A 63,766-nucleotide genomic window follows, 5' to 3' on the forward strand; every position below is an offset into this window, starting at 1 on the left:
CATTGGAGAGAATGAGGCCAATGAGGCTCCCCCTACAGACAAACATATAAGCATATATATAGCTATCTACTGTGTACACTGCTGGTGCCGTCCTGTCTTACAAACATTGCCATGTAATGTACTGTTTAATGCCTTCAGGGAACATTTCAAAGGAGCGTTTCTCCCTTGTGACAAAGTAATGCAGTGTGTCGTCTTCAAACTAGATTAACTATAATCAGCATTGAATTGACTTTCCAAGTATCTGTTAGTGATGAAGGACTGGCAGTTATGAGAGCATTCAAAGTGCAAACGGACAGACTGAAGCACACTAAATTGATGTTTTTGTTGACCGACAGTAGCACAAAATGGCAATTTCACAGACAGTGTTCGTGCTGGATAACACGGAACATTGAATGTTATTCTTGGAAAAGCAGTTTAAATGAAAGATCACGACGTGGCATGTGACAGAAACTGTTGAGTCTGTGTTTACTCTATGCATGCACTTATGCAAACCTATGAGCTTGTGGCGTGTACTCATGAGGCCACAAACATGGAAGGCCTGGCTAGTGCCAGACATTTGCATGTTCTTGTTGCTTTTTCTTTTTTTGGCTTTACAAATGTAATTCACCTGATTTACAAATAACGCCACACTAGATTGATCATGTGATCATGTGAAGTGACTTGAATGTCAGTATTGACTTGAGCCCCAAGGAGAGATAAACTAAAGGTAGCTTAGCAAAGGCCAAGATTTGGCAAAGCTACAGTAGCATCACAGTGACATTTTGAAAGTGGACAGTCTTGGTTCACCCCGCTCGACCTTAAATACTGTAAACACGGAAGTGTGGAAGTAGATGTGTGTGAGGAAAAGAGTGGGAGAACACGTAGACAAAAGAGAAAAGGGGGGGTTTGCATCATACAGTAAAATGTGTTTTATGAAGTCTTCTGAGGGCAGTTGTTGTGCCATGCTCGGTGAAGTAGCCGTTTATGGCTTCCATTGAGTACATATAAGGACATACATGCTGTCTCCACCTCCCTTTCTTCACAGAGGCTAAGAACATGAGTATTTTGATCGAGAATAAACATCTGAACTACATGTTTTATAATAAATATATTCATACGCCTCGAAGAAGAACAGGCTGGAAAATAATCTCCGCAGAGCTTTTGAGTAGGTGGGTTTACAGATATTGCAAAAGGAGTGCTGTGATGTGCCCTAGGAGCTTCTTCTTCCCAGAGTGTTGCCAGGCAGACCTGCTACCTTGAGGCTATAAGAGAACTGGAGAGACACAACCATAAAAACATGTGAACTTACACACACAAAAACACACACGTATAGAGAAACAGACAGTCAGATTCATCTCTGTAGACAGGGGATGAGTCATTCTCTATTCCAGTCCCAACTGTGACCCAGTCGGGTCATGTAAACAAGACAAGGAAACTGAAAACCTAAATATGGGGGCTGCATATGCAGGCAGCAAATACAGTAACTGTAGGAAGAGACAGGCAGCTGAGGTTTCAACTAGTAAGATGAAGTTAAAGGTCTCAACAAAATGCCTTTTGCAAACAAAATCACACAACATGCACACGTGCACAGCTCCTCTGCATTGCAGTCTGTGTGGAATTGGGGGTTGGGTGGGCAAATGTTCCAGGAGCACAACCCCACCTCTCCCAACGATCTGCATCTGTTCAGCTTGTATAGACATGTGCTCAGCTGTGCATTTGTGTGTGACTTGTGCGAGTATGAGTAAGGAACAGTTAGCTTCTTGTGTTCATGTGGGGACATGTGTTGTCCTTCTCTGTCTGTCTGTCTGTCTGTCTGTGAGTGTGTGTGTGTGTGTGTGTGTGTGTGTGTGTGTGTGTGTGTGTGTGTGTGTGTGTGTGTGTGTGTGTGTGTGTGTGTGTGTGTGTGTGTGTGTGTGTGTGTGTGTGTGTGTGTGTTGGTGCAACAGGGGGGACTAATGTGGCATTCTCCTGCTGCTTCCATCGCCTGGTTCGAACCTCAGCTGTCCCAGTGGGCCAAAGCCAGACCATTCGCATAGCTCTGGTGTGTGTCTGCACTCTGTGACCCAGGACTGTGTGTGTTTATAGTTGTGTGTGTGACTGTATTGTCCGTTCCAAGATCCAGCAAAAAAAGGCTTGTGTAAATGAAGGAGTGAAGTCCAGAGGACCCCGCGTTGTAGCGCAGTGGAGCAGTGAGTCACTGTTCTGGTTGAAGCTTCAGTCCAGACAACACGAGTTCCTACTGGTGGATCACGACAGAGCTTGCGGTGACATCAAACAAACCACATAAAACATTTTTTCTTTTATAACATTGAAATATGTGAACAAAAAAAACAGCATATAACCTCTGCCAGCCCTGAGGGAGATCCTCCAAGTTTTCAAGTCACTCTGTCACATCCCTAAATACAGGTTGAGTAAATCGTCTGTCACAGAAGAATGAAGAAAAATGCAAAGTACCAAGTTCAAGTTAGCAGACAGACACTTTGAAGCCTTACAAGCAAAATATACCGTGACATATCTAAAGCAATGTAAAAGTAACAATCATTCAGATTTATGTTGTTGAACTGCAAGGTTAAAGAAGCATTGTATGTTTTTGGTTGCATCATCTAGAAAAAAAGCCTGTGAAGAACTAGTAGAGAAAAAAGTATTAATTCCTTTCACAGGTGTTCTACTTTGGTCCTAGTTAAGCTCCCAATCAAAGCCAAAATACCAAAACGTACAGCCAATATGTGTAGATAAACTAAACTTTAAAATGACATAACCATACATATCCATGCTGGATAATCTACATACTTCCACCTTAGAGACTATTTTTTCTAAGAGGTCCTCCAGGTAGCAAGGAGTGGAGTGCTGCGCTCAAGGGCTGCGAGGACCCCACCTTTACTGACTTTCTAAAGAAGTGTTTGGACTGGGACCCCTCGTCTCGCATCACCCCTAGCCAGGCCCTCAGACACCCTTGGCTGTATCGGCGCCTACCCAAGCCCCTACCTGGGACCGATAAGAGCCCAGGGGATAAGACTAAGTATCTCCAGTGAAGACTGTTCCCAGTAAGGTGTTTGTGCTATTCTCTGTAACTCTGTAACACTGTTTCTGGAAAGACACCATTGAACTGTTCAAACCGAAATTGTCCCAGATTATATTCTATTCATCTATATTTTAATAGGGTGGAGGCAGAAATCCAAACATAGCTCAGGTGAGTTTACTCCCTTAAACAAACTGTGCTTTTGTCGCTCATATGATTTGTCTGCATATGCAGCTGACTGCAAGAACACTATAAAGCTAATTGCATCTAATCACAGGTATCCACATGACAACATCAAGACAGAGATAGACAGAGAGATGTCTACACTTTGAGTCAAACCTGGCAAGATTTGTTAACCTTCGTGGCAATCAAGGAGCCGTCACCCCACTCGTCCCACGCTAACCACCAGAAGTCCTGCTGTGGCTCCTTATGGTCTAAAGGCTTAGGCTCGTTCTCTCTTAAGGAGAGAGGAGAAGGGAAACACCATCTTATGTGTGTGGTTCAGAGAACAGAATTCAGTGTGCCGAAGGAGCTGTAGGGACGTGTGAGCCTTAGACCATATGGTCAGAAGGTGACTGGATTGGTGTCTAATGGGATTGATCTAATCTGCTTTTACATTTATAGAGGAAAGAGGGGAGGTCGAGAAAGACAGGCATTCAGACACATTTAGATTTAGAAAACATCTTACTGTAATGTAGTTTCTTGATTCTGAGAGGAAGTCATAAATATATAATTGAAAAGGATAGCCTTAAGGAAATCAAAACAATATAGGGGAAATATATCAGTTAAAACACGTTTGTTTTGACACAAATTCTAAAGATCTAATATTCCATAGCCTACCGGCCATATCGCTACTATATAAATACATTTAGAACAATATAAAAGGTACATCTACTTTATGTTACAGCTCAAGTTCCATCAAGCTCACCAAAACAGGATTGTCTCTCTCCTCTCAGACATGGTCTGCTTGCTTGCTTGCTGATATTGGTCATTTGAATGAACGCATTAACGTGGGCACAATGACTTTGCTGTTGACGAGAATGAGTGAGCCACGCCCAGGTTGAGGAGAAACAACGTTGTTTCACTGCGAAGCTTCCTTCATACTTTCAAGATCAGCTGGCATTAAAACCCCTGGGTTAAATTCCCCAGCCACCCACTCATCAAACAACACCTCCGTCTCTCTCTCTGTCTCTCTCTCTTTCGTCTTCTTCGGTAGGTGATGTTGCTCAGCCGGTTCCTCCTCCTCCTGCTGCGTGTATACCTGACTTTTTCTTCCCTCTGGGCTCTAGCCTGCGATTGTAAACATCCATGAATCATCAGTGTTACGGGAGATGATCGGTCTACCGTCATAATTACCAGAGAATCTTCCACAATATTTTTCCACTCTCATCCCATCGATCTGTTCTGTCACCCACACAGATAGGACAGAGGGTACACAGGGTGCTGTGAGGGGCAGAAGCAAAGCAGAGGCACATTACGCGGAGGTGTAAAGTACTTTCACACATAGATGCTAAAATAACCTCAGAAAAACAAGATAAATCTAGCTATTACAGTGGCAGGACACTAGACTTATTTGACTGCAAGGAGCCCCTCCAATTTGGTCCCTAAGACGTCCAGATCTTTCGAAACTTTCCTAGAAGTGAGCGCCTGTGATTGCTTACTGACTGGAAGTGACATCATAACACACCCAGCAGTGCGTCACATGTCACAGCAGGGTAGATGCAGCTGCAATTGAACACTACTACTAACTATTGTCGACGCTTGCTCATTAGCTCACTGTAAAGAAACCTGCACCCATCATTTATTTTATCAGTTGCGTCTACCCTGCTGTGACTCCTTAATAAAGAAAATACCATCCGAAACTAATTGGAGTATCATCGCTGTTACATACATTATGTATGTGTGTCAGTAAAAGGCAACTGTGTAGCACTTCTAGAACTGGATGAGTGAGAATCTCCACATGTACGTTGTTCAGCCTAGTGTTAACGACTTTCATGGAAGTGCATAATAACAGGGCAATGTCAGTCTCACACGCTGCCTTGAAGTTGTGTCACAGGCCACTGACTCATCAGTGTCCGCTGAATCTGTAACCTAATCGCAGACTGAAATCTAATTCGCTTGATGGTGATTCACTATACCGACTGAACCAGGGGCCCTCTGGAGACACACTTGTTTCAGAACGGAGTCCGCCCCAGGTGTCAAACAGCAAAAACATCACAGTAACTGCTGGTTTCGAGAGCTTCAGGTGACAGATGAGGAATGGTGATCTGAATCAAAGTTTCTCTTGAGCTATTGTCTTACTACCTCTGCAATATCTCCCTAGAAAACAGCTTTCCTCAGACTTGAATGAAAAATCTGATTTAAAAATAAAATAAAAATCTTCTGAGTGTTCATGGGCAAATCTGTGGACAGTATGTGTAGTATTTTGCAGATCATGACATGCATGTTAAACACCTAAACACTGTTGCTTTGTTTTTTTGGCCTTGCTGTTTTTGATTGACATTCACAGCAGAGAGACGGGCTTCTACCAGGTGAGCTGCTGAGGTGCCCCCCACTTTTGATTTTAAAATATAACCTAAGTTGCTTTTTGTCAAAACATATGTTTCAAAGCAGAAATCAACCCACAGCAGCACATTTCAGTTAATAATCATTTTTATTTTCTTTAGAAAAAGAAACTATCACAACTTCATTTGGTTACTGTACAGTTTCTCTTCTCATAGTCACTCAGTCTGATAACAGGTTTGTGATTTCATGCTGGAACACCAAACACCCTCCTACTAACGCACACCACTAGTACAACATGACAGTATACAACTTCCTCTTTGTCCATTTTTGCATTTTACATCCTCTGATATTCTGGACTGAATAGCAATAGAAACCACTTCTATAAAAAAACAAAACAATGGAGACAGAGTAGAAGAAATCCCTGACAGTTCCACTTAGGAAACGAGGGACGAGAGAAAGAACTCTTTGAGCGGTGTGGTCCATTCAACATGCACCTGATGTATTTCTGTGTGCGTGTCTGTGTGCGCGCGCTTTGGACAGCACCATAATTCGCTATGCACGTGTGAGTTTAAGAGGTTCTCTGCCCTACATGAGACAAGAGTGAGAGAAACGAGAGCGAGAACGAGATGGTGGGGGAGGAGAGAGAATTTAGGTCAGATTGTGTGAGCACCTTCACGGAAAAACACTCATCTATGCATTCTCTTGCTCTCAGTGGACAGGACTGCATGCATTTCATCCATAGTCGGGACTGAGGACTGTAAGTGGAACACACTTCATATAAGATTAAGGGATGTATCAAGTATGTCTCCCTGAGAAACACTTCTTTCTTCAGTACCATAAAAACCCTCGTTTGTCACTGGCCTGTCCTGTCAACTCTTCTACACCTCCCCCTGAAAGAAAAAAAGAAACTTGGCTCATATTAAACATACCGCCCTTCATTTTATCCCATAATCTCTCTCACCCTGCACTATTCTTGCATTAGGATTAACACACCGCTGCCAACAATCACAGCAGCCAATTAGGGGAATGGGCAGGTGACATTTATATAAACTTCAACTTTCCACAGCCAACTTTCCACCCCACAGGTGTGTATGTGCAATGGCTTACAGTTGTAAGCCAGCCTCACGCAAACCAGTGTGAAGTACCGAGTGTGATGGTGACACCTTTGTGACAGTTCTAGTGGAGCTACTGCTGGGAGGAGGGTCCCGTAAAAAGGTTGTCCTATGCCCTCTCAATGTCTACCCGAGTAGGACAATAAAGCACACACACATATTAACGTCACATATTGAGCTGACATGCAAGCACCCGCGATCAGGAAAGGTAGAAAAAGAGAGCAACTAGAAAAGAAAAAGTGAAGACTTATTGCTAAAAACGGTTTTCCTAATTGTTCACTACATAATGCCAAACCCTCTTTACCTGTGTGAAAGACATTTTTCTGTGTGTGTGTGTGTATATATATATATATATATATATGAGGGATTTCTGTGTCAGTGTACGCAGGGCCCAAACACTACAGCATGATTCTATTTTTCTTTTTTATATTCATTGATGTTGACTGAACAATTCTTTGCTTGCTAACTGTAACCTGATAACGGTAATCTCTGTAGCCCTTTTCAAGTTTCACTCATACAAACACTTCCCAAGAAAGAGCGGCATCCTCTGAGTGTTAAGAAAGAAGTGTGAAGTGAGGCAAGTGACAGTGCAGGTGTGCTTGAGAGTGTTTTACTAAAACACAACACTCGGGTTAAAAACATTTGCTCATTAACCAAGCTGTCCAGTCACACGAGGAAGTTTTTAAAAAGCATTATCTAAATCAAACCGTATCAATGGCTGTAAGAAACTCCACAGCCACTCAAGGAAATAGTCTGTATAAAAACTGTTTTAGTGTTTCTTTTGTCTCTCTCTGTTCAGCTAATATTAAAAACCAGGAACTGGGGTGTCGACACCTCTCAGTAGAAAACAAATAAAACAACAACCAAACGAGTTGTAAAACCTAAGCTCCACTTTCTCCTGTACTCTGACTCCTCCTGAGGAGTGCAGAGGAGGAAGAAGTGGAGGGAGAGAGGAGATTACAGGACTCTCTCTCTCTCTCTATCTAAGAGACGAGTTTGGGTAGGACCGTGCGAAGAGGTATGGCGTCCCCAGAATCTCCCATCATGTTGCTCCTCAGTTTGTTGTTGGCAGCTGTGGTGCCTAAGATTGGCCCCCCTTTGACCAGGATAGAGGGGAAGGAGGTGCTATGGTGCTCGGGGAGCCGTTTCACCGTGGCCCCTGGGCTCTTATCGGTCCCAGGTAGGGGCTTGGGTAGGCGCCGATACAGCCAAGGGTGTCTGAGGGCCTGGCTAGGGGTGATGCGAGACGAGGGGTCCCAGTCCAAACACTTCTTTAGAAAGTCAGTAAAGGTGGGGTCCTCGCAGCCCTTGAGCGCAGCACTCCACTCCTTGCTACCTGGAGGACCTCTCATCTTTCCACGGCGAGAGCGAGACCCCGTTAGCACAGTGGCCCCAGTGGGCAAGGTGTTGGCTCCGCAGTAACGAGGGTGGCCCTTGGAGTTGATGAAGTTCTTTGCCCGTTTGGACTGCTCCAGGATCTTCTGCGGAGGCATGCCCAGCAGCTCCATGACACAAGCCAGCTGGTCGCCCTCGTCCTCGCCGGGGAACAGGGGGTAGCCGGTAAGCAGCTCGGCCAGTATGCAGCCGAAGCTCCACATATCGATAGGAAGGCCGTAACGTGAACCGAGGATCACCTCTGGAGCTCGATAGAAACGAGACTGGATGTAGGTGTACACCCGCTGGTGGTCAAAACAACTGGAGCCAAAGTCAATCACCTGGCAGAGACAGAAAAGGAAAGAATTGTATGAGTGAACATCAAATGTACAAACCTGTTATAGGGCTTTCACATGTATGAATGTGCCAGGTGTCCTACCTTGATGCCACTGCGTCCCTGCTGTTTGAGCAGGATGTTCTCTGGCTTAAGGTCACAGTGGATGATTCTGTGCCTGCTCAGGGCCTCCAGGCACTGCAGGATGGAGTGTGCAAACTTTCTGACCAGCGGCAGGCTAAAGCCCTGGAACTTGTTGCGCTTGATCAGTTCATACAAGTTCATGCTCAACAGCTCAAAGGTCATGCAGATATGGTTGCGGAAGGTGAAGTTTTCAAGCATGTGCACAACGTTCATGGTGCCGTTACGATCCTGCTTGCGCAGATGCTCCAGGATGCGGATCTCCTCCTGCGCCTGCCGGTGGAAACGCTTCTCATTGCGCACCATTTTCAGAGCCAGGTGCTGCTGCAGTTTGTGGTCGTATACCTTAGCCACTTGGCCAAAGCTACCTTTCCCAATAATCTGAAGAGGGAAATAAAAACTGGGTTAGCTAAAAATTTTACATTATATTTGTTTTACAGACACAACTGTAATTGTGTTCCTAAAACACTTCACAATATGCGTGTCTGACCTTGAGGAACTCGTAGCGGTAAGCCAGATGGTCATGGGGGACATTAATGTATCCTCCCTGCTCATCATCGTAGCCACAGTTGTTGTTGCCTCCAGCTATAGCAAGTCTCTTCTTGGCGTTGGGTCCCACGAAGTAGATGTCTGGATAGGAGTGGATCTCGGTCTGCTCCAGGGTGGTCAGTTGAGATCGGTACAGTCTCATAGCCTGGGTAGGAGTGAGAGGGCCACACAGCTTCCCACTATTCCCTCCACTCCCAACTCCACCCTGTGGGCCAGAGGAGTCACTGGAGCCCTTGCTGGATTCACTGCTGTGGCAAACAAGCGCAACAGAAGCATGGTGATGAACAACTGAAGTGGTGTTCCTCTCACTTATAAATTTGTGAAAATGTCCGGCCACGTGATGTTTATTAAAGTTCTTTTGGCGTCTTCGTGTGTGTGTGTGTGTGTGTGTGTGTGTGTGTGTGTGTGTGTGTGTGTGTGTGTGTGTGTGTCTTTCTCACCTGTCTACACTGTGCTCCTTGGACAAGCTAGAGACCGGGGCAGGTTTACTGGGCGTCTGACCAGTGGTCCCACTGTTCTGGGTGGTTGCTGTGGTTATCGCATTGATCTTTCGGTTGTTGGTGGAGTCTTCATACAGGTACTTGACCTTTAGCTGGCCACCTCGCACAGTTACCTGATCCCTCATTACAGCCTTGTTACTGACAACCTATTAAGGGGGGGGGGGGGGCGCGAGAGCGAGACCATGGACAAAAAGAAAGCCATTAGAAAATCCATTTGGTAAACACTCCACTGGAGCGTATTCAGCCGATGAACAGGGTGCAGAAGACGTGGTTTAGTGTGTTATATGAATGTATTCAATAGAGTGAAGAGAGGACCTCTATGATTTTGGAGAGTGTAGTATCTACGGATTGGTGACACAATAAGTGCTACTTGTAGCTTTCAACACCTTAACCTAGAGGCAACTGACAGTCATGCACAAAATACTTCTTTGTATTGCTAGATTCATGTTTGTTTTTTTTATTACTTTAATTTGTATTGCATTTTTGGCTCTGGACAGAACATCACAAGCATCCACACACAAACACACACACACCATTGAACAAACTCAACAAGAACAGCTGTTAGAGGCAGTTCAGACATTTATGCAGTCTTAATGTGAGTTATTCGATAGCTTAACAGTTCAGTTACTTGTTGGCATCATGTAAATAATCCATTTTTCCAAGTTCTTGTCGGAGATATCGCCTTTAGTTTTTAGTTGGTATGTCAGCTTTTCCACTGTATGGATATCCAGACATTCTCAAATCCATACCAGTATCTCGTTATACCTTTTATCCATGGCTATAAGCAGAATTTTTGCAAGCAAAGAGGGACGACAGAAAAGCTGAAAAACAGATAATGGCATACATATGTACATATCACCACCTCATATTAACATGGAGAGAGCGATTCCCTGTGAACTCATGATTCATGCCACAAACATAAGTGGAATGTGCATCTAGTTAGCAATCTAGCTCAGCTTTTGTATGATGCAGCACATAAATGGCGAATTTCAGTCACAGGGCAGCAGATATGCAGCAACCAAGTAGGTGAACTAGCAAAACTGGATCGAGATCCAGTCTGGTAGGAAATGTAGAAACAGGTGAAAGGTAGAAGCCATCTTTGGCAAAACAAATAATATTTTAATTTGTATAGCCCAGCTTTTAACTTCTTGAAAAGATTTTAATATTTTGATTGGGGTTCAATATGACTGCTAACTGGCTGGCCTCAGCTCATGGCGATTAGCATAAACAACAACAACAACAACAACAGATATTGCATCGGTGTCTGGACTAAACAATAGCTCTCCATTTTGTAATCCATTTAGAACGTCTGTGCCCACAAACAACCTGAAAGGTTAGATGAGTTTCAGGAACGCTTTAGTCCTGCTCTCAGCCTGCCAGTAGACTCAAGACTCGTTTCGGCAACCCCAGGAATTCATTCCTCCTCATTCCCCGTCTCTCCCTCTCTTCTCTCTCTCTTACCAGCGGAAAGAACCTTCCACAAGATTATGGAGCACAAGGGAAATGACAGTCATTATAGTTACATTATACTCTTAAACTATAGAAGCAGTGTGGCTGTTAATAAGACACGCTGACATAAACTCAGCGTAGCCTTCCTATATGGAGACACACGGGAGAGGCGTATTTACTGGGTCTGTCTAGCTGTCTCTCTTTCACATGAACACTCCTTATTTTAATAGCAGTGTGGTTTCACCCATCTGAGCGGGGAGTGGGGTGATTAGACTGCTACGCTGCCCTGTGGAACTTCTGGTCTATGGATGAAACTGCATCAGCTGATAAAGACAACACAACAAGGAAATGCACATTAAAAAGAAGGCGTTGGCATGTGACGCTGAAAGTGGATGCAGCTCGGAGTGCGTTTATGTTGTAAGTTTGAGTCCTAAAATAAAGGAGGAATACATGTAACCATGTAGTCTTAACTTATTAAAAACGACTGCTGACCCACGGTCCCATGCAGCTGTTGTCCCAAAGCGGTTCTACAAACACAGAGAATGTCACTTATCGAGCCTATTCAACCACACACAAAAATCAAAGCTTTCTACATGTAGAGCACCAACTGTGATGGACTATTGGTTGACCTTGCAGGGGGGGGCAATTAGAAAAAAAAAACATATATATATAAACTTTCAAAAAGTGACCAATGGTGGAAATGAAAACCAGAACATGCAATTCTTCTTTATCAGCAGGTAATACTGAAGGTGGGGAGTCCTCTGTGTGTAAATCTGCATGCTTCAGCAGATGGAGAAGAGCTAATCTCTTTGCTGTCAGAGACACTTGTGTGCTTTTCTCCTTCACTCAGAGTTGCACAACTCAACACATACAGACCTTTGACACACACACACACACACACACACACACACACACACACCCGGAACTGTTACTGCAAAATTCAGTTTATTTGTTTGACCTTTCCTTTAATAAAGAACTAGGATGACATCAGTTTATTACTTTAATAGCGCATGAGACAACTCTGAGTACAGTACAACGCACTGAATTGGGGCAAGCTACTGTCAGTCACATTCAACAGAGGATTTTACCTCTGTGAGAGTGACAGAAAATACAAAGGAAAAGGGACAGGGCTGGAATAGAAAATGAGGCCTGACCTCAGTGTTAGCCCACTGATGGCGGATTACACGAGGCCGAGGAGGAAGAGGGGGAATGTTGATTGGTGATTTTGTTTGTGGGTCACATTTTCAAGTCCAATAAATCTTTACAATATATGAAACTAGCCTTTTTCCCCCCCTTCTGCTGGTGTGGGGGTCTGTGGAGTGTCATCTGTGTTTGTGCATTTTCTGCCAAAGGGGCTTTTCAGAGAGGCAAACATAGGGGACAGATACCCCTTTAGGTCCTGCAACATGTTAAAACAGATGCATCACAACTTGTTACCAGATCTAAGAGTGAAGAAACCAAAAAATAAGCAGCAACTTATACTGATATATGGGTCAGTCTACTGAACCCTATGAACGGCATCTTATCACTGGGAGTTACTGGTTTCCCCATAAATACACATGACTACACACAGATCAAACGTGTTTTGGTTCTTCTGTCAAGTCTTTTTTGTCCGAGCAGATGAGGACAGTCAAGTTTAAAACAGAGACCATACAGTATGTCAATATACTGTACAATGGTAATTTTGCATCCTGTGAAATGCGCTGTTTTGCACATTCAAACTACAAAAGTTCACACGGCTAATAATTGCTGTTGGATCTCTCTATTTACTTTGGACAGAGACACAAAATGGCTACTTCACATCAGCTAATCATGAGAACTGCCCGCTGCAACACACTCATGTCCCCTCAGGCAGTCAATCAATATTACTCACATGATCACATGCTATTCTCATTGAAGGGAAGAAAAACTGAATTACACAGGTTGGACATAAGAGGTAAGACGAGAGATAACCCCTCCCGCCCGCCAAACAAGACTGAGAAAAGGAGCGAACGAGAACAGGGCTGAGTGGGGAATATCTCTCTGAGGAACAGGATGTCTGGAGACAGAGCGTGCTTCAGCACAGGAAACACGGCTTTACTGGCTTTGTGCATGTGAGTGTTTGTGTGTGTACTTACTGTGTGTTTAGGCATAGGGGGCAACCCGGACGGACTGTTTGTATCAGCGTCGTCTTTAAGGATATGGTCTGTCCTCATGTATGAGTCATACAGACCATCGCCATGCCGTGCTGAAGGAACAAAGATGAACACATGATCAGTGCGATAATGTAGAACCATCAAATCTGTGACACAGACAGTTGGGGATGAAGGCTGGCAATGACGTTCAGAGGAAACGCCTACAGGATACAATCTAATCTCCACAGAGGCAGACCATCCCTTGTTTGTTCAAACTAGGCAAAGTCTAATTGATTATTTACAGTTCTGATGTCTACCTTAAGACTAAAACAAATGGTTTGGCATGACCCAACAAACCCCTTGAGCTAACCTCAGGACAGCCCCACAGCACTGCTCTCTGTAGACCAGTGGGGATGCACATTGTCTGCCACAACATCCTAGCCCACATTAACAGTGAAAAGGCCATTATTAATAGATACAATGGATGTATCTGCTGTGTCCAATACATTGTACCCAAGGCCAGAGCTCCAACCTGACCAGCTTAGATAGGGCTTAGAGTCCCAGATCGCTAGCGCTGCAGGTGGTATTATTGGCCTAATATGGGTAACAGATGCCACTGTGACGACAGCATCTTTCCATCTGCCCATCTGTCCATTCAGGCCGAGTCATGTAGCGCACACACACACCAGGTGTGCTCAGAAATAGAGCTCATATGGAAGGATGCGGGACACTTTGTCATTCAATAGTGTTGTGTGTGGGTGCTCACCTCTGTGGCATCAAGCCAAACACCTCATGTGAGATGAGACAGAGTAGATGGATGAGGGATGCATTTGGGACTGGTAGGTGGAAGCCAGTTACTCAAATGACAAAACTCCATCAGCCGGCTGTTCGTCGTGTCGTTTATCTTACCCACAAGTTGCTACTTTAATAGAAGAAAGCTCTTAGTATTTATCTCAGATAGCTTGAAATAAGGCAGAGTAGCCTGTTAGCATAAGCCATTTATATAGAGCTATTGTGTTGGGTTAGCTCATTAGCAAAAGGCCAAAACAGTGGAAGGTATGGTGTTCTCTCTCTGATTAGCCCTAGAAGTGTGTGGTAACCATGTGCAGGTGCGTCAGAGCCCATGTCCCTACAGACCAGCTCCGGGACAGATTAGATTAGACCTGCTGCCCGGATACTGATGCATTAGACCTGCACAGCACAGCAAACAGAGGCATTAGGGCTCCACACACACAATATTAGCAAGCACAGACCCCATTAGGCCTCTGCAAACTCCTAATCACTCAATGGGGGCTCAGCACATTCTGTACAGCATCTGACTCTGTTGTCCAAGCAAACTTTGAGGGTGGCTTGGGGTAGAAGGGGATTAAACAGATCCCAAACTTTAAACATCCAGTCTACTACATCCAGATCTCCACACTGTGACAAACCCCATTCTCCTTTGAACAGCAAAGGGGTAGAGGACAAGGTTCAAGCAAACAGACATAACTACAATAGATCATGCGTCCTAAAACGTGCAAGAGGGGGTAAAGTCACAGCGTTTTTCCCTCCTCTTCCTGGTATCCTGGACAAAGTGTCTTCTTACAGTGTCACCAAATGTACACTTTCTAGCATACACGCACGTTTAAAAAATGCCTGAACCCCAAACACACATACAGGCAAACACAGATGACGTCAGTACAAAACACAAGTAACGTAAAACAACAGCAAAGATGACAGCCACGGTACAAATTCCAAAACAGCTGTTTAAAACAAGTAGCATAAACAGATATGAAGCCTTATCAAACTTCGATAAGACTGGATATGCTTACGAGGAAGATGATAAAAACTGCTCGGAGCTTCCTGGACCCTCTTCTAACACATTCACAGACAAGAGTCTCGTGATTGATATGGAGTTGCGAAGCAAACGAAAACATGTTTACACCCCGCATCTTGTGAAACTGTGACTCGAGCTGCATCTGTCCGTTATGTCCACGAGACGTGACATTTACACCGGGAGCCAAGAAGATTTGTCAATCAAAGCCATTTTAAGCGCAAGGTATTTCTGTAAAGAGCTGCTTGAGGGTGAACCTAATGCCACGGGCTGCCGTGCTGGCAGTGTTTCCACTTTAACGCTGAATCTGCAGGGGAAAACATTTAGCAGAGTTACAGGTTACTGACAGAGAGTGCAACACTGTGTTGTGGTTACCTGTTGCTATTGGGCCCTCTGGTTTTCTGCTTATGATCATCATGATTGCAATTAAAGTGTGATGCCAGCATCCGAAGTGGGGAAAACAAATCCCGAATAAAAAAGTGGAAAACAATGATTCAAACTAGAGTCACGCAGCATTTATTACTTTGCCGTCTGCTAAAAAAAATAAGTCCCCTTGAGTTGTGGTTTCGGGTTTAACTAACTCGGGTTATTTTCTAGCTTTCTTCTGGGCTTTGCCTGTAATTTATCCTTGTTTTATTAAAACCACAGAGATGTGTATTCTGCTCTCGCCCTGGCTAACTTTAGCCTCCCTGGCTGCAGTTTGAAAACCCTGAGCAGGCGGTGGGGGTCGTCTCCCCTCAGTTATCTAGCCAGCTAGCTGGTACAGCCACAAAAACACTCGTTCGCCCGAGAGCCGCTCCCTCTAATAAAATAGTTTGAGTCCAAATGTTACAGCTTGGTGGTCTGACCCGTGTGCCCCTCGCCTTTCTCTGCCGGTACAGTGAGTCGATCCAGAGCACCATTCCCGTGCTTATTCCCGGTTAGCAAACAGCGATGCTAGCACTCGTTGAATCCCCGGGATCGTGTCCTCCTTCGGGACAGCTTGGGGCTGCTGCTCGTCTTCAGGGACGGCTAGCCTACATAGGCTAGCTGTACTCAAGACCCATGTTGACTGCAGAAACCACCAGGGGCATCGCCTTTGCAGAAAAGCTTCACCTGGACTCAGGGCAATAAAGCGGCGGTGTTTAATCCGTCTTCTCCGCGGCAGGAGTATCTTATTCGCCGCAGCTGTGTGTGTTGTTGCTAGGGCGTCTTCACTGAGCCTGGAGTCGGCAAGGCGAGCGGAGGGAGGGAGCAGGGCGGGGCGTAGCGAGCATCCACACAACAGGCAGGAGGGCGGGGCGTAGCGAGCATCCACACAACAGGCAGGAGGGCGGGGCGTAGCGAGCATCCACACAACAGGCAGGAGGGCGGGGCGTAGCGAGCATCCAGACAACAGACAGAAGGGCGACCTGCAGCGCCCAACTGCAGCTCTGCATGGGAGCTGGTGTCAATGTCCTCAACAATATACTGTAAATGTGCTCTATTATAAAACTGCATGTCCTACACACCGTGAATTAAACACCAGCGCTGTGAAAAGTCTTTTCTGTCTGTTGAGTCATTAAGGTCAGGTTATTAATAGTTATTGATAAAGGGTATTACACGTCATGTCTGTGGTTAGTAATGTTATAAAATCATTAATAAAGGGTGATTAGCATCAGGTCTGCAGTTATACATGTTGACAAGTCATCAGTAGAGAGTAGGCTAATAAAAACAATCAAAGTCTGTAGCTGTAAATGTTCATAAATTCATTTTCACTGCATCACTTTTCCAAAGACTCAGAGGTCACATTATGCATTGGATGAGTCTTACTGATGAAATACAAAGCAAAACAAAGACAAATTCAGACTGAATAGTTGTTCTTATTAATGGCTTATACGTGAAGCATCAGTAAATTATGTATTAAACCTTAATAGGGGCATTTGTTCCAACTTACAAACCCTCTATAAAGTGGTACCCATTCTCACACACACACACACACACACACACACACACACACACACACACACACACACACACACACATATACACTGATGACAGACAGTGCCACGCCAACCTGCTCTTCAGGAGCAGTAAGGGGTTCATTGTCTCACTCAAGAAGGCTTCGACATTCTCTCTGGAGGAGCTGGGGACATAACCAGGAACGCCTAGATTACTATAAGACTATTACTTTTATTATTTTCTTGGTTTTTGGACCATTGGACAAAACATATAATGAAACTAATCACTAGTTGCAGCTCAAGGGCTAAGATGACTTATCCTCAGGGCCCACACAGGAAAGCTGAACGGTGGACTGAAACTGGAGAGGGTTTGAGATCTGTACAGGGCTAGATATAATTAGGAGCAGGGCAGAGGACAGACAGAGTGAGAGGGGAACAGGCTAAATTCAGACAGTGATACATGCTGGGCAGAGGGTGATGCTAATATTAGCTCTTTCTCAGAGGTGAGAAGAAGGGTCTGTCTATATTTGCTGCCATAAATAAGCATACTAACACAGTTTCAGGCAGCCCTCTGGGCAGCAGCCAGCCCCTAAGGCCAGCGTGGCCATGCTGATTATTCTTAGATGGTGGTGTATAGAGAGAGTAGGGTGACAATGCCTAAAAATTGATCTGCTTATTGCACTTTCCTCTCAAAAGGGTTCAAGGTGTAAGTGTGTGGACCAAGCTGTGCTCTAATCACAGCTAGTGAATTTAAAACCACAGCAAGAGGTGGTACCAGGTGCAAAGCTAGGTCCTTGTGGGGGCTGGGGGTCCTGGCTGTATTTGGTCTCAGAGCCTGTGACAGACACTGACACCTGTGGGTTTATTGGTCTAACACCTTCTTTTGAATGCCCTTTGAAAACAGAATTCGCTTAAAATCAACCACATCATGCAAAGTATTGTGTAAAGCTGTGAGTCCCCGCTGTTGTGATATGCGTCAAGCATATCACAACATATGAAAACAAAAATCACACAGACACATACACACACACAGCCTTGTGTCACTACCTTCATGGGAAGCCGTCATTTCTAGGGGAATGCATTATGTCGGGGCCCCCCGACATAATGCATTCCCTTACCCCTTTACCCTAACCTGAACCCCAAAACTATGCCTTGACCCTCAAAAAGTCCTTAAAATTTGTGGGGTCCAGCATTTTGGTTCCCATAAAGCTGACGGACCACACAAGTATAGTGGAATCCTGGTTTTTGGACCCCATGAATACAGTAAAACAAAAACACACAGCTTCCAGTCTGCATGTTTAGATCGTTCTTGCAGTTTCGATGAGGTATTGCCACCTGCTGTTGATTTGACAGCAATACAAGCTGGCATCTGGTGATGAAATCATGAGAGGTAAAGTTTACTTGGGGCATGTCTGTCTGGACAACACAGTCTTCAACACTAAATGGTTCACATCTGTATCTCTTAAAAGATATGATTAAATACCACAAAATTCGACAAGCACTAAAATTGAGCACAAGCACATTACTGATTCCTTTGGAGCAATTCTCTCTTCACTGGTTTGTTGGAATTCAGTGCCTAGCTCAAAGAAACTTTTGTTGAGTGGACCAACATGGAGAAAGAAAACTAGTGTTGGTTTGTTTCTTTTTTTGTAACCCATGTCAGTCAAGGTAACTGAGTAGCATCTCTTCAGGATTTCTTCTAGGAACCCCTTGTGGTTTTTAACCTCCTGAGAAAGACGGTTTCTGTGTGAGAAAATATTTCACGTGACGTGATAAAGGCCTACATGAAGTGATTTTCTGCTCAAGTTAGTGTTGAAGATGCATAACAGGGAACCATTTTGGGTCTCATGACGTGGGGACACAGTAAAGTATGAGACAACATAAAATGTAGAAGAGGTACACTGTGGCCTCCAGTGAAACCATGTCAAAACCAGAGACACTAGGATATGAGAACATTTCAATAAAGGGATGACCTTTTTATTTCATTTTGATAATCTGTACAGTTCTACCGCTATATTTATACACACTTCTTCAAATAAAACAAAACCAACTGCGAACAAAAAAGCATTAAGTCTCAACATCCTTGACACAATATCATTACAAGGAGGTAAATCATGAAATAAATAACACACACCCACCCACACACACACACACACACACACACACACACACACAGAGGGGTTGTTGGAAAGACAAATGTGTTCAGGCAAAGAAAGAAAAAATGACATATAGAACACCACCCAAGAAATACAGATTTGCACACATGCAAAAGCACCCATACATACACCCAGGCACCTGTAAGCTAAAAACACACCTTACATACATACACAGGGGCACATGAAACAAAAGGCACTGCCAGCAGGAACAGTTTGGGCTTTGGGTAGTGGTTCTATCATAAAAGAAACCAGTTTGGGTTTACTGTTAAGCATGTGCTTATGGACAACAGGCCTCATTTATCAGTACCTCTATTGTATAAAATAAAAGATGAAAAATAAGGGTGTGTGGAAAAGGTCTACAGTAAATGCTTTGGTTAGGTGTATTCATTTTTTAATACATGCACACCAAACATTTCTTCTAAATCGACCTAATTTGCAGTTGTAATGTATTATTTTACATCAATAAGTGTCTTGATAAGTGAGGCCCAATGAGGGAGCACTGATGACACACAGACACTCATTGTAAAACACAATTCACATTATCTTCACTGCCCCGGATGATCTCACACACACACACACACACACACACACACACACACACACACACACACACACACACACACACACACACACACACGCACACACACAGTAGGAATGATACCAAAAGAATAATATTTATCATAATAACAACAAAGTTAAACCTTGTCACTCTTTTTCCAGTGTCTACATAATACATATGCATTGCAAACACATCATTGGTACATCATAGCCATTATTATGAATTTTCTATACGTTTTGTTTCTTCTTCTTTTTTTTGGGTGGAAGGTGGGGAGATAAACGAAAAGAGAAGCAGAAATGCATGCCCAGCCCCAAAGCTGTGGGCCATTCTCAGTGACCTGCATCCACATGTGCAAAAACAGAAGCTGGTTTAATTTACATACTCCACCTTTAATTAGATAAACTCTTTCATTCTTTTAAAATCATCTCAATAGATCTGTTCCCCTAAGCTTTGGTGTGAAAATCCACTCCACATTCAAATGCAACCCACGTACAATGACAGCGCAAAGTCACTTCTACAATAAAGTGTAAAATCTGTAAAGGTATGTGGAGTGCCTCGCTCAGTAGGCTTCATCTGCAGGTAGATGTTCATGCAAGGTGGGTTAGATCAGGATTAAGGGAGGGAAAATGAACTCACAGTATCACCTGATAAGGTTATTTTTGTGTGTGGGGAGAGGACTGGTAACATCTTCTCACATGGCGTTAAAGTAGGTAAATGGAATCACAGGGAGCAACTGGGCTAAAACGGGGGCGGTGTTTGGTTTCTTCCCGCCTTTAGGTTTTCTTGTTGCTCAACACATTCTCCCTGAGAAAAATCATCTTATCTTCCCATTCTGTGTTGTTCTAGCATCCACAGCAAAAACGCAGCCCTCTGCCTCCAGCCCTGACCCTAAACACCTCCCTCACAAATCCACACATCTTAATATTCCAGCACAAAAATAACACCCCAAGCTTCCAAGAAGAGGATAAGAAAAAGAACACTCTGTATGATTGTCCTTCCACCCCAAAAGAGATACTGAAAACCATGCCTTCTGTTTAAATTCTAACTCTATGTGCAGGGGGGGGCAGTGAGCTGACAGAGACTCATGCATAAGTAACACTTGCAGTAGCAGCAGCAGCAGCAGAAGAAGAGGGAATCTTTAAAAACATCACTGGTTAATATCAGTCTCAAATGAGATTTCAAGTCAGCGTTTCAGAGCTCGCTGTGTGTGTCCTTGGCAACGAAAATACACTACTTGTCCAATGAGCAAGCAGACCACACACCCAGTAGCCTTTCTCTCTCCTCAGGGAGTGGATGTATGGATGATTGGGGGGTTGGGGGCTTGTATGCGTCCTGAGAAAGGGTATGCGTCTGTGTGCGGATGTACTGCATGTTTGGGTGTATATGCGGTGGGTGGAGACAAGTCCAGCTCTGGCTCCAGTCTCTGAATAGATCAGGGGTCTTGAGGGGTCGGCGTGTGAAGGTTCAGTCTCCCCCTGGGTTGACGTCATAAGGTAACAGGTGAGCGGGGTCAGGGGTCATGTTGTTTTAGGGCCCGTTCTAGTTTCTGTCTGTATGCAGCGTATTTTTGCTTCACTGCCCGCAACCGCTCTGACTCCTCTTTCTCCAGGATTACCAGGAAGTTTTGCAGCTCAGGGACAGAGAATGCATGCCACTGTCAGAGAAAAGGGGAAAACGATTATTAGAGTTTTCTGCTAGCCTTCTTTAAATGTTTAGCATAAAGGATAACTGCCTCAGCTGCCTTTATAAATACCATGCCATTAAATCCTATAAATTAACTGTGAGAAAAAAAAGTCAGATACCTAAAAATCTGCCTGTACACCACAAGTGTGTGCGTATATTGTTGTGCTTTCTCACCTGCACCTCTTCAGTCTCATTTTCCTTAAGGACAAAGCTGAGCTGCTCTGGGTCAGGCCCTGCTAATAACCTCAGAAGAAGAGGACGCTCACACAGAGGAAGCTTCTGGAAAAGATCTGGAGGGGATAAAGAGCACCAAGAAAAACATAAAATTCAGTATATTGCATATGTTTCCTACAAATGAGCTAGTAACTGGGTGTCTTTTCCTCACCCTGTCCGTCACGGTGCGTCTGCTTGTACAGTGCAAACTTGCGGGGATTGTCCAACACCATGAACTTCTTCAGCAAGCCCTGGATGACCTCTCCAGTGGTGGTCAGAGAGCTGATGTGGAGCTGCTTCACACAGTCGCATGGTAGGTAGAAGGATGTTCTATTTTCACTCTGCCCATAGTCCGTCCCTTCCTGGCCCTCTGACGTTGCTTGATTGTGGCTAGCCGTCTGCCTGGATGCTCCGTCTGAGCCCGCCGCCTCCAAAGAGGGGACTGTGACTGGTCGACTGAGCCTCAGGTGGACTTTAATGAAGCCTGTGTAGGATCCATCTGAAGCCTACAGCACACAGAGAGTTAAAAGGGTGACAGTTAGGGAGGAGAGGCACATTTCAGTGTTGATATGTGCGCCGTAGCAGGACTGGAAAGAAACACTGTAGAGAAATAGTTCAACATTTTGGTCCAGCGTTAGATGAGAAGGTTGATACCACTCTCATGCCTGTTCAGTAAAAATTAAGCTACTGCAATTAACCGATTAGCTAGCTTAGCATAAAGACTGAAGGAAGAGGTAAAAGCTAGCCTTGCTTTGTCCAAAGGTCCAAAATTTATTGGCAGCCAAGAAACAGTTTGGCACATAACCCCTAATATCTCCTTTTTAGACTTTGGTATTTGTGTGGATTAAACCAACAATATGGTTATTCATCTTTAGAGGTCCTGATAGGAGGATTTTGTTACCTTTTTGACAGAGCCAGGCTAGCTGTTTCCCCCTGTTCCCAGTCTTTGTGCTAAGCTATGCTAACCTGCTGCTGCTGGCTGTAGCTTTATATTTACTGCATAGATATGAGAGTGGTATCGACCTTTTTATCTAACCCTTGGCAAGAAAGTGAATCAATGTATTTCCTCACAGACTACTTTTGTTCCCACTTTGTATATCGCTACATTATGTCTCATAGCTCAATTCCCTGTCTGTCAACATCAAATTATGAATGCGAGGACGCACTAAAATCTAATTTCATTGTTAGTTTGACATGATACATTACAGTACATTCACCAGCTTCATGAAGTGTGTAAAACTCACCAGTTTCATGCCATTTTCAGAGACTTGAGAGTTATACTTTTCTATCCTTGTCTGCACCTCTTCCTCTGACAGGTCCTTTGTTCCCCCCTCCTCTTCCTCCTTTGCTTCATTCTGCTGTAAGGCAGAGAGAGAAGGGGTGTCAGTATTAAAACATCAGAGTACTGGTAGTTTCAGTGTTTGATTTGCACCAGCAGATGGTGTTGTTTCCATAAAATGCTCAAGTTTGCTAATAGATACCTGAATACATCAGAATTAAGAGACACCAAACCTTTAAAAAAACTGACTTGAAGGCATACCAGGTGTAACATTTAAACCAGGTTGAAAACGAGACTAAACAGGATCCTGGCCGACTCATGCGCTCTGTGGACTCTCTTGAAAATAACTACTTGCGACCCCACCTCCCTCTCCTATCCTCCATCTTTGTCAACCTCAGGCTGCTTCTCTGACTGTGGTTGATGGAGATTCTTCTAGACAGTATACTGTACTATCCCTTCCTCCTCAGCATGGACACACAACTCGGCAGCGTTACATGGGTGACAGGAAATGTGAATGGAGGAATTCACACAATTAGCATCTCAGTGTGAGAGTACTGACAGCGTTGACTCCCTCTGAATATTACTCATTTCCCTCTGTGACAAGGAATGTGTGTGTGAGAGAGATGGAGAGGGAAAAGAGGGAAGAAGCAATGAAAGGAGGAAGAGAGGGAGGCAAAGAGGGGGAGGCAAGGAAAGAGGCAAGTAAGGGGTAAGTAATGATGAAAGAGCGGCTGCTGAGCCAGCCTTAGCAACACAGAGTTTGACTGGGTTATTTTTAGTACAGTGGGATGTATCCTCTCTATCTCACAATAGCATTTTTTTCTCCTTCTCCTGTTCGTTTGCATTTTCTGGGGCAGATAGAGAGAGCGCGTGTGTGAGAGAGAGCGAGAAAGAGAGAGAGAGAATGCAGGGCAGTAATACTTTCTGTAGGGAAGTCCTCTGGTTGTGTGATGAAGTCCCTGTTTCATTCAAGACAGATGTGGGTGTCTCTGCGTGTGCACACATATAGAGTGAGGCGCCTTGTGGTGATAAACAACACACACACACACACACACACAGTTCTGTCCTGACATCTATCTGCGAATGTCAGCCTTAAAATTTAAATGTTGTAATATTATCATCTCTTTTTGCTGAATGTCAGCCAGGATGAGCTAAGCAATACTGTATGTGTGTGTGTGTGTGTGTGTGTGTGCGTGAATAGGAACAGTGAGAACAGGGGGGGTCTATGATTTTGCCCCCCACATAGCTCATTCACTTTGTTGCTGCCTTTATTTCAGCCAATTATGGCCCTACTGTCATGATAAACATTAAGTGTGCACAGCAAAATCCAAGGTTAAGAAAGGAATCTGAGGCATACGGAGGAGTTGACTTGTATCTAAAATTCCTCCAAGTCTAAAGGCAACAAAGTGAAAAGAACCTCACAGGAATTCCTGCGTTTGTGTGCGAGTTTCTAAATGTATCAGAGGCAGTGCCCTGCCCTCCTTTTCTGCATACCAGTGAGAGTGGTCAAGGGACAATGGAGCGGGACAATAGAGCAGTTTCCGCCCCTGAGAGTTCCACAAAGTCCTGGGACACTGCCCTGATTGGACCAGGTCACGAGGGAGCCAAAGCCCGACAAGACACAGAAGCAGAGAGATGTCAACCTGGACAAGTTCTGCTCTGCCTGCACTGGGGTTGCAGGAAAAAGATGACATGGAAATAATTTACATTCCCAACGTGCATCGTGCAACGGGGTTCCAGAGCTCAGTTTAAGATGGTTAATGTAAAATGAGTGATACTAAATGATGCAAGGTAATACAACATTCATAAACATGAGAAGCATAATGGACTCTGTGTGCGTGGGGTGTTTTTTCACAATTTTCCCCTCCATCAAGTTCACCTCTTGTGGAAACATAGCAAGTTATCTGATCGTGATCTGATTTTTTGATTTAATGTCTAAACTGGTCCACTCTCACCAAGCTATCAGGTTTAGCTGCATTTTGTGCTTTTATAGGTTGTTATTTTGACTCTACAAACACACTGCTAGGCGTGGCGCCTCTGGGTAAACAATACCTGATGACACAGGTGATCAAATACGACAACTAAAGGTGAATCCTACCCAGAAACCACAAGCCTCTGGCAGCAAGTGTGCCTACTGAGTGACTTGTCTGATACTAACAATATTACAGGTGGCAGGTCCATAGCATTTAATCCAGTTTAATGATTAGTGATTCAGATGTAAAGCAGCTTAAGTGTGTAAGATATCTAGGACTGTTACATAAGGGTCATACAGACATTTACACACGTCACAGATACAGATACAACCCCCCCCCCCAGGGTGACATGATAAGTGTTGATGCTATCACTCTGATGAGATCAGACAAGAGAGGTCATACGACTGCTGCAAAGTAGTCAGAATTAAATCATGTACCAAACCTGTGCATGTGTATAACCTGACCCTCGACATTTTCAGTCGTGTGTGTATGCGATTGACATCATGATCTTCGGGTAACACTAGACTCTAGGATCTGTTACAGCTGGCAAAGATTGAGGACGTGGCGACTGCTGTCAGAACAATACTCAAATAATAGAGCAAAGTATGTGGACAGAGTTCAACAATGATATTACGTGAACATGCACACCATGCACGCATGCACACCATGCACGCATGCACACACACACACACACATACACACACACAGATAACAGCATGTGTTAGCTGAGCACCATTACCGCGTCGAGTGTCAAGGAGTAAAAGCACGATCGAGAACACACATACTGATTCAATTTCACAGCCCAGAGGCCGCCGGGTGCCAGCACTGCCAACAGTACACACACACATACAAGTGCACACACACACACACACACACACACACATATATACACAATGGTGAAAATGCTCTGACCTTTTCCTTATTAAAAATTTGCACACCACATTGTACAAATTCAAGATTACAAGTACAGCTTCTGTGTTCAAACTTTCACTAGGGCACGAGCAGCAAAACATACTTCAGTATCAAAAGTACTTTTACTCAGTATGGAGAATGAAACATCAAATATTTATTGTATTTTGATACTGTCTCTGGGCCCAGTGGTGCCAATCTAACTACTTTTTTATAGCATTGTAATGCATAGCTATGCATCATATTTTAAAGTTTACAGTATAGTATGTTTTGTACGTACAGTTTTTTATCGGTGACATAACTAACTACTCCTTAAAACTAAAATAAAATGGAGTAAAAACATCAAATACATCTGAAATGTAGTGGAGTGTTGTTAGAAATACTCATTTAGGTGGCGGTACTTCATAATTGTACTTAATACAGTGCAGTTACATAATATGTTCTGTATTACGTCCACCTCTACACACACAGGCAGTATTTGTTTCCCCCCAGTGTTGCCTGCTGTGTATGAGATACTGATACTTAAGTACTGAAGGTACTGCATTTGCTGCATTGAATAGTGTTGATAATCACCAACAGCGATTTACCTCATATCCTCATTTTCACAGCATCAAAAAGCCAACCAGAGAAAACTATCCATAAACCCTGCTCATCACAGTGTAACACACACACACACACACACACACACACACACACACACACACACACACCACACACACACACACACACACACACACACACACACACACACACCACATTAAGGCTGGTTGGCGGAGCAAAAGGCTCAGCTCTGGAAATAATTCATAAAGAAAGGAGGATCTGAACTCCCCCTGCACTGTTGATGAAAGTAAGTACCTTCCTGTGTGTCTTAGTACATAAACGCACACATGCATGGAAAAAGACTTAACACACTGACATATTTTCATTTCCCTATACACAAACTCCATGATAATGTCTCTATTCACACATGTATTTGCATATCTCCTTAATAACAGGACAAAACAGGACACTTTCTGCAAGGTTGCAGCTCATCCCTCCTATGTTCTACAGCTGACTGTGCAGCTCTACTACACGTGAGACCATTTCTCTCTCGGTGTGTAGTGCCAGACAAACCAGGCTCCATCAGCTGGCAGCTTCTGCGCTGAAAGCCCAGACAAGCTAACCCCAATACCCTTCTGTCTCAGTACATCAGCAACCCTAACTCCACAAGCGGACAACACAGCTCGTCAATTATTCAGAGATTATACCTTCTCCACGTCAGACACCAAAGGCACGGCCAAGACAAGGGCAGCCAGAAGAGGGCTGAGCATGTTTTACATGAATGCAAATGCCTGTGCAGTTTCAAGAATTTCCTCACCAGGCTTTATGTGCAAACAGAAACGCCTTTCTACCTGTCACACTTCTCTCTCCCTCTTTTGCTATAGAAAAGTGGTGGACGCTTACTGTGTATTAAGGGGACGAGCCCCAACGACAAACAAGCAACACCTGCTGTGCATCTAATACTGTATGTAGCGTGGTTACCGTATATGACACGGTTATGTGTGTGAAGTAATCAAAGGTACAGTAGACCAAAAAAAAATGTCAGGAAGTACAGGCTGCCAACAAAACCATGAGTTGCTATGGTAACTAGAAAAATGCCCCCCCCCCCCCCCCCCCCCCCACACACACACACACACTCCTTGTAGTGCAAAAGTATCAGCTTGGTTTCTAAGGAAACCTCTCCCACATGCTGAAGAGAATATGCCTCTACAGAATCTGTAGCTTAAAATAATTACCTCAGCATCTCTGCTAAAACACAGCAAACCCATTACCTCTGTCGGCCGCTGAGATGAAAAACACACAGCGGTGAGTCTCTCCAAACAGCGTTTTCAGACTATGATGCTAAATCTATGCTAGTCGCTGACATGACATATTAGCTGTCATAAGGCACCAAGGTTGATGCACAAGGCTGACAGGCCGGCGGATCAATGTTACACAACAGATGTATGACAGTAACCCCTTCCTACACGCTCACATGCATTCACACACACCTAGAGGCCTACTTCAGCATGTACAAACACCACTACTTCCTCTCTGCACTTCTGCTTTTTGGTTGCATTTTTTTATATATAAATAAATGGTTTGTTGCTCAACCTAACAAAAAAAACAGCCATCCTACCCATCTGAGTTGGTTTTCCTCTTACAAATTCATCTACCAGAGGGAGTGTTGTCCTGATTCTGTACCTTAGCTGCACGCTTGGGCTGGCGGAAGAACGTGGTCTTGGCTGTGAAGAAAGTGAAGTCTTCACTGTCATCATCCAGGCTGCAGTACCCGCTGCTCATGCTGTTACTGCTGGTCATGGATGGAGTCAGTACTGTATTCACAGTCATGGAGAGGTCCAGAAATGGCCTCCGGCACCAGCGCAGCACCAGAGCAACACGCTGACAGCTTGAGGAAGTGCTGGTCTATTCACACTTAGCCACAATCAGAGTATACGCGCATCTAGCTGTTCTTTACTCATCCAGAAAAAGTCAGCGCTCCTCTGTTGATGCATCCAGAGAATTTAAGTCCCACCTGCGAGGGCGAGACAGGTGAACTCAGCTCAGATTCGGCGCTTTGCGTGCCACCGGAGAGGGGACCAGGAAATCCGAGAGCGAGCACAGACGTGTCACTTCCTCCTTACGTGTGTGTGTGTGTGTGTGTGTGTGTGTGTGTGTGTGTGTGTGTGTGTGTGTGTGTGTGTATGCTCTGATGCCGGTGTCACAAACACTAGCACACCGTACAGTATATGCACCTGGTCATTTGCAGCTAAACATACACACATGTAGACACTCATACACGGTATGTAACGGCCTCACATGCAGGCACACGCTGGTGTCGCGGAGTCAGTTTACAGGTTGGTTTCAAGTTAAGCCTGCTCACCTGAGAGCTCCTGTTATGCCCGCAAAACAAACACTCATATAGGCATGCAAGCAATACCACATCCTGCTGTCTTTCCTGTGCTGTGTCTCTGTAACGACCCGCTGTGAACAAACAAAGGACAGCTCAATAAATTGTGTGCGAGCATCCATCCATCCCTGGGGTCCAGAGTAAACAACGGCAGAAGATCTCTTGGCGTTCACAGAGCCTGTGCTGCCTCCCCTCTTCTGGTCTCTCAGCTGCTCTGGCAATACTACCACAGAGATGGATGCCTCCCACAGCCTCTCTCTCTTTCTTACTCTCTCCCTCCCTCTCTTCTCCTCTCTCTCTCTCTCTCTCTCTCTCTCTGCCGGTCTTTGCACCCAGTTTACTCCCTCACTCTCTTGCAGCCTTGCTCAACCATCTGTGGTCGAGTGTGTTATCATCCTGCAAGCACCCTCCCCCTTCTCCCTCCTCTCTCATTCTCTCTCTCTCTTCCTGCAAGCGACTGCACCCTGCAGAGCATGGCCACTTCCTCTTTCAGAGAGACAGAGAGACAGAGAGACAGAGAGAGAGAGAGAGATAGAGAGAGAGGCATGGGAAAGTAGAAAGAGAAATGCTGATGAGTGAGAGATATGAACCGTCACAGCAGCTCCTGTTTTACATACGCAAGAGCAGCAGTGACAGGAAGCAGCAGAGAGGCTGGGGAAGATGGCTGCTCTTCTACTGTGATTCTGCAACCACTGTAAGTGTGTGGCATTTATGTAGGACCATGACATGAATAAGGGCTTATGTTTCGACACCCAAACCAATCGGTGACAGACATGGACCAGACAAAAAACAAAACAAAACATAACCTCCACAGTTGCACTGCCATGGCTGGTTTCTTGGTGGAGGGGAGGGCTCACTCACAGCGCTAAATGTGAGATTAAGAAAATAATGAATGATTTCCCACAGGATGGAGATTATGGTCACCTCTAACCTCACGCTGACCTCACGATCTGCCCTCTGACTCTGGCAGTGACCCCCTTGTCAAAGAGCAGCTAATGCCCCTGTCACACTGCTGAGACTGATGCGTATGCGTTTCTGTCTGCACATGTTGTTTCTGTGTGTGTCTGAAATGATTTTTAGATCTACTCAGATATGATTATAGGTAAACCTATATGCTGCCGGTGGGCTGCGGCATGCAGGGGCAGTGTGTCGCCCTTTCATCGGGTGTCGTTCTGTCAGGTTTGAGTCAGTCGAAGACCGATTACCTGCAGCTCTGCTCCTCTTAGTGCAATCACTAAGAGGCAAGGCAGCACGCACACACACACACACTGAATGACACTGCTGCTGGCATCTAGTCGATAAAGGCTGGTCAGTGTGCTGCATGTATGTGCTTCTTAGGGGTAAAATTTCTGCTGATGCACACACAATAAGGACCTGTAAAGATAGAGGGGAAATAAAACACACACACACACACACACACACACACACACACACACACACACACACACACACACACACACACACACACACACACACACACACACACACACACACACACACACACACACACACACACAGCTATAAAACAGAGCAAAAGGGGAGAAAGAGGACTGCAGGAAATGAACTGTCATATCTCCTCTTGTCTGCAGTACTAGTGTACTCTATGAACCAAACAAGAGTGTGGAGAGGGACAGTCCTTAGTCCTGTTCACAGACATCATCAACGCTCACTTAATTCTGACTTTGAGCTCATTATCTTTTACTACACAGTCATTAAACTCAGAAAGAATAACTAGCAGTGGTTGAGCTAAAATGGCTCTACATAAAAATGGTATGGCATTATTTTCTTCAGTAGATGTAGAATATTGAAAGAAATGAGCAGGTTTTTGGATAAACAGCCTGAACTGTAGTTTTAGCAGTTGCTGCTTGACATTTGGTGAAATGCACTCGATTTATCCCCCCGCTCGTTCGCTCGCTCCAATTCTCACTATTTCCATCAACATGTTTTCTGGGTAGCATGATTGTGTGTATTTGTTCACGCTCTCTAGATGTGGAGTACTACCTGGCACACAACCAGGGGTCTAATTTTGTGTTATCTGCCCTCAGGGCGCAGAGACGCTGCCAACATTCTGCAGCAGGCCTGTGGGGTTATCCAGCTTTTTCCTCGTGCATGACATGTGTGAGTGTGTGCATGGACCACATTGCGTGGGTGACTGAGGCTGGGATGCCAGGAGCAGCATGCGGGCTCACACTCTCTCAGGTTCCTGTACTCACACATGTGCTTACACAATGAGTGGGTGAAGCGCTATTTTGAATTTTACATAATTACTGTTTTACTGGATAGCCTGCGGCTCGTACAGTATGAAATGATACAAAATATGGAACCAGTGGATAACTAGATATTTTCCACTAGCATGCCAAACATCTGGGCTTAGGTTTCACTAACATAGCTGTGTCATTATAGAGGCCCCTACAGAGGACAGTGATAACCTAATCAGTGTGCATTCATCTAAGAGAAGCCCAGGAAGCAAAGACATTGATCAATGATTTAATAAATTAAACGCATACTACAGGGGAGAGATGACTTAAACTGTGGGAGGACATGAGAGCAGGTGAAGGAGAGAGGAAGGTACTTTGCATGCTTTGGTGACGTAGCATGGTCTGCCCTGGGAACATTCTGTAACCAAAAAAAAGCAAATGAGCGCATATATAAATAAATTCAAAAGCAGACAACCGAGGAGGAGGAGGAGGAGGAGGAGGAGGGGGAAGAGGGAAGAGGGACAGCATGCCGTTAAAGAGGAGGATGGTTATGTAAAAGTGTAGGCTTAGAGAGATGCCTCTGAATGAACCCTGCCATTACCCAATCGTGACTCACGTACTCCTCTTCAAAATAACACATGTAAAGAGTTCAACTCACTAAATGTTACAGCAGTGCCTACTAAGTAACACTTTTTTTTGTTGTACTTGAAATGCTCGCCTTGTGTTGAGGGGCTGTGGAGGAGGAGGAGGAGTGGTTTCTGGGAGACGGAGTCTCTTCTGTCTCTCTGTCCCTCTGGTTGCAGTCCAGCTGGACCTGGTTCTCACACTCCTGGTGACAGGTGTAGCTGCAGTCTGATGAACACAAAAACACACCAATCAGAGACAAGAGCGCATGCAGTAGGAAAGAACTGAGGCTGAACGGAAACACTGTATACTCCTCTGTGGCATGTTATGGTAGAGAGTGTATTGCTGATTAGTCACCTGTAAGTGTGTGAGTTTACCATGAAGATGAAGTAATCAAAGATGTATCCCGGTAGTCATAGAAAAAATCCCTTTACACAGAAAATTAGCTCCATCTAGTGGCTGATGCCAGTCACACACCTACAAGGTGCCGGACTGCAGTATTAACAGAACATAACTGAAAATACATGTGTGTAGACTGAATAATCATTTTAGAGATCTGCACACACAGGACACACCTATCAACTTAATATTATAGTATGTACATTAGCCCAGCAATAACCTGTTAAAATCTTCCAACTTAACCTACTAATTACACCTTTGAAATAAACTTCTATACTTCTCATTTACCCATCAGATGGCAGCAAGCACTTAGTGTCACAAGCAATCTTCTGGTGCAGACACAGTTTATAATAGACATAGTGTACAAGGCCCAGCAAAGATCATAATACATAATTTAATACTGTATGGCAACAATGGATGAACACAGTCCTTTTACACATTCAAGGCCAACAGACTGTATACCAGTATAGCAGCCCTGATATGGTCATCTCACATCTTACTGCTCAGCTAGAAAAGAATAGATGTAGGTACTTCCCCCAAAACTTCCCGAAAATACTCCACTGTTCTTTAATTTTTATACGACCGCCTCGGCTTGTTTATGCCTTGGGGACTTTATTGTGGCCAGAGGCTTTTCCACTGAGATGCAGAGCCTCACAACCAACTTCTCCTCTGTTGGTGAGATAATCCATGCTAAAGAAAAGAGAGATTTTAAAGCCGCATGGGCAAAGAGAGGACCGCAGTTTGGGGGGAAACTCTGAGTCATCCTTTTTTTTTTTTTTTTCTGGGGCAGGACGGCTTATAAAATAAAACCCTGTACAGTAGGTGACATGAGATCACCCAGATTGAATAAAAACATAAACCTGTTTCAACAATGTTGAAAAGCTTCAAATTAACACATTGTTTTCCGGTACACCTCTTTGTTGCTGCAGTCAGTGCAGAATGACTGAGCTGAGCCAAGCCTGGTTGGTTTTCTGTGTACTGATATTAGTGGCTCTGTCTGTATCGTGCTAAGGAGAGGGACACCACTGCGTCTCTTACACGCAGCATCAGCACCGTAACCATGGCAACAAGAAAGGAGCTCTACTTACATAAGGTCACCGGTAAAACGGCTGTGTGTGGAGGGTTTTTTAATTAGCTATAAACCTCAGATTAATCACCAACAACATTTACTTTCATGCCTTGGAATTGCAGGTATTTTCACCATGTATTTTGCACTGGCATGGAAAATAGTAGGCCTGATTATTGAAGCAGGGACAAACAAGAGACAGAGTAAAGTGGGTGCAGGACAGGGCTTACTGACAGGAGGGGTATGTCTAACAAAGATAAAGTTCAGTTTAGATAAAGGATACTTTGCTCATGACAGCTTAGAGGTCGCTGCATTAAGAGAGGGAGATAGAGGTAAGTATGTGTATGTGTGTGTGTGTGTGTGTGTGTGTGTGTGTGTGTGTGACGGAGACAGGTTGGCAGGTAGAGAGAGTGATAGGGAAGGGCTGCAATGCCTTGCTGACAGGAAGGATGTGTCGAGGAAATAGTTCAGATAAGGGATTCTCGGCTCATGACAGTTTAGAGGTCACCGCGGAAAGAGAGAAAGAAAGGAAGCACACAGGGGACGGGCAGAGAGAAACTCCTTTCCTGTCCAGCTTTCCTTCATTTACTCCATCCACCCTCACTCTGGAGTGCACACTGTGCCTCTACTTCCATATTCGGCCGTAGAAAAGTAAATTTTTGGGGGAATTATGCTATACAGTAAGCATAAAGAAGCTGGCTAACTTAGCTTAGCACAAAGACTAGAAACAACGGGAAAGAGCTAGCTTGGCTAGCCATAAAATGACAAATCATCATTTAGAGGGGCTGGTAGATTAATTTTGTCTTTGGACAGACCCGGGCCAGCTGTTTCCAGTCTTCACATTCACCATACAAACACGGGAGTGGTATTGATTTTCTCATCTAACTCGCGGCAAAGAAACAAATGACCATATTTCCCAAAATGTCAGATGTTTCCCTAAAAGAGGCCCTGTGGAGATTTTTGTAAATAAATAGCAACGCTTTGTTTACATGCAGTGTTACTCACCAAAACGCTTTATGTGTTCACTTTGTATCGTGTATGTGCACGTAAAAAGTACAAAGAAAATTAGCCCTACTTTTAAAACAATGCTCCATATCACTACTAGTGGTCAAAACCTCCACCGGACACCTTTAAACTTCCTCTGCTGTCATTCTTGAGACAGAAATCAGTGTTTTTGTTGGCTACAGAAGACCCTGCCCTTGGTCTTTCTCCTGATAACAGATTTAGAAGACAGGAATTACTGCTGGGCGAACTGCAAAAACAATGGGAGTAAGATACACCACTGTCAGCAAGTCACACTTCATCTAGGATCCAGATTATTTCCACACTGATACGACGCACTTTCTCTCACTCACACACATATAGTGTACTGTATACTTGTAATACACACAAGGAAATCAGCATTTTGCTGCCTCATGCAAAACTGACAAACATACACATCAATTCAAAATGTGTGGTGTTATTTTGTGACCAGGGCAGTATGTATTTTCGCTGACATCCTTGTGAAAACAAGTTTGATCTTAAAACAACCCCCAGGGCTTGGACTTAAGTTAAATTAAGTTATAGGATTAGGTTTAATTTAGAATAAGTGTTCCAGTAAAAGGTTCAAATGTTCATCATCCGCTGGATTCAAGGACACTGAATGTGAAACTGAAGCGATCCGGGTCTTTTCTTGAATGCATGCACACTAGGCTTGTGCAGGTCTGGTGCTGGGATGCTGTATCATACACATGTGAGTGCTAATGAGCAGGTGGAGAAACTGCAGCAGTGATCCAGTAACCCCGCAGGGCTCCGAAGGTCATGCAGGCGTGCTGACACAGGCACAGTCGCAGAGAATTGTGAATGAAAGAGAAAGCAAGAGAAGGGGAGGGGCCTCAGCAAAAAGGACTATTTTGAGTGATGTCGTGAGAGTTGATTTAACGCCTGAGACAAAACTCCCCTCTGGACTCCATGTCAGGACTTGTAGGGGTTTCCCTTTTGCTCTTCTGTGGAAAGTACATTGTTGCACAGTCCATCAAATGGGGAACTTGGTTTCACTAAAATACAACAGGGCTGCATTCCCTGTCTGCAGGATTTTAGGAGAAGTTGTGTCCAATTACAGAAAGCCACAACAGGTTTCGTTGGAAGAGCCCCTATAACTGGATTGTGCACAAGCACAGATTCATTCATTGGTACACGTTTCTTGCAATTGTTCCATCGAACTTCCATATTTATCAGTATGGAAACTACCTTTTAATCCCTGCATTTGCTTTCGATTCTTAAGTTCCATACAAAATCAAGGAAAAAAGCCTTCATGTCTCTCATCCCATCATCCCAGTCTGACTGCTTTTAAACAGACACTGCCTCCAGACAGAGCGGGACGATGCTGAGGAGGAGAAAGAGGCAGCACTAGGAAAACTCCATCAGTGCAGCGGAATAAGACGAGGGAGCTTAGATGTACAGTATGTAAAGATCTATATGTTGTGGCTGTGTTAACTTGCGCTGCTGCACTTTGGGGTCGATAACATTGACAGGAAAGGAGGAGCGTCGATTGAAGTGTGTTAGATGATGACAAGTCTTTTCTCAAAAGAGGATGTTCAGGTTGTCTTGGTGGAGGCTGCTGAGAGAATAATTCCCACGGTCGCGTTTCTCTTTTCTATCTCCTATAGTTTGTTCTCTTTTCACTCCCATAGTTCTTGGAAGCCAGAAATTCCCCAATTCTGCGTCGCCTCCGGTCTCTTTTTCAAAGATATGAGATGTGGGTGGTTGTTATTTCTTTGTCTGTGAGACAGTGGGTGTGACACAGACAAGTGGACCGTAAAAACACCAGATTAGCAGGTCATGGAGGATGTCTGTGTGGCACCAGATAGAGACAGAGGGAGGATCATACTGTATTTACTCCTTGTCTGGGTGAGGAGGGAGGGGTTAATAGGGGTAAGGTACAGCTATAATGTAGGGGCGAGGATATCAACACGGTCACTAATGAACCTAAAGGGAGCACTGTAGGTCTTACGAGGGAATTAAGAGCAGCTTTGGGGTCTTAAGGGGGTTTTAGCCAGTCTGATCCCATCATAGCTCATTTGGAGCAGTTATTTATGTTCTCCTGCTGTGTGGCTCACACACACACAAACCAAGCTACTCATACTACTGCATTTCATCCGTCATTTCATCATTATAAAGCAAAATATCACACAGATTCTCACTTCTTAAACACGGTCACTCATTAGGATTCCAGGATATACACAGTTCAAATGCAGACCTTCCAGACTTGACCAAACAAAATCTATCCTAACCTAAATAAAATCTGTCTCTGTTCACCTTGACATCTGTGTGTGTGTGTGTGTTTGTGCACAAACGATTCTTTCATATTTGATACTGACATTCTTTATCTCCCTCAAGTTCCTCCATCTGTCAGGCTACAGATGCTCCCTGAGTTAACCAAGCAAACAAGGAATCAGGCTTCTTTTTGTGTTTGTTTTTTAAAGGCATACTCTGTCCAGTGAGCTGCAAATGGATGCAGCTGAGTGCTTAAAAGGGTTTCTGAGGCTGAAGGTCACATCATCACAGAGCTTCTATGTTTTAGGGATTATATGTGATCATACCATTGAAATGCTCTTCAGACAGCTAAGAGAATCTGAGAGAATCAAGATGGATGAAGGCCACAAAACCTGGCTGATAGCTCCAGGGGAAATCAAATAAGAAGATATTTATTTTTGACAAAGCACTATCTCCAAGGTCAAGAATGAACCTTTACGCTCAATAGAGCTGCAACAATTAGTCGATTTATCGATTAGGCGATTGAAAGAAAAATGTCAGTAATTTTGATAATGGATTAATTGTTTCAGTCATTTTTTTCTGCAAAAATGTTAAACATTGTGAGGATTTGCTGCTATTCTTTGTCATTTATGATAGTAAATGAAGAGTCTTTGGGTTTTGAACAGTTGGTTGGACAAAAGAAGCAATTTGAAGAAGCCACTTTGGGCTCTGGAAAATTGTGGAAATTTTTTAACTGAAAATGATTAATCGAATAATCATGAAAATAACCGGCAGATTAATCGATAACAAAAATAATCATTACTTGCGGCCTTAAAGTTAAATCACACTGATGTTCAGTGCAGAAAAATGTCTACTGTGTATTTGATCAGACACAACTTGTCTAATGTGTAAAACGAAAACTTAACACAAAATTATTGTATTCAAGGGGTACTCAAAGGATTAAGTTTTGCACTTTCATGAAGTCGGAGGACTCACGAAAGACACATTAAAGATTGGTCAAAATCAAAGCAGCTCCAAAATCCCACATCCATCCAGATCCCACTTTTCAAACTCCAAGGCCCAAGTTTGTGTAACACATTTTCCCCTTCAACCTCTCTCTCTCTCTCTCTCTTTTTATATACATATACATATATATATATATATGTATGTATATATAGCAATTTAGAGAATTTTAGAGGAATTTCCAGGCAGCATCATTCAAGATTAGGACTTGATGATAATAATAGATAGAAGAAGGAATGAAAGAGGAAGTGAGAATCTGGTTTGGGCCAGTTTATTCTTAAAAGGATTAACTGGGTTTCCTTACAGGGAACACCATCTAAAAATACCCATTATCTGTCTGCGGCAGCTCATGCTGTTGCTGAAGCTTCAGAGGCTGCAGCATGACGTCACTCAGGTGGAGTGGTGAGCTCTTGACGAGCAGCTCATGTTTGGTCAGGGTCTTATCAGGTTTACACAAGAGGGTACACACACACACACACACACACACACACACACACACACACACACACACACCACAAAAGAGCTGAAGTAACATATTTTTTTTATTCAGCGGTCAGTCTCTTGCTGTGAATAAATCAGTAAGTCTGCAGCACCCGGCCGTTTTGCTGCCTGTCTCCTTTTACCCCAGCCACACTTTGTGCTAATGTTACATTATGTGTTCCACCCCCATCCCCAAAAACTGCATTAGCCAGTCCTCTATTTAGAGAAAACATGGGAAAAATCGATACCATGCAGCCTCCAGCAGGCTCACTCTTATCTCAAATTCCTGCTACAAATATGAAAGTCAATATGACAATCCATTTAAGTAGGATTTTCTCGACAGTTTGAAACTGTGTAGGTTTTCTGCGTTTGTGTGTGTGTGTGTCTGGAGCAAGAATAAACTGTAGATCCAACCGCTTTCATCTGACCTGTTTACTGGACTATTCTACCGTTTGCAATCAATCTGCAGCCTGCATCCTCACTGTTCACACACGATCTTACACACAAACACTACGTGCTCTTACACAAAAGCGAGGGGGATAGATGAGCTGATAGAGGGGGCGGGGGGTGTAGACAAAGAGTAACAGGGCTTGAGGGCATTGCAGTTCACAGATAGACTGATGCACACAATACCCAAATATTTTGGCCCACGGCGGGCCTATGAGGCCAACCCGACTCAACCTGTCTACTCATCATCTTTCCCTTTTTTTCCCCCAAAAGACTTGCCGCCTGATCGGGATTCACTTGTAAGTCTCAATTCCCAGTTGTTACCTGAGGTGGAGAGCAGAGATCCATTAGAGGATGATCGTCGGAGGATCCGCAGGCCGTCACTCCAGGAGCGAGACTTGGGCAGCCTCTTCAGGAACCGCCCCAGCCGGCGTGACACCTGTCCGAAGCAAGCGCTGCCAGCCTCCCCTTCCGAATCGCCCCCGACCTCCTCCAGATGCAGTGACACCTGGCCGAGAAACGCTCTGCCCACCCTGACACCTTCAACTCCCCCTGACCCGACCCCCACCGCTGCCTCCTTCTTCGCTTCCTCCTGCCCTGGGACGAGAGGTGCTATCTGTGCCATGGATGGAGCATGGTGGCACCATCCGGCAGGCACCGTCCTGTGCGCGTAGCCCTCGCTGGCCCTCCGGTCCTGCCCTCGGCCACCCCTGTCCCTCTGAGGACTGCCCCAGCGCCAGCCCCCCCAGTTCCCCCCTCTGCCATCCCAGCGTAGCCACTCTGCCACTGGTGCCACGCTCCGAATAAACAGCCCCCTCTCCACTCGCTCTGCCACCCCTCCACCTGTACTCCTCACACACTCCCTAATGCTCTCAACTCCCGGCTTGCCTCACACTTTTCTCCTCTGGTCTGCACCTGACCGGTCCTCCTCACACCTCAGCGTGCAAACATGAGCCCCGAATCTTTGCCGTACTACTTGTTCCTCTTTAACGTTTGTTATGAATGCTCCCTCATCCTCTCTCTCCCTCTCCCTGCCTCTACTGCAGCACCCACACACTCTGCAGTAACAAACAGCCAGCTTAAAGAGACAGAGACCCCCCTTTCAATCCTGGCTTAACTATTCCCCTCTTTCCAGCAACAGGAGCCTTTCTACTTTACGTTCCCTCAGCGGCTGACGGTACACACTTGATTCAGTAGTAGAGAACATGGTGGGATCTCCATTCCATTGAGCAGAAATGTCACAGACCACTGCAGAGGTAGTTACCAACACTACCTCCCCTCTTCACCCCCTTTTCTGTCTCCTTGAAGGGTGTGAAACCCTACAGCCTGTGCTGAGGGGAAGTGAGTCAGGCATCCTGACCAGCCCCACAACAGTGACATATCTTGTCAGTGCGCAGGACATGCATCACCTCAAGTGTGTGTATGTGTGGGATGAGGTGATGCGCAGTCCGCCGTTTATTAATATGCATTGTGAAAGAGAGCAACTGGGAGTTCTTCTGCCCTACTTCCACAGCTGATGAGTTTGGAGGAACAGGATGTGCTCACCAATTTTACTCACGTATGTGTATGACATAATCACAAGCAGTGCCATGAGAAGGTGATGCTCTGATGTCACCTCTTTTTTCACTGCAGCTCACAGAAGAACGTTGGTATGTTTTTAAAAAAATCCAAAATCCCAACTTTGCCCTCAGCTAGCATGTGCTTAAGAAAGTCTTTGTCCTGTCCTTTCTGGCCTAACCACCTCTTCCTCCGCAGTCCTCCTATCACTATCCACCAAGGGCGACCTAAATATAGCCTGGTTGAAAATCCCCACTGTTCTGCCATACATACAGCAGAGGAGAGCACAAAACACTATGCAGGTCTTTCTGCAAAAGTAAAACCCTTATCTGCATGCCCGATCTTGTCACTTCAAGGTTAAATGATGTTAAGCAGTGGGTGGCTGGGCAGCTGTTTCTAAGAAACTGAACAAGAAAACCTAACTGATAATAAAGAAAAATACAGTACAATACAAGTGCGAGGTAGTAAAATGATGAACATGTGTTAGCATAGCTTCCTTTAATATTTAATGCAGCCTTGTTTTCATATTCTGTTTGCTTTCAATTTAAGACATATGATCTAAAAGACTGTTTTGGCTGGAGTCTAGTTAAAACTATATTCAACACAGCTCTGGCACAGTGGCAGCAGTGGTATGTCAGGACAAGAAGGTTATGAGCCATTTAACACAACCCTCCTCCTATGTTTTCTTCTTCTGCTGTGAATGGAGCTTTGAGAGGACCAATGTGAAACAGCCATAGGGGGACCTAAGACAAGATCTGTATTGTGTAGACCAGGGGAAGAGGTGATATAAGAAAGAGATGGAGTTTAAGGAAAACATACATCCTCTAGGGAGAGATCAGGAATGCCATGGGGCATTAAGAATACACTGGGAGGGTTACTGTGTAGGTCTGTGGCAAATGGGGTGGGGGCTTTCAGGCAGCCATGTGTCGATGCCAGCATGCCTCCCTGTCTCTGCAGTGACCAGCACACGACCCACATCTGCTGCTGTAGATGTACTGTAACAACAACCATTTCCGCTCTGCTTGCAAATATTTAAGCACAAATACTACTAGCGGGGCTTTATCAAATGTTGACAGATGAATGCTTTTTCTTGTTGTGAAATCGTGTTTGGAGGAGCTCTGATCTCTGGAGCATTCACCTCGTCGTACAAGGAGCAGAGATATACAGGCTAACTTGCAGGACCAATAACAAGTAGTTATACAGTGGGTACAAATTCATGCTAACATGGCCACTTTGAACAATCTTATCGTTTTTAGTACTAAATTAGCTGAATAATTGATTAGTCTAGCGACACAAAACCAAGCTATCTTGATAATCCATTAATCGTTAATCATTAATCAAGCAAAATGCCAAAGATCCTTTGATTTTTCTTTAGTTTTAAATAATTTTAAATGCATTTTATTTACTTATTTTTTGGGGGAGGGTCGCTTTTTAACATATTGTTGCTTTTTTAGGTGACACACATTTTTAATCCTATTTTTGCATTTATAAGCAGTATATAAACACTGTGTTATTGTTTTACAACACTAATGCAGTTGAAAGAAAATACATTTTTGACATTTGTCAACAATTATAACTCCTTCTATGAAGCATCAATGACTTGCTTATGAACAGTGTTACATGGCTCTATTCCTTTATAATGATATTTGACTAAACATGAACAAATATGTCGTTAAAAGGTATTTATTAACTGTTTAAACACATACAAATCATTCAGGTGGGTTTAAATCGTTCAAAGGTGTTGATGACTATATTTATAAACACTTTAAAATATCCTTAAATCACATTAGTGTGTCATCTGCTGCTTAGATGTTAATTTGGGAGGGCTTCCCCAGTGAGGTTTAAATGGCAATTAGAAATAGTGTATGTACATTAAGAGGTGCAAGACAGAGATTGAGGAGAGGAGAGGACCAAACCCACCGTGTCAGAGCACTTGTGCCACAACAGCATGGTTCCCTAATTAAATATTAATCTGATTCTGTCTGCCAGTCTGTAATCCCAACCTCTCCATCCCCGACACATAATCCCAGGCAGGAGACACCCAGAGCTGGGATTAAGGAGGCTGCCGTTCCCGCTCCCCTCCTCCTTCCTCCCTTCCCTGACCAACGGCACAACATGACAAATCAGTTCATGATAATCAACAGCCACTGACAGCGCACAAGCCTAATCTACAGTATAGATTTAAAATAACTGTTGCACCTATGTGTATCACTCACATCTCCATACAGTTATTATTTCAAAAGCATAGTATTTATTGTTCTTTCTGTGTGTGTATTTATACTGTATATGTGTGTTTAAATGACTTTTGGAACTCCCAACCGGAGCAATAACGAGTTTAGAAAAGCCAGCCATGGGAATACATTCAGAAGACTCCACAACGTCAGACAGGCAGACTATGAGACTTGGAGTTCTGGCTAGATTGACAGATTCCACTGTAGGGCAAGGCCACATCAACAGTCCCTGCAAGCTCTCGGCTGTCCCAGGGGAGAAAGGGCTGCATAGCTGTTTCTGTAAGCTTCATACACAACAAAGCCAGCACAGATTCAGGGAAGCTGATAAATTAGAGACAGACAGAGGCAGCGACAACAAGACAAAGACACAGAATGATGGTTGTTTATGGTTGCAAGGCCTTCCTCTCTCTACCCCCTGTCATTTGCTGGGTGTAGTTGAAAGGAGAGAATGTGTGTGTGTTTGTGCGTGCGTGCCGTTTCTATTTTGGCAGTTTTGGTTGAGTTACTCCCCACAGAAATACCCTGAAATGCCCAAATTTGTATTGCTTGTCATAAATGCCCTGGTGACCCCCATGACTGTACGCCGCACTCACCTCTGATGTTTTCTGAGAAAAGAGAGCGGAAAAGTTCTATAGGAGAGCTGAGCTACAGCTAATTGGCTTGATGCATAAAAGAGACTGAAGAGAGAGGACAAAAAACTCAGTGAAGTTCTTGGGTTGTAAAGTAACTCATGACTCTGTGTGTGTATGTGTGTGTGTATAGTGCTCCAGTAATCTCTGCTCTCGCTTCACTGATCTTGTGCTGATAGCACACTAAATCAGACAGCTCTGCAGTGCTGGACAAACTCTCGCTCTTTTCCCCTTCCCTCACACGCACTGGCTCCCTTTCCTCCCCATCGCTCTTGTTCTAGCTCTCCGCCTCTATTCCTATCACCCTTCCTCCCTCCTTCCACCTCTCCTCTGACTCTTTCCACTAACTTTTGTAACTTGACCAACTTGTCATCCTTTCCCTTCCTTGTTCCCCTTGGCTCTGTTCCTCTATTTCAGCTGGTACGTTCTTCATCTGTCCCTTTCAATCCCTTCTTCAATCGCTTTATCTCACACTGCTCTGCAGCCGCAGCCTCCATGTGACGGAGTGCTGCTGACACAATGCCAACTCAGCATCCGCATGAACTCACACACACACACACACACACACACACACATAGTTACACCATGCAAGGGGCAGTACTGTATGTGCACAGAAAAGCCACTACACACACACACACACAGTTAAACAAATATCCACAGTGCCAGGTCAAATTGGCTTGGCCCAATCTCTCTGTGTCCCAGAGCGGGGCAGGTGGGAGTGATGTCATCAGCGCCTGAGTTGCTCTCAGCAGTACAGTCAGGGATGTGACTCCAGAGATATCAGGCACAATGAATTAAAAAGTTTTAAATGGCCTTAAATAGGCACTCCAACACACAATCAATGAAGAATGTGGCTTCCACTGTCAGTCTAAAACACCAAAAGACATCTGTTCATGCACACTCACAGTCCAGTGTGACCTTTACAGACATTTCCTATGTGTTTTCGGATTACACCAAAGCATGACTTCTAAATTAAATCCTTCCCTCGCTCTTTGAGCCATGGCTGAAAACCACAGGGTGAGAAGAACTCCGGGAGGCAAAGCTGGAAGGACAAGATAATGGGCTTTCCATAGAAGGTTTTTGGCTTTGTCTATTGGACAAAATGCCTGGAAATGTCCTTCCCTGTCATACTGGCTCACTTACAAAAGGCACAATGATCATGGAAGAGTTTACCACCCAGCTGCCTGTGCCCTTCATAAATAATAGTAAGCCACAAACAAGGTACAGGCCAATAAATGAAACCCCCCCTGCATTCACCAACATAGCTGTAGCAGGACTGAAAATAGGTGTGTACATATTAGTTTTCACTTAAACTTTCTGATGACTCATTGTGTTAACTGTTTTGTTACTACTGCTACAAGCATTCAGTCTTAATTTAGTCAGAGTAATAATCTTCTGAGAACACCTGTAGTATAGGTTGACTATAGAAAATAGACTGGCATAAACCAGAAAGCACAATCACAAATGAAGAATCTGTGAGGAGCTGGCAGACACTGGATTAAGAAGTAGGGACATAATTATGATGCGGAGCCACCAGCATGGAAGTATTTAGCACCTGGCTACTTGTGCCTTTCATTAGATAATCTACCAGTGAAGGCTACAAGAAGGAAGGTGCATGCCAGCACTCACTCACTCCCACTGGCACATGCACAGAAATACCATCAAGACAGATGAATACATGATTTGAAGGACTACACCTGACGTTACTTACTTTGACACTTGAGTGCCTGTGCAGTGATCTGACAACTACAGGCATCACACCAGTCCCGCGTAACTGGCTTGGCCTCGAACCTGTGTCCTTCACCCCTCTCGGTCTTCACCCGGGGGTCCATCTCCCGGGGAAAGATGGACCAGGCCTCCATACGGAGAGGCTCGGTGCGGGCCAGCCTGACGACTCCAGTCCTGCCCTGTGTCAGGCGCGGCAGCGGGAGACCGCCGGTCTCTTCTTGTGCTCGCTCGGAGGATGAGGAAATGTTGTCTATGCTCCGGGCGTCTCGTCTCCCGTGTGGCGCGTCCCGATGCGCTCCGCTGTGTCCATTCGTAACCGATCCGCCAGACCTCTTGAGCGAAGTCCTCCTCCGACCACCTGTGTTATGGTTTGAGTCACAGTTGATGTTGTGCCCGGGTTGACTTTCTCGAGTCCCGGCTGCGGTGCGCCTGTCGCAGTCCGTGCTGCCCATCTCTCTGTCCTGATCCGGGCTACGTGGCGCAGCCGGAGCTCCGCATCTTTCACCGGGCATCAGTTCTCCTCTCATCGTCCTTTCCCCCGCTGGTCCCGGAGACAAGGGATGAGTTCCCGGCTCCCCTTCAGAAGTGACCGACCCGCACCTCCCGCCGCTCCCCGAGCCTCTCCTGAACAACATCTTCTCCCAGGACGATTTCCTGGAGATTTTCTTCCCGCCGGGCAGTTTGAAGAGAAGGAGCTGCTGTTCCGAGTCCAGCCTGTGCGGACCCGGGTGCTGCCCCACCACACTGACAGACGCCATTACCCCGTCCCCCTGTAATGCGTGTGTGTTTGGCTGTCTGGAGTGTGTAGGCCTACTAGTGAGCGTTTTTACTCCGTGCCCTGAATGTAAACTCAACTCACGCCTGCGACAAGCGTGTAGTAGTGACGCAAGGGATCCGACGGCTTTAAACGCCGCAAGCGCGCCCCTTTTAATGCCACGTGAGCGCGCGCATAATCCCAGGCTCATGCTGTATTTTTGATTTCTCACTAACGATTTATTAAACACTGATTCACTCGATTATAGCACGTAACTTTCTGATGACTCATTGTTATGTTAGCTGTTTTGTTACTATTGCCTGGTAGCAATAGTAGGCCTTCACTCTAAATTTAGTCCTGATAATAACCTTCTGAAACCACTTATAGGCGTACTAAAAGTAGACTACAGAAAGTAGACTGGCATAAACTAGAAACCACAATCACAGATAAAGAACCCATGGAGCTACCGGAGACATGATTAAGAAGTATGACACATGGAACATAATAATAAGGCTTTAGGTTTCCTATTTAATTTGTCTAGATACTATGTTTAAAAACGGTATTACTACATATTAGAGAGTAGTCTTTGTATTTACACAGACCTCCCCGTTTTTGACCAGGGAAGGGCATCTATTTTATGTAATCAATTATTTAATACTTTTTTGTAGTTGTTAAAAAGGGCTGGGCAGACGTGTTGTGTGAAACTTATGTGTTGGTATGAAACAGGACTGACACATGAGGCTGAATATTGTCATAATGTATAACACGAGAAAGTCTAGGTGATAAAAACACAATGTCACACTTGTTTGTGTAGACTAAGAACAGGAAAGTTATCAAATTTTCCACTTTGCCAAGAGCCCGTCATATGACGGTCACAAAACCACAGAGGCAGTTGCGCGTCCCCCGAACCAAGCCGAGAAAGCCCCCGAGGACACCCACACCACGCCTCCACACCGAGTGAAAATCTTTTAATTCTCTGCACTTTGCGATGTCACAACAGCTCACTTGTTCTTTTTGAGACCTTTATACTTCCCCTCCCAGATACACCTAGCCACATCAAATTGTGTTAAAGTCATGTAAAAGTAATTTAAGTAGGCTACAGATTGAATATGAGAGCGTCCTGTTGTCACACAACTTTACGGACTTTTCAGAATGTGTTGATTCGTCCTCATTAACTGAGATAAAATCATTACTCAAGACAAAAACGAACAAGAGATTAAAAATATGGCAGAACAGTTTATAAGTACAGTAAAAGTATATGTTAAGCATCACATGTGGTCCCTTTAAAAACAAATACACCCTGGGATTTCCCCACCCCTGTGAACCATGCTGGTTAATGTCATTTCCTTACTGTTAACTGGCTGTAATATCACTGGACTGTGCAGTTCTGTTAAAAAGGAGACCCTGTGGTGAGTGCTGAGTTTCCCTGATTCAGGTCCTTCTCTTTTATAGTGAAATGACTCAAGCGCTTCTTTCAATAAACACAAACATAAGAGACATACAGAGAGAGAGAGAGACAGTCAGTATAAATTAATCACTTAAGTTCCTGCTGAATCCACAGTGAGACCAAAAAGAAACACGGCCTTAGAAAAACACTAGCAGCTTCATTTGCATTCATTTAGCTTTATCCTGACGGTCCATCACTGTTGCAGCCTATTAGAAATACAAGGCATTAATGAGGTTTGTATTGAACTGCTGCACTCAGGCCAAACTCCATCAGTGGTGTTTCCTCCTTCTCTGTTCTTTGCATCTTATCTCTAAATTGAGCTTCACATATTATTGATTGTCTTCTGCTGCTTCCTCTTCATACAGCACTGGGTGCAGCCGGTCCTTGAGAGAATATCCATAACTTTTCATGGATGGCAGTTTAAGTAAGGTGTTTGTCTGAGGGAGTGTGTATATGAATTTGTGAGCTAAGATGCAAAGATGCTGCACTTTTGTCACAGTGTAGAAGGTCTGGCCAAGCTCGGCCCCAGAGCTGCTGCGGAGTTCACTGCTCCCAGACTGTAGGAAAAAAGAAATACAGTCAACATCAGAATGTCTCACCTACAGTATACGGGGGTGTGAGTTTCGACAGAGGAAGAGTCGTATGCACAGGAAGTTAGTCATTCAACTGACCTCTCAATAATATTGTTGTTACTCTGTAGTTCCCTCACCAATATCTCCATTTCCTCCTTCAGATGGTGCATCCTAGAACAAAGAAAGATATGTAATCAGGGCAATCACGCAACTTTCTCTATCTTGTAAACACACACACACACAGACACACACCTGGAGACCATCTGGTCCTTGTCCCTTGTCGGGTTTCCAGGCTGTTGTCCTGCTCTCTTGGATTGCAGACTGTAAAGGATTTTGTCCAGAGCCTGAGAAGGACCAATGAGATGTTACATCATTACACTAAGATGCAACACAAGTGACATCACTGGCATTACAATTGAAATAACACTCCCAAATCTATTTAACAAAAATGTTAGAATATCAACTGTTGCTTCAATCTTTCATCTTAGCTGCAGAGACAGAAAGTGACATGCTGACCTTATTTTGGTGCTGCTCACTCATCTCCAGGTCTGCCAACAAGCCTGTGGAGAAAGAGCTGAAGTCCTGCAGTCGGGTCTGCATCTCCAGTAAAACACTACAGTAAAGACAGATTTCAGCAAGTCAAAGCTACCATCTTTACAACGTGCCAGTGGGGAAAAATGTAAAAATTTGTTAGTTCAAGACTGAAATCTGCCATGTGCAATTTTAAAATTATTTTTTTAATTATTTGAGGGCCAGCACTTGTGATAATTTGTTAACAAGTAGTACATGTATTGAATTTAAAAGATAATATTTAATTATTAAGTATTTAAATATCTTTTTATCCTAATGTCATTTTATTTAACCTCTCTCTTAAGACCAAAACAATACTTGAGCCGTAAACCAAAGCGTTTAAGTTCACAAACCTTAACAACCAAATCCTCACTGGAAGCCTGGACATGTGATGGGCACTTTGGATGGATGCAGAACTACCAATACATTCACACCTGAAAACTGTCCTGCACTACTGCTTGGCACATGTTCCCCTGTCCCTGGGAAGCCTCATTTCAAGCCTGAGTCTTTGGCCACGCACGCACGCACGCACGCACGCACGCACACGCACGCACACACGCACATTTGAAATAGGTATATGCATTTATGTAACATCAGCTAAATTGTAGTTCTAACACTAATAACACAGGAGAAACCTAATTTTATACCTACCACATCATTTTAGATGATGTAATAGACCAGATGTAATCTGAAATGTTAAAACTTGATCATAACAAACTGACCAGCAATTCAAGAATTATAGAGGGATATGTAATACAACTTACAATCTCAATATCCCTTTCTAAACAAATTTGAGGTGAGGATTAATAATGCAGACTACCAACTTAATATGTTTTAGGGGGACTGATGATCTGTGAAGGGCTGTCAAACCAAACAAACACTCATCTTATTCTAAACAGTCAAGAACAGTTGAGATAACACAGCTGAGGTGAATCTGGTCCAAAGTCTGTACTGTTCTGACCTGCTCCACGTCCTTGTTGTGGCCAAAAGCTCTTTGTATCTCTGCACGCAGTCCTCTCTAAAAAGAGATTTCACTCGCTTAATGTGGGACGACAGGTGGATTCTGGGAAGGAGGAGAGACAAGCAGATTACAGAGAGCACTTAGAACAATATCCCTTGCAGGCTGGATGAGCAGGACAGCTGCTAGGTGGACACATACTCACTTCTCAAACTTGTGGATTTGCTCATCATTATATGCCAACTCTGTGGTGAAAACAAGAAAAGTGTAAAGTATTGTTACCTTGAACAAAAACAGCATTAAATACACAGAATATACCAACAAAGAAACATACATACTGCCAGTAAATCTGTCTTTACGATAATGCTGATGGATTGTTGTTATCTTCTGTAGCAGCATCTCCATTTTCTGACAGCTGTGGGAGACAAGAGGTCAAAGTTCAAACACCACAAACCCATGAGGTCACTCCGGAAGCTTTGAATCTCTGAGTACCTCTTGTCATTGGCCAGCGTCTCTGCTAGCTTGGCCTGTTCTATCTGCAGATGGTCCAGTCGGTTCTGAAACTCTTGGATGCCGGCAGTGTATATAGGCAAGTGCTCATGGACCTGTAGAGACAGCAGCCACAGACTCTGACATCCAAATCAACAAATCCCAAGTCTGCCACAGAATCAAAGGTAGTATAGAAAAATGATTCCCCACAAACTTTGCTTTCGTGACCAGGACAGTGATATTTTGAAATTGACCTATTTCCAATGACAAAACGGGCAAATTTGTGTCTTTTCGTTCTCATAAAGTAAGAAAAAAACAACATATGAATCCAAATTAACATGTATTTATACACCGGCTTTGATCTTTACCCCAGACAGCTTAGGGAAGAAGTCTTGAAGGCACTTGAAAGCTGCCGACTCCTTATCTAGAGCTCTGACAAATCGTTTCAGAAGGCTCAATATGATGTGCAGTGGTTGCATCAGCAACTTCTGGGGAAAATTGGGTTGTGCTGTAGATTTCAGAATGATACTGGTGTCTTGGAAATTAATCTATTTCCTTGAGGAGAATTTAACAGGTAGATGGTGTTTAAGGAAGATTGGGTTCAGTTTGTCAGATGTGACGTCATTCAGCTGCATTATTCTCTGCAGTATAACAATATATATTTAACGCTAGACAGTAATGGTTTTAGATTAGATTTGCTGTCATTTAATAGAAACGTGTTAACCGAGAACTCATGAGATTTAGGGCTTAAAACTACCACTTTCCCAAAATCTCAAAAGGGGGAGGGCTAATATCCTCCCACAACAGCACCACTGATAAGGCTGCCTGCAAATGTGTGTGTGTCTGAGACATCAGCCTCGTGAGTGCAGGCATCGGCCGATGCAGATTATCTAAAAATGCCAGATATCGGCAAACTATGTGTCAAACCTCATAATTTTTCAGTACTGACCGAAATGTGTCCATATTGAAAGTGCCTGGTCAGATTTGTAGTCTTGCTTTTGTAAGACTAGTTTATATGGGCAAAATTCTTCTGCTTGTTTGTGTTTCAGCCTTTCACATTCAAGACGGCTGGCTTTGTTTCCATAAAGGATTTTTTAAATTCATAAAAGTATCATTTTGGTATCTGTACTGTAATTTAAAAAAAATTCCCAGTCTTACTTTCAATAGTGAGGGTAAGTCATCCCTATAAGTAAAGCCAATAGTTGGCCATTAAAACAGGAGGTCTGCAACACCTTTGCTGCATGCCATCCCTTTGCTCTAGCTCCTTTCATTATGAAAAGTCATTCTCCATTATATACTCAAAAATGAAGAAATAACAGCATCAAAATAAAGAAAAAGCCCCACTCCCAACACCATTTCCATCAGCTAAGTCAAGATGGCTTCTGCGATGCTTCTTCCTGATGCCACTCACCAGCTGCAGCTTTTGGCCGTTATCAGCTGAACCTTGGTTTTCCGAAGAATATTGGCCTCTAAGAAAAATTAAGATATAAGAGATATGGGAGAATAAAATACATACAATCATCTGTGCAATTCAGCACCCCAACTGTGACATCACAGATTCACTATAATAAGCTCAAAAAGTGTGCAGATGAACTCACAGTGTGTGAATCCTGTGTTCTACGCTGAGGCAAGCCTGCAATCTAATGGTGATCATTGCAATACTGTGCATTGCTTCTCTACACTCCCGGCGCAAACCCATCCTGAAGGACAAGAAGAGTTTGACAAAGGTCATTACGTAGAGTAATTGGATAACCTGAGAGGTTCATCAACCAGTGCGGTGTGTGTCTCACATGTAGCTGTAGTATCCCTGCAGTAGCAGCTCTCTGTGTGTGTGCAGCAATTGTACTATCCTCAGATACTGGTGGACCACTCCCACTATTACCTACAGAGATAAAGGAGATAATAATAATGGGTTGGAGTGGTATAACACTTACAATTCTAATAATTAAAAAATGTACATAACATTAGGCATGGCTGGGTAAAAAAAAAAAACAGCAGAGCAGCAGTACCTTTGAGAAGTTGTAGTCTGCCATAACGTCAAACCTGGATGGGATGACTGGAGTCTCTGCTACAGAAGAGACCACATCCCAAAAACATATGACTTATGGAAACAGTGTGCATGTGTCCTTTTTAACAAACCTTCATTATGCACTCATTTTTTGTATATCATTTGCCTATATCGGGTTTTGCATTCAAATACATATTATGCAACAAAACTTGCATACAACAGCTGCTTTTCAAAGATATTTATGTGTTTTCTGAGTGTGATGCTGGAAAACACCTCTTATCAAAACTATTTCATATTTCCCTGGGGGAACAGCAAAGAATAAAGGAGAAGAAGCTTTAGACATCACAGAAACATATCAAAAGGTGTGTGTGCGTGTCTTTGATTGTCTTACGTTCTCTGAAGGGCAGGGTGGTATTTCCTTCAGGCCCGTGGGTGAGCAGAATGAGGGGCTGGGCAGGTGAAGTACGCGGGAGGTTCACCACCTTCATGTTGCCCTCCAGGTGGACGTTGTGACCCAGGTACAGTAGATGTTGCATCTGTACACCTATCTTAGTCTGAGACACCACCTCCTCAAAAAATACTGACACCCTGAAAGGATTGAGAATAGTGAGAGAGCGTTTTTGCAACCTGAATAAATTTTAAGATCAGGGTCAGTGCTTTTAGTAACTGCTATAATTGTGATTCTCTGCAATGGGCATTAGTGTTAGACGATGCCATCATCTAATGCCGATGGCTGCCAGACATCACAATCTTGAGCCGGCATTGTGATTGTACAATTGTATAATCCCGCAGTTGCTTCACATTATTGGCGTTGGTGGAATCATCGACTGAGTCAATACCTACCGTAACTTTTGACCTAAATACCAACATCCCACCCCGCACTACCTCATTTACATAGTTAACACTTTGCTCTAAACCCCCACCTACTCTTGTGCTACGCTGTAAAGTAAACCAAAACACCAAATGAAGAGGCAAAGCACATTTATAGGTCAGGAAGCTGCATAATACAGTATGCAGCCATGAAAACAAACCCTTTTCCCTCCTTTCTTGTTGTGGAAGCAACATTTGTTCAAAATAGTAACTGGATTAAGTTAAATGCTCAGGCATGTGATTGGCAAAAGGCAAAAAAGCAGGAAAATATACTGAGCCCCCCCCACACCCCAATAAAACTGGCGGCGGCTCTATTATAACATGGATGGTAAAACAGGACCCATGACAATAACTTATTTGGTAATCAAAGACAAGTGTCTAATCCCCTGTGCTATCGCAACCTCTCTATAATAATTATTATTTTGTATTCATTTTTTACCAAACTTCAACCGCTAAATGTGCAACATGAAATATGAAATAATTGAGTCTATAACTAAATAATATAACTACTAACTTTTAAATTAGTTCAGTAGAAGTTAATAGATTATTTTTAATGAATAAGAGACAGCAGCAAAGGTTGTTGCCTGTTTAAGACCTGGTGGCCTAACTGTTAAAGAAACAGTTACATTATTCAGGAAACTCAGAACAAACAGCCAGAGCCCTGTTTCAGAAAGCAGGCTTAACAAACTCTGAGCTTATCCCTGAGCTCTGGGTTGATTGAGACTGAGGTGGGAAACTCTGAATTTTCGGTTCCAGAACAGCTGATCAGAATAAGTTCAATCAACTCTGAGTATGTTGAGCCTGATGGAAGCGCGTGTGTGGGGATGGTAACGGGTAAATAAAGGCAGAGCCTCCATTTCAATCGGGTGAAGCTAGAAATATGAATGCGTGCCATGACAGGCTCTAAAACGCAGGAGTGGAAGAAGGATCAATGCGTTAATATTAGGCTACTACACAGTGTTGCTCATTCATCATTTACCAGACTGGACTTTCCTTAATAAATTATAAAGTGCTACAGCCCATTAAATTTTATTAAGTGAGGCCTATTGATCAAATATAGGACACAGTTTACTCGTGGAACTGTGATTGTAAAGTCAGTGACACCCAGAAAGTATTTTATTAATGCTGTCAAAACACATTCAGACTATCAGCAGGTAATAATAAAAAACTCACTTTTAAACCTTATTTAGGCCTGTTTGTTTCAGCTGCACCACAGTCAGAAAGTCACATTTTCACTAATCCCGCTTTCTGAGATGGGGCCCTGATCACTCTGTCTATTAATAAACTGTAGGAAACAGTTTGACATAAACTCTGGCAGCGGGCATGTGCGTGAGACGAGAACGACCGCGACAGAGCCTTGTTTTGCTGTTGCTGTCTGTTGATGAGGAGCACAGAACTACCCCACGGATCAAATCCTTATGAAAAGGCCTTATATAAACCCCGGAGGACAATGTTCTTTGCATCTTAGACTGTGACACAAAAATGGCAATAACGTTACTTAAAGCTATCGAAAATACCTCTCTATCCCTGTTCTCCAGTCTTCCTTTAGCAGCTGACTTTTAACAGCATAACGTTTTCACACCCATAAATCTGTGCAACCATGCTGTTGGGCATGCCGTCGAGACAGTGGCTGATCGTCAGCAAAATCGAAACAAAAAATCATTATTAGTCTATCAGAATACACTATCCCTGATATCTTAAATGAAGATGGTATAATATAGTATTTCAACATGCTCCCCATCTCCTTACAATACACGTGGAGTGAGGAGTGGTGCAATATAAAATGATTCTGTAGTGGGAGCATTTTTGATAGGGGATATTAGTCTATCACAACATGCTACCCCTGAAATGATGTTATAATATAATCAAAAAACAGAAGATTTCATAATACTGTGAGAGTTATAACTTTATGGGTTTGGAAAAGAGAACACATAAGATTTTTCGATAGGGCAGAGCGACTTGATAGATTCTGCGCTATGGTAGCATTTTTCGACAAGGCAGCATATATCGTCAGAACACCGGCGCCGCTGACCAGGAGCACGGTCACGCATTCACGTTAGGAATCGTGCGTTCAGTAGCGCACATTTACTTGGATTTGTAAAGTTAGCAATCATTACAGTTCTGTAATAATATAACTGTTTTGGAAATAGTAATCCATTACATTACTCTTTACTGCGAAAAGAAATATTGCAGTATTACAGCCCAACACGTTATGTACCACTGATGGGCGAGAGTGACTGTAGTAGGCTACACACTGTGCAGGTGATAGATGATAGATAGATGTCCTCAAATCCTTTCCGTTTCACTCGGCCAGCTCCTGTACCCCCCCCCCCCCTTTTTTTTTTATTACAGATCTGCATGATTCACATGGGTCAGATTTTCAGGTCAGAAAAAACGAAAAAAAAACATCCCTGAATGCTACAGTATGAGTTGTGGCATCCTCCTTGTGTTGCCTTTTTTTTTCCCACACTCCATTACATTTTAAACAGTCCTGTACACACTGCAGTCCTGCTTCACCTGTGAAGACTTACGTGTTGTGGTGGTGCACATAGATGCAATGTGCCATGGCCTGTTGCAGAGAGAAGAGGTGAACTGGCTGCCTCTGCAGTATGTCGGTTGTGGCTGTGAAGAACTGGTCAAAACCCCAACACCTCTCCTGGTCAGCCTCCAGTATGCCTGCTAGTACTGGAACCAGCTGCACCATCAGACCCCTACAGACAGAGAGAGAGAGAGACAGAGAGAGACGCGTGTTCTCATTAAAGAAGAGTTACTAAGATGCATGTTTACATGCACTTATTAGGTGACATACTGTGACAGTTGGCAGCTGTGAGGTAGGTGGTAGCTCCACTCTATACGTCCGTCCGCTTCCCGCTGTACTCCAGCTATTGCCCCCATAGGCTTCTCTGTAGTTATTTTGTACCTGCACAACAAAACAAACAGATCAGGGTGATAGATCATTAATGGATGCTTATGTTCTGCCTGATACTCTAGGATTCCTGAAGACATGCAGCAAAATACATTTCTCTAAGTGGAAGTCTAAGCATTTGCACAATTAAAATAGTTGAGTGGCGTTTTCATTAACACAGATGAAATGCAATCTACTGATTTCATGGCGGTATGCTTTCCAATATTTTTATGGATCTTGACTGGAATAGAGCTAAAGACAAGTAGTTTAGGCAAAACTCAATGTCATAATTTCATGTATGTAAATAAATACATACATGAACTACATCATTACCTATGACTGAAGGGGTGGAGTTTGAATGTTGCTGTAAGTGATGTGTGGCCTATGAGGTACAGTGGGGGAAAAAAGTATTTGACCCCTTGCTGATTTTGCAGGTTTGCTCACTTACAAAGAATGCAACAATCTACAATTTTAATCATATGTACATTCTAACAGTGAAAGACAGAATCCCAAAGAAAATTCCAGAAAATCACATCATATGAATTTATAAAAATTGATAACCATCTGATGAGGAAAAACAAGTATTTGACCCCCTACCAAACAGCAAGTATTCTGGCTCCTACAAGCCAGTTAGTCTTTCTTTAAGACACAGCCCCAATCCCAACCAATTATCTACATCAAATATACCTGCCTCACCTCGTTACCTGTATAAAAGACACCTGTCAACACCCAAACAACCAGCATCCAACATCACCACCATGGGCAAGACCAAAGAGCTTTCTACGGACATCAGGGACAAGATTGTTGATCTGCACAAGGCTGGGATGGGCTACAAGAGAATCGGAAAGCAACTTGGAGAGAAAAGATCAACTGTCGGTGCAGTTATCAGGAAATGGAAGAAGCACCACACCACCGCCAACCTCCCTCGGTCTGGGCCTCCACACAAGATCTCGCCTCGTGGGGTGTCCCTGATCATGCGAACGGTGAGGAATCATCCCAAAACCACATGGGGGGAACTGATGAATCAACTGAAGGCAGCTGGGACCACAGTTACAAAAGAAACGGTTGGTAACACACTACGCCGTCATGGATTGAAATCCTGCAGCGCACGCAAGGTCCCCCTGCTCAAGAAGAAACATGTACAGGCCCGCATGAAGTTCGCCATTCACCACCTGGACGACTCAGAAGAGGCCTGGAAGAAGGTGATGTGGTCAGATGAGACCAAAATAGAACTTTTTGGCCTCAACTCGTCGTGTTTGGAGGGCAAAGAACCCCGAGTACAACCCAAAGAACACCATCCCCACCGTCAAGCATGGTGGTGGCAACATCATGCTTTGGGGGTGCTTTTCAGCCAAGGGGACGGGACAACTCCATCGTATTGAGGGGAGGATGGACGGGGCCATGTATCGTGGAATTCTGGACCAACATCTCCTTCCCTCAGTGAGAGAGCTGAAGATGGGTCGAGGATGGTTGTTTCAGCACGACAACGACCCTAAGCACACCGCCAAAGCAACAAAAGAGTGGCTGAAGAAGAAGCACATCAAGGTTCTGGAGTGGCCTAGCCAGTCTCCAGACCTGAATCCAATTGAAAATCTTTGGAGGGAGCTTAAAATTAGAGTTGCCAGGCGACAACCTCGGAACCTGAATGATTTGGAGGCTGTCTGCAGGGAGGAGTGGGCCAACATCCCTGCCGAAATGTGCACAAACCTTGTCACCAACTATAAAAACCGTTTGACATCTGTGCTGGCCAATAATGGCTTTTCTACAAAATATTAACATGCTGTTTGTCCAGGGGGTCAAATACTTGTTTTTCCTCATCAGATGGTTATCAATTTTAATAAATTCATATGTGATTTTCTGGAATTTTCTTTGGGATTCTGTCTTTCACTGTTAGAATGTACATATGATTAAAATTATAGATCGTTGCATTCTTTGTAAGTGGGCAAACCTGCAAAATCAGCAAGGGGTCAAATACTTATTTCCCCCACTGTACCTCTGCCACACCTAATGTATTCACTTACATGGTGGGCTTGTTCCTGCGGGGTCCTCCATATGGTATAAAGGGAAGACTCCCAGTGGCAGCGTGGTAAAAAGTCACACCAATACTCCACAGGTCTACACTCACTCCATAGGACTTCTGATGAGGCTTACGCAGCACGGCACGTTCGTACATGTCTGGATGCTACACACACACACACACACACACACACACACACACACACACACACACACACACACACACACACACACACACACACACACACACACACACACACACACACACACACACACACACACACACACACACACACACATATTAAGGGGAAAGACAAATGCAAGTCTGCATAGGTGGATTTACAATCATCATACCTTCATATGATGATAGCAGTTCGGATTATCATCTAATTTTGAGTATCATGTAAGAATCAGGTATAAGCAGTGTTGCGCTATAACATGTATTCTTTCTCCAGGAGTCCAAAAATCTAAGAACATCATGTTAAACTTAGTAGACATTTAAAGGTCACAAATATACAATGCTGATGTGACATACACTATATTCTTATTGGTTAAAAATATCAATTATATTGTGGCAGATACATGCAGTCACTGTGAATCACATAAGCTAATGTTTGTTAGTCATACTGTTCCGTATCTGCAGCGGTTCCATGAATTTAATGCCTTATAATATATATTATTAATATATTTATTTTTATGTCCACTAGAGGGCCCCATAGTCTTGATAACACAAGTTCATTTGAGGTATCAAGATCTGGGCTCCACAGGACCTGTCTCACAAAACCATTTCAACACAGTCAGCGAAACAATGGAAATTGGGTTTTCTATAACAGTGAGGGTAATATGATTTAGTGTGGAAAAGGACAAACAACTGGGGTATAAAATGAAGCAACTAAATTAGTGGGAGCAATATAGACTAGATTCATTGCACCTTTGGCTGTAAAACTGGATACTGTAAAGACATGTTTTACTAACATACACATACATTCTTTTCTTAAGAACAAGCTATCATTACACTGGTGAAAGGCAATGTTGAGAGTTTCCCCTGGAGGAAAACTGGACTGATACACAAGGTTACCAAATGTGCAATAACTGTTCATCAATAGTATACACAGAGCATCTTTTATTGATGCAATTATTATTTCATCACATTTGGTTTTATTCTACTTTGATGTCTTTATTTATCCAGGACATTAGTCGAGCATGAATGCACTTTCTCTGCACTGCCCCTCCTCCTCCAAGGCAGTAAAAATATAATTCACCTCTTGTAAGGCAGCAGTAATGGAATATGAATCTCACAGGCTACGTCTGAATGCCTGCAGGCTAACCTGAAGTGAAGACGAGAACTCGGTGCACACCACAGCGGTGGAAACCAATTTCCATAACACAAATGTTGAGACATCAAAGTGGTTTATAAAGAATTTCCACCAGTGTTTCCTGCGGGCACCTTTTTTTGTTGCTTATTACCCTCACCAAGTGAATTAGGATCTTAGACCTGATTTTTTTCTTGTTCAGTTAGCAGGATATTTCAAAACCTACTTAATAACCTTCTCTATTTTCCTAGATTTGTTGATCTGACACACACAAGGCCGCGAATTTCTGCTTACAAAGATTTTCAAAACTTTTGAAAAACACCTTTTTAACTACTAATCTAATATACTGCAATCAATCTATCTATATTCTGTACATATTATATGTGGATGACCATGAAAATGTCTGTTTAAAGGATTTTGCAGCCAAGATGGAGGCACCTACTTTCACCTAATTAAAAGAAATTATTTAATATGCTTACTGACTTTATTTGTAGGACTCTCATCTTACCAGATACTCTTCAGTTCCGTAGATAGACATAAACTTCTCATCATCTTCCAGCTCTCTTGCTGCTCCAAAGTCAGTCAGCTTATAAACAGACTTGCCATCATCCCCGACCTGCCGCATGATGTTGCCTGGCTTAATGTCCCGGTGTACCACTCCATTTTCTCGCAGGTGGTTCATCCCCTGCACTGAAGCGAAGGAAAGAGAGGAATACTTTAGTTTAGGTATGTAAAATGATTGGGAAACACCAAGGTATACACCCACCTACACATTGCAGAACTGTGAGGAACTCCGTTTCAGGCAGGCCAAAGGCATTTTCTGGCTCCTCGAGCAGGCTGAGCAGACTTCCTCCTGAACAATACTCCATCACCAGCACCTTCTGTTTAGAGGGCAGCTAGAGACAGAGAGAGACAGTATGAGATGCACATCCTCCAACTTCTTTATGAAAAGAAGGAAACCTTACATGATACTGAAAACCTTCAAATTGCTAATATAACCACCTGAGAAAAGTGACTGAGAATGTATATATAAATCGAAAAAATACATTAAGAAAGCTATCTAATCCCAGGTGCACAGACGCTCTTCTAATCCATGTTCCAAATTAATTTGAAATGAAGCTGCAGCCCTTTTTTACACAGTGACATCCCCAAAAATACGTGGCTGTGTGTCCTTTTGTCCGGTAGCTTTACCTCTTCCACAGTGTACAGCCTGACAATATTGCTGTGGTTGAGCTTCCTCAGCATCTCAAATTCTCTCATCTGGACCTCGTGGGGGCGGTTGTAGCTCACCATGTTAAACACCTTGACAGCTACCAGCTCACCCGACCTCTGCGCGAGCGCACACACACACACACACACACACACGCACACGCACACGCACACACACACACACACATTTGCATCAGCATCATCACAGCGTCATGTAAGGCTGATAAAACAGCCCCTGTGAGCACTGCAACCACAATCTTTTCTTATCTCACATCCTGGTGTTGCATTGGAGTCAAAAAGTAGGCTGAAACATTTGAGGTCGTGGCAGCAGTGTTGTGAATGAGCTGCTCAGTGGAAAAACAATTTGACAGTGGCCTTATGATGATGAAATAATCTGCAGTGTGTCTTGCTACCTTGTTGCGTGCCTTGTAGACACTGGCTGTAGCCCCTTGACCAAGGACATCTTGTAAAGACCACAGGTAGTTTGTTGTACTGGCTGTTATTCCTGTCATGCTGAGAGGGAGAGACAGAGAGAATAATCAGACAGAGAATTAGAGAACATTGACAGAGACTGAGGGAGAGATACCTCTTTGTCTTTGTGTTTCTAAAGGAGAAACAAACATTACAAATTAATCACGAAATGCAGAACAAAGTAGCTAACGTTAAGTTGTTCACATTAGTAACAACGAGCTGTTAGTTAGCTAATAACAATAACGTTACCTATACAGCACACTTTATCACAAACCCTACACGTATTAAAATCCTTAAGTTAAGGAGATGTTAACAGCTAACCAAATGTTACATAGTTAGCCAAACGATTATGCTCTGGTGACTTTTATTTATAGTTATCTTAACTGACAGCCAGCTCGTTGGTTGTGTACTTTAATAACACAACAATAATGATTAATTTTTAAGCAACTAACGTTAGCTAGCTACATAGTAAACAACTAACCAGTTCAGTAACGTTAAGCTATTTAGCAAGTTAGTTTAACTTACGCCAAGTTAAATGTTAGCTGTAACGTTAACGTTAGCTTACCTGGACTCGTACTGCAGCTGTTAGCCGTGCTTTAATCTGAATGAATGTCCCTCTTAGCCTCGCAGCACGACTGTTCCCGGGAAATATGATGTGCTAATAAACTTTACCATTCTCCGTTACAGCTCACACTGTTCCCTGGCTGTGCGGTAAATCCAGCCAACATAAGACGCCTAAGTTACTTGTTAAACTTATTCCGTAATGAGACGCAGAGATATCAGCATACCTGGCTAACGGCTGTTTCTGAACAGGTAGGGTCCAGGGACGACCCGCTGATGAGCATTAAACAGTTTCCTTCCGTGGATCCAAGGAGCTTCTTCAGCGGCAGCAGCTGTTTCAGGAAGTGTGGGCTTCACAGGGGAAGAATCTGGTCCATAACTGGTGGCGGAAATCCACAGAAGTGCAAACTTGACAGTTTCATTTTCTGCCTGATCGTCTGACTGTGTTACGGTAAACCAGGGGCGTATCATCATGTAGGAGAGCCACAGTCTCAGGTTATAAGAGCTTCTTTCTAAACACAAATGGGGTGTTTTAAACAGGAAAACTGTGATTCCTTTTCAACAGTGAACAGTGTTCATGAAAGGACAAAAGTTAAATTAGATCTAGTATGAAATCAATATGTTACATTATTTCTCAAGCCCAATTAAATCAACATTACTTAGCCTACTTCTTAACCTCATTTCATTTCCCTTTTCTCTGCTAATCAGCCAACAAAAACTGTAGGGTTTTTAATCAAATTCAAGGGTGTAGAGCTGGGACAGAACATGTCTCTATAAATATCCAGCTACTACTGAATTGTCCCTACAATTATTTTTTTTTATCAAAACAAGTATAACTACTGTTGCCCAGCTCTTGTTCTCTAATACTAAGAAAATGTCCCACCCTCATGTGTGGTTTGGTCTGCTGCCTACCTTTTCCAAACCCTTAGTGACTTTATTGCTAAAAATCTCCACCTGGGAAATGTTTTATTGTCCCCACAAACAGTGACATGAAATATCCGCCCTCGCAATAACTTAACTCTTGTAAAAAGGGGGGAAACTACAGCAGAGTTTCCACCCTAATATTCCCATACTTGGAAGGAAAGTCAGCATATCAACAAACAAAAACAGGTATTTCCCAAAGACACTTAAGAGCATCAGGGCCTAAACTAATCTGTCATCACTTTTGGGTGTTCATCTACAGTGAGAGTAGTTTTTGTTTTGAGATATTAAACCCAAGTGGGTTCATGAACCGTCATGAATGTGTTTCCATGTCCCTGTAAAGTTAACATGAGGGCTGTCTCGTCATCTCAGTTTTTCCATTCACGTCCAGCAGCTCCAGGATGAGAGACAAATCCACAAATCTGACCTGTAAAATCTAAGTTGATATAAGACTGACTGGTTTTAGAGGTAATATTCAAAATAAGGGAAATATATTTCCCCTAGTTGTGCAGAAATAAATACAGAGACCAGGCAGGTGACCCCTGGGATGCTTTTACTGAGTCTTGTGAGTCACAGAAGTTCAATTATTTTCTTTACAGTGGGTAAAATACTAGTGACATTAATGTTTGTATTTAATGTTCATATTATGGTTTAGTATTTGATCAGCTGTTTCCATGTTCACTGTCTGGTCTGATGCTCTACACCAGTGGTTCTCAAAGTGGGGTCCGGGGACCCCCAGTGGTCCTTGAGGGATTTCCAGGGGGTCCCCTGCAAAAAGGGGAATAATTCATCTTCACCGTTATTCCATAAGTAACACAATGATAGAATGTATGGATATTGTGGTCATTATCTAAAAGCATCAGATTGTCGACCCTGGGCCAAAATTTTTCAAACGGCAGTCTGTGGTGTAATTTGTGTCAGTTAAGGAGTGCCTGACATGAAAAAGTTTGAAAACCACTGCTCTACACAGTATGTGGCTACCTGTTTGTCAGCATGTCACTTGTTAGCTGCCTAACAGGCTTTGCACGTAGCTGTGTTCTGTTAAAGGGGAACACAGATTTTACTCAGAATACTCAACACAATGAGTACTATTCAGTCTGTGAGAACAAGAATCTCTACTGGTTGTGGTGGCAGCTTTCCAAAGTTTCATAAAATAACCCTGACAATAATATTAGGGTTATTTTTCATCTGGGATGTTAACAGAAAGCCTACATTAAGGGAAAACCGAGCATGGTTGTAACATTTTAGACATTTCTGTATGTATCTCAGAGCTCTTTTAAGCCATTGCGTTAAAAATGTGATATAAACTAGTTACATGTGTCTGCTATTAAATAGTGTGACTCCTAGTGTGTTATCTTTGCAACACAAGTGCATGTGTGTGTGTGTGTAGGTGTGATCCAAGTATTTTACTTTACAGTCATAATAGTGACAGATAAGTGAACATAATGATAAAATCTAGCAAAATGGGCAAATGTGCACCAACTGAATATTAGCATTTGTGTTTGTGCTTGCAGTCACAGTGGTGTTAGTGCAAGACTCCCGGAGAGCAGGCCTCATGGGCCCACAGAGAAGCCTACAGGTCTTACACTAACATTTGAACATAATAAAACAATAAACATTAATGTTTGTGTCAAAAACATACTGAAATTAAAAGAAAACATATAAATACAACTAAACACTTTCATTGTTGTTAACTAACCCAAACTCTTGTAGCCATGAACTAGCTACAGCTTCCAGAATCAGAATCAGCTTTATTGCACACATACGAGGAATTTGACTCTGGATTGTACACTGCTCACGATGTGCTTACTTATACAATAACACAATAATATATTAATAAAATCAAGCACAGGCTACAGTATAGAGAACACATATATACACACCATAAACAAAAACAGACAAACAGATTGAGACAATAGTGCAAAGAGCAGAGTGCAAAGGATGCAGGAGAAAATTATTATTACCATTAATGTTATTATTATGTACATGTCGGAGGTGCTACACAGTGTGATGAGTGCAAAGAATTCTGGAATAAATAAGTATTATGTGCAGGTGTTATGTACATGAGGTAGGTAGATTTGGTATACAGTATATACAATATGTGGTAGCCAGTAAACAGGAATTATTGCACAGGAATTGTTCCTGACACTGTGAGTCAGCTCTTCAACAGAGTGATGGCTTGTGGGAATAAACTGTTCCTGAGTCTGTTGGTTTTGGTGTACAGTGCTCTGTAGCGTCTACCAGAGGGGAGAAGCTGGAACAGATTGTGTCCGGGGTGAGATGGATCAGCAGTGATGTTTCCTGCCCGTTTCCTGACTCTGGAAATGTATAAGTCCTGAATGGAGGGGAGGTTGGCACCGATTATCTTTTCTGCAAAAATTAGACTTGTTACAACTGACCAGTGTTACAACCATCCCCGGTCTCCCCTACAAACTGGAGGTGTGGAGTTTTAAAAGAGTGAGCATTTAGGAGGCAAGGAAGGTCTAATGAAAGATGCCATCCATTTGAATCATGGGAAATGTAGGATCGAGTGCTTTTGGAGCTGACCCTTACTAGGGGCTAAAAGAGGATGTCTGC

General features: G+C 43.6%; 3 protein-coding genes across 11 annotated transcripts; all 3 read right to left on the minus strand.

The window, feature by feature from the left end:
• Window positions 1-5,632: 5,632 nt before the first annotated feature.
• dyrk3 (dual specificity tyrosine phosphorylation regulated kinase 3) lies at window positions 5,633-16,101 on the minus strand. 4 transcript variants are annotated; one of them, XM_038696160.1, is made up of 6 exons: window positions 15,265-16,101; window positions 13,080-13,189; window positions 9,454-9,659; window positions 8,955-9,258; window positions 8,429-8,845; window positions 5,633-8,330 (listed from the first exon to the last, which is right to left on the minus strand). In XM_038696160.1, exons 1-6 carry the CDS (start codon window positions 15,305-15,307, stop codon window positions 7,599-7,601), a joined length of 1,812 nt encoding a protein of 603 aa, XP_038552088.1. In that variant the 5' UTR covers window positions 15,308-16,101; the 3' UTR covers window positions 5,633-7,598. The 4 variants fall into 4 exon arrangements, with proteins under 4 accessions (XP_038552088.1, XP_038552086.1, XP_038552089.1 ...); XM_038696158.1 differs by having other exon boundaries at window positions 8,955-9,261; window positions 15,265-16,100; XM_038696161.1 differs by lacking the exon at window positions 15,265-16,101 and adding an exon at window positions 14,888-15,209 and having other exon boundaries at window positions 8,955-9,261.
• A 2,658-nt stretch (window positions 16,102-18,759) lies between these two features.
• On the minus strand, window positions 18,760-44,982 carry rassf5 (Ras association domain family member 5). Of its 5 annotated transcripts, none has more exons than XM_038697089.1 (6): window positions 44,109-44,982; window positions 31,426-31,559; window positions 22,664-22,777; window positions 21,592-21,925; window positions 21,381-21,496; window positions 18,760-21,177 (listed from the first exon to the last, which is right to left on the minus strand). In XM_038697089.1, exons 1-6 carry the CDS (start codon window positions 44,881-44,883, stop codon window positions 21,034-21,036), a joined length of 1,617 nt encoding a protein of 538 aa, XP_038553017.1. In that variant the 5' UTR covers window positions 44,884-44,982; the 3' UTR covers window positions 18,760-21,033. The 5 variants fall into 5 exon arrangements, with proteins under 5 accessions (XP_038553017.1, XP_038553020.1, XP_038553019.1 ...); XM_038697092.1 differs by lacking the exon at window positions 44,109-44,982 and adding an exon at window positions 38,305-38,866; XM_038697091.1 differs by lacking the exons at window positions 31,426-31,559; window positions 44,109-44,982 and adding an exon at window positions 27,804-28,823 and having other exon boundaries at window positions 22,664-22,774.
• Window positions 44,983-46,095: 1,113 nt separating this feature from the next.
• Window positions 46,096-60,711, minus strand: ikbke (inhibitor of nuclear factor kappa B kinase subunit epsilon). Of its 2 annotated transcripts, none has more exons than XM_038697346.1 (21): window positions 60,496-60,711; window positions 59,650-59,749; window positions 59,219-59,356; window positions 58,794-58,923; window positions 58,536-58,717; window positions 56,720-56,880; window positions 54,603-54,713; window positions 54,325-54,504; window positions 51,315-51,511; window positions 50,925-50,983; window positions 50,706-50,797; window positions 50,514-50,615; window positions 50,327-50,384; window positions 48,919-49,031; window positions 48,765-48,841; window positions 48,632-48,671; window positions 48,430-48,531; window positions 47,415-47,511; window positions 47,151-47,242; window positions 46,998-47,069; window positions 46,096-46,883 (listed from the first exon to the last, which is right to left on the minus strand). In XM_038697346.1, the coding sequence occupies exons 2-21, from the start codon at window positions 59,746-59,748 to the stop codon at window positions 46,820-46,822; spliced, it is 2,166 nt and encodes a 721-aa protein (XP_038553274.1). In that variant the 5' UTR covers window position 59,749; window positions 60,496-60,711; the 3' UTR covers window positions 46,096-46,819. The 2 variants fall into 2 exon arrangements, with proteins under 2 accessions (XP_038553274.1, XP_038553273.1); XM_038697345.1 differs by having other exon boundaries at window positions 60,273-60,711.
• Window positions 60,712-63,766: the final 3,055 nt, after the last annotated feature.

This window comes from Micropterus salmoides, unplaced genomic scaffold (assembly GCF_014851395.1).
Source record: "Micropterus salmoides isolate LMB-PRFRI ecotype aquatic unplaced genomic scaffold, ASM1485139v1 Ms_hic_scaffold_4, whole genome shotgun sequence".
Lineage (NCBI taxonomy): Eukaryota > Metazoa > Chordata > Actinopteri > Centrarchiformes > Centrarchidae > Micropterus > Micropterus salmoides.

Bases quoted from the DNA above. Each gene is read 5' to 3' on its own strand.
- rassf5 (XM_038697089.1), bottom strand. From the start codon at position 44,883: ATGGCGTCTGTCAGTGTGGTGGGGCAGCACCCGGGTCCGCACAGGCTG. The intron at 22,778-31,425 runs GCGAGCATTTCA...TCTGCCTTACAG, and splicing joins CCACAGCCCCTCAACACAAG to CAGAATGAAGCAAAGGAGGA. The intron at 21,926-22,663 runs GTGAGTTTTACA...TGTGTGCTGTAG, and splicing joins CTGAAAATGGCATGAAACTG to GCTTCAGATGGATCCTACAC.
- ikbke (XM_038697346.1), bottom strand. From the start codon at position 59,748: ATGACAGGAATAACAGCCAGTACAACAAACTACCTGTGGTCTTTACAA. The intron at 50,984-51,314 runs GTAAGACAATCA...TCTCTTCTGTAG, and splicing joins CACCCTGCCCTTCAGAGAAC to CAGAGACTCCAGTCATCCCA. The intron at 50,798-50,924 runs GTACTGCTGCTC...TTATCTCTGTAG, and splicing joins CAGACTACAACTTCTCAAAG to GTAATAGTGGGAGTGGTCCA.
- dyrk3 (XM_038696158.1), bottom strand. From the start codon at position 15,307: ATGATGATCATAAGCAGAAAACCAGAGGGCCCAATAGCAACAG. The intron at 8,846-8,954 runs GTCAGACACGCA...TTCCCTCTTCAG, and splicing joins ACCGCTACGAGTTCCTCAAG to ATTATTGGGAAAGGTAGCTT. The intron at 8,331-8,428 runs GTAGGACACCTG...TGTCTCTGCCAG, and splicing joins AGGGACGCAGTGGCATCAAG to GTGATTGACTTTGGCTCCAG.